Source organism: Equus asinus, chromosome 30 (assembly GCF_041296235.1).
Source record: "Equus asinus isolate D_3611 breed Donkey chromosome 30, EquAss-T2T_v2, whole genome shotgun sequence".
NCBI classification, from domain to species: Eukaryota; Metazoa; Chordata; class Mammalia; order Perissodactyla; family Equidae; genus Equus; species Equus asinus.
This window is the reverse complement of record NC_091819.1, coordinates 44,383-105,330: the sequence shown is the minus strand read 5'-3', so window position 1 is coordinate 105,330 and position 60,948 is coordinate 44,383. Positions and strand designations below refer to the sequence as shown.

Sequence of the window (60,948 nt, the reverse complement as noted above, 5' to 3'; positions counted from 1 at the left end):
CGTTAACTCTATAAATGGTAACCTGTAATCCAGGTAAGACCCTAGAAGCCAGCTTTACAAGATTAGGGATGACCAGGACCATGGAGCCGAGAGAGGAACGAGTGAACCGTGGTCCAAGTGGGCTCCCTCGTTTCCTCCTAACTCCATCCTTTCTCTCTCTTTCACTTTCTTTTTATCTTTCTCCCCACCACAATTTCTTACTCTCGCCTTCCTTCATACTATTTCAAGTCACATCACCTCACTGTCCAAAATTTGGAATAAAGACGTCTTAAAATATAGATTATTTAGTATGGTTTTGGCTTCCTTTAAAAATCATGTGTGTTTAATGCTTTATACATGTCTCTTAATTAAAAAGCAGCAAGAGTAGCAGCATCCACACCTAAATTAAGTAATTTTCTATGATTGTATGGTCCTCAGATGATTATTTTTTTCCACTGAGGTCACTGTCCCTTAATAGAAAATGGCTCCTACCACTGGATTAAAGGATTAGAAAGAGATTGTCTCAAGGCATTTGGGGCCTGGTGTGCCAGGAGAAGATCTCTCCACGGGCTGAGTGGGATTCAGATGCCCTCCAAAGGCCAGTGACCTCCGAGTCACTCCAGGGATGCTCGGGAACACAGCCTGGCTGTCACGCTCAGCCCTGACTGGCTTGGCTCTCCAGCTGCCCTGCAGGTGTGGATCAGGGCAGGCAGGAGGGCTGGCTGGGGTCGGCTCGTGGGGATGGAGGCTGTGAGTAACGTACACAGACGGGCTCTGGCATGACGGGTGATGTAAGATGCCCCGTCCCCATGTTGCAGGTCTCTGTGCTTGGCCAAGAAAGGACAAGTTTTCTGTGTGTGTGTGTGTGTGTGTGTGGTGTGAGTGTGTGTGTGTGTCAAGTGGGGGAGGCAGCCTCAGAGCAGGGCCCCCACATTCAGCTTGGGTTTGCACTGAAAGGGGCCTTGTGGTTGGGAGAGCAGGGCAAGGGGTGATACTCAAGGCAGATAGAAGCTCTGCCTCCCTTGTTTCCCTTTCTCCTGGGAAGGGGCTCCAGTGGTCAGTGGCCCTGGCTGTGCCAGCTGGTCATCTAGTCCATCCCATCCACTGCACAGTGGGACACTGCGGACTTGGAATGAGAAGTGACTTGCCCAAACCCACACGGGGGGCAGAGGTAAAGGCCTGGTGTACTTGCCTCCATTCCAAGTCACCTTTGAGTCCCATGACGGTGGTAGGAATATGGGGGTGATGTTGTTTCTTACTCTGACTTTAGGGGTCCCAGATGTCTAGCTTCAGGTCCTGCCCTGGCTCATGTTACACAATCTGAGCCCCTCATACTGAAAGTCTGCCTTCTAGCGGGCAGGGCCGAGTCCAGGAGCCCTGGGTTGTGCACCGGGAGGCGTCCCAGGACTTACCCGTGGACACAGACAAGCCACATGTGGCAAACCGCAACTTTAACTTTCAAAATGAACGGGGTGGAGATTTCCATTCCTACAGAGGCCCAGAGAAGGTCATACGAGCTACTGCTGCAGCGTGAGGATCTCAAGTTAGATGCCAGGAAGAAGCTTAGGGAAGACAAGACCCCCAGCCTCTGTGTCTGGGCTGCTTTGCATGGGCCTGGCCCAAGTCATAGTGATGGCAGAAGTTATGGGCACTGGGTGCTTCTGCCCTTTTCCTGTAGATGTCTCCCCTTCTGAGGTGGCCCCTTCAGTGTCCCTTCTTAGAGTGTGGCCTCCACGGAATGCAGAGACCAAGGGGGTGGGAAGGTATCCTCAGCTAAGCCTGGGCTTCTGGCTGCCTGGCCACGTCAGTTTATTATTGCTCTGGACGACAGCTGGGAATGGCAAGGACTCTCTGGAGGAGGGAATGGGGTGGTGCCGGGGCCTCACTAAGCTCCCAAGATCTCACATGCCATATGGTGAGGGCCGAGGAGGGGAGGGGAATGACAAGAATGTCTGTATGTCGGTATGTCCTCTTTCCCACTCCCATGCTGGACGAAATGAGGCAAGGCCCAAAAGAGATTCCGCACTGGGCCTTTGGAAGCGAAGTTTCTCTCCTTGAAACATGTTTGAAAAACACTTGTTGTCTGAATGACTGAATTAATTAAGAGGGATCTGGCTGTTTTCTCCTGGCACCAAGCTCTGAGCATGGGGAAATGGGTTTTACTTACAGTGAGAGACAGTGGACCCAGCACAAGGAGAGCTTGTTTGTAGTAATTCCACATGGGACCAGGTGGCAGCATCGGAGAACATGCTTAGAAAAAGTAGTTGGCTAGACAGCAAGGCATCAAGGCATGGAACAGGGGGTGCCCCACTCCTGATAGAACCCCCTCCACCCACCACTCAGGGGGAGCTTTGTCTAAACATGTTGCCGTCCTTTCTCATTCTGGATCTCTGGTGGTGCTGCTCCCTCGGCCAGGACCCCTTCCAGTTTTCCCCAGACCTGGTGACAGCAGGCCCCAAGTCAAGGGAGATGCAGGCCTTCCCAGGTGAGGTGGTATTCTAAGGCTTCTGCCTTGTGCAGGGAGGTGGGAGTGAGGGCGGAGGAAGGAAGCAGAGAGAAGTGGAGGAAGCTGGTTTCCCGAGCCTGGACCCCCTGGAGATCCCTGGGGCAATGTGTGGGCTCCCTCAGTGGGAGAAGGTGAGGATAGCACCTCCAGATGAATAACCTTTCTAGGATGCTCATAACTGTCCATGGGACCTTCAACTTTCTGGGTCTGCTCCAGCGACTGCTAGAAAGCTGCAGGTTTACAGCCTGACTTTACCCTCTCCAGGGTCACTTGGCAGGGACAGATGGAAGGGAGAGATGGCCACCAACCTCCCTGACTTTATCTCAAATAAGAGCTCTTACACAGGTAACACGGACACACTGAGTTCTGAGTAAAACCAAAGAAAGTTTTAATGCTGCCCCTACACCTTAGACCCCTGGGGAGGAAGACGGGGATCTGCGGCCTGTGGAGGGGTAAAGAGTTTTACCTCTCAACCTACTTAAGGGGATACAGAAAAGGCAATGTAACCCGCAACCACTAAAAGACATCGAATCAGCAGTTACAAATCATCCTCAAAAAAAGCGTCAAGCATTCCTGGTGGCAGCCACCAAACGTTCAAGGAGCAGACTAGTCCTTTGATACAACTCTGTCAGAGAGCGGGAAGAGGGACTCCCTCACCCATTTTACGAGGCCAGCAAACATTGTACCCCAACTCAGTTTACTGTTAGCCTGGGTGACAGCCAGGATGGCAAGGACATCCTAGAGTGTAAAGAAGAAAGCAGGTGGCCCTCTTACGCATTAATAAATGAAGGCAAAATGTGACACACAAAATCAGCCAGATCCGGGAAGGTTCAAGACCTATCAGGACTCGGCTGGATTAATCCTAGGAATGCAAGACAAATTTAACAGAGAAAAATTGATGAATATAATTTACTTCTTTAACAGAATAAAAGCAAAAACCTATTATAAATGAAAACCATTTGACAAAATTCACAGCCCTTCATATGAAAACTCTCAGCCAACTAGGAATAGAAGGAAACTTCCTTAGTCATAGAAAAGGCATCTACGACAAATCTACAATAAACAGCACACTTAACACAGAATGTTGCAGAGAAACCCTCGGGCCAGGAGCAAGAGGAAGGCGCCCACTTTATACACTGCTTTACACACCTCTCTGCTGGAGGGTGCAGCTAGTGCAGTTGGTGAGAAAAACACACAAAGGCATAAGGTTTGGAACAGAAGAAACAAAATTCACTTGTGTGGATGGTATGATCACCTACACAGAACACTCCGCAGGATAATCATTGAAACTAATAAGAGGGTGGGAGAAGTGGCCGGGCACAAGGTCCACATCCAGACATCAGCAAGATTATCATACACTGGCAACAACTGGTTCATAAATGTAATTTTTAAAAAGGATAAAATTTATAACAGTAATCAAACCTAGGAAATAAGTATAATAAGAGATGTATGACATCTTTAAGAAGAAAATTATTAAAATTTATTGAGATATATTTTAGAAGATATAACTAAGTAAAGAGATATACCATATTTTCAGACTGGGAGACCCAATACCGTAAAGATGTCAATTCTCCCCAAATTGACCTCTAGCTTGAATGTGTGATTGTGATTCTAATCAAAACCTGAACATTGGGGGCCGCTCCGTGGCCGAGTGGTTAAGTTCGCTCGGATCCCAGGCGCAGACATGGCACCGCTCGTCAGGCCACGTTGAGACAGTGTCCCACATCCCACAACTAGAAGGACCTGCAACTAAGATATACAACTAAGATATACAACTGTGTACAGGGGGGGTTTGGGGAGATAAAGCAGAAAAAAAAAAAAGATTGGCAACAGTTGTTAGCCCAGGTGCTAAACTTTAAAAAAAAAAAAACCTAAACATAATTTTTAATGCAATTTGGCAGGATGATTCTAACACGTACATGGAGAAGGAAGGACTAAGAATAGCTGAGACATTTCTGAAATGGGGAACACAGTGGAAGGGTTTGTTCTGCTAGACATCAAGACTTATACAGCTTCAGTAATTAAGTCAATGAGTTACCAGGGTAGATGCAGAAAAACAGGTCAAGGAACAGAAAGATATCCATGCATATATAGAAACCTGACTTATTAATGTGAAAGGATAGATTTTTTCAATAAAAGATGCTGGGAAAACTAGTTATCCATATGGTAAAAAAACTTGGATTCTACCTCGTAGCATACTCAAACGTCAATTTCAGAAAGATTAAATACTTAAAGAAAAAGAAGTATACACTTTTAGATGACAATATAGGAAAATAAGTTTTGTGTGTGTGTGAGGAAGATTGTCCCTGAGCTAACACCTATTGCCAATCTTCCTCTGCTTTATGTGGGACACAGACACAATGTGGCCTGACGAGCGGTGCTAAGTCCACACCCAGGGCCTGAACCTGTGAACCCCAGGTGGCTGAAGCCGAGCATGTGAACTTAACCACTGAGTCACTGAGCTGGCCCCAGAAAAGAATTTTTTGATCTCAGACTGGAGAAAGATTTCTTCAACAGGATGCAGGAAACACAAATCATAAAGGATAAAATCAGTAAATCTGACTACATTTAAAAAACAACACCTAAAGAGAATGAAAAGCCAAGCCTCGAACTGGGAGAAGATACAGCCAAACATGTAATTACCAAAGGACTCGTGTTCTGAATGTGTAAAGAACTTCTACATTTCAATAAGAAAAGACAAACAACAGAATAGAAAAAGCAAGAGAGACAACATACTTCTCACAAAAAAACAAACACAAATAGCTTATGACATAGGAAAATTTGCCTAAATAATGAGCAAGTGAGGCAATGCAAGTTTAAACCATAATGAGAGACCATTTTACACCTTTGCAGTTGGTACAAAGTGTGCTGTGGCGATGGTGAGGGTGGGGGCACGGGGAGCTCCGCAGTGCGATGGAAACTTGTACAACCACTTTCGCAAAGTATTCGTCTGCATTTAGTAAAACTGAACTCACACACGCCCCACATCCCACCAATTCCACTCCTGGATGAACACACACGTACCAACAGTCATGTCAGAGGGTTCACAGCAATATCGTTACATTAGGCAAAAACTGGAAACAACTCAAATGCATACTGATAACAGAAGGTATAAACTGTGGTACAGTCATATGATGGAATACTATACAGCAGTGAAAACGAGCGAGTTACAGCTATGTGACACATCAGAAGTCAGCCACAGAAGATACCACACAGTATGTCTCAATTTATATAAGGTTCAAAAACAGGCTAGACCAAACAATATCTTGTTTGGGAATGTCATGGTTGGTAAAACTGTAAGAAAAATGATGGAATAAATAACCAAAATCTAGCCAGAGAAGAGTGGCATTGGGGAGGGCCACATGAATAGTTTCTAAGCTGCTGGTCATGCTCTGTTTCCTGACCTGGATGATGGATTCAAAGGAGATGCCAAACATACATACTCCAAACACTCTTTTGCCTATGTGGTATATTTCATAGTTGAAACAAAATAAAAACAGTAGAGTTTCAGGGTAGGGTGTGGCACAGATGAAAGCAGGTGATGTGGGGGAAGGGGCCTGTGAGCCCACCAGGAGAGCTGGGTCCCAGCTGGGGGGGATTTGCCCGGGGTTCCAGCAGGTGTATTAGACACGGTGCTGAATGGTCTGAGCATGCTCAGAGAGAGGGCCAGAGGAGACTTTCCTTTATGGGGTTGAGAGCGGCCACTGCTGTTGGGGACAGTGGCCAGACATTCATGGGTTTCGCCATCACAGTACAAATGAGCCAAAGGTCCTTTCAAACTGTGTTGCCCAAAGCCAAGCAAAACCTAACAATTCAAGCAGCGTCTGCACCTGCCTCAAAGGCTGGCTCCACAGGCGGGTACACCACCTTGTTTGTAAATAAAGTGCCTGGGGGTGGTGGGGCTGTCCAGTGGGTAAAGGGAGAAAGTCTGTTTAAAAAGCAGTAGTTGCTTTGGGGCTGGGGCTCAAACCTCAGAGGAGTGATGGTGGACGTCTGGGGGTCCCATGTGAGAAGCCGGTGTGGCTGAGGTTAATGCTGACAGCTGGGGTACCCTGTCACCAGATGGGGGTGGGATGATAGGGAATGAGACCAGGAGAAGAGACTGGGCCCTAATAATCGGTCTCGATGCTGTGCTGACAATAGGCTTTGTTCTCTGGGCTCGGGAAGCTGTTGGCAGTCCTTATGCACGGGAAGTGACAGGATTAGATCCCTAATTTAGAAAGACCAAGCTGGTCCAGTGTGGGGGTTGGACTGGACGAGAGAGGGGTAGGAGGCCGAGGGACCAGAGAGGAGACTGCTGAGAGTGCTGTTGGCCTGAGCTGAGTTGGGGACCACGTGATGGGAGGGAAGCAGGAGCGTGAAGCTGTGGATAAAGCTGGCCCAGATGCCAGAGTTAGTCCTCAGGGGGACTGGCTGTGTAGACACCAACAGGAGAGCTCATTTGGCTACAAGCAGACTGTTTGCTCAATTCTTGATTTATCTGGCCTACAGAAGCACAGAAAGGACTGAGAAGAGAAGAGGGAGGGGGAGCCAGTGCTGCCCTAGGGTGGGCACAGCTAACACGCCCCACTTCCTGCACTGCTCATGGTCAACCCCGGGGAGGGTGACGCCATCTGACAGAGGAGGAGACCAGGTGTCACACGCCCAGTAGGTGGTGGGACCAGAAGTCAGCTCTGTGCCATTGAGGGGCTCAGGCGCCCCTGCAAGGAAACATCCCCCAGACTCCACCCGGAGCAGTTGGGGAGCCTTGTTGGTGGTGACCTCGGAGGAAGGGACATGGGCAGACAGACCTGTGCTCTGGATCGAAGAAGAGCAGATTTAAAAGCCCTGAAGATGGGCAGGGTGTGGGAGGGTGGAAGTCATTGTTATGGGGATCTGGTGCTGGCTGCACTGAGGCCAAGGGCCAGATCACTCCTCCGGCCCCAGCTGTCCCCATCCCCAGTGCCTGCCCAAGTCCCACCACAAACCCAAACCAGCCTGTTTGGTTTGGCGAGGGTGCGGCGCGCTGGTCCGTTAGCTTATGTGCAGACTTTCTTCAAATGGAACGACCTGGACTCGACGGACGGCCGCGAGGACAGCTTGGACCACTCCGTCAGTCCAGGGGATCGTGCGCGCATGCTGTCCGGCGCATCTCCGCCCATTCACGCCTCGGTTCTGGACTCAGAACTGGGTTAGAATCAGTTTTCGGTTTAAACACCTGCAAAACGAGGATGACGATTGTCCCTGCCTCATCTGGCAAATGGGAGCAGGGGATGAGACAAAGCATGTGGAGGGCCTGGAAGGGCTGGACTCAGAAGGCGCGGTCAGTGCGGGGTCCGCGTCCTCACATTACGGCCGCGCAGAGCCCAAGGCGGGGAAGCGCTCTTCTCTGCTGCCACCTGGTGTCCATCCTGGGAATAACACCTGAGTGGAGGTCGCCGGGAAGAGCTCTTCTGTCCCCAACGGCTTCTGAGCCGTGAAGAATGTGTCACTCCACCTTGCTCCCCTGGGGCCGTTCCCCAGACGCGGTTGTCTGCGCCCTGTAAGCTGCCCACTGGGGTCTGCGAGACAAGCCCTGGCACACGACCTATGCGTGCCCATGCCACTTCCCCTCTTGGCTCCCTACCTGCCCCAGGGCAGTGCTTGAGCTAACAGTGTGCTCAGAGAGCCTCTGTAGGTCACCACATCTGGGGACAGTGGGATGCGAGCCAGAGATTTATTTTGCAGATAAAAGAGGCAGCCCAAGAGGACCAGAACAAAAGGCATCCAAGGCTGAGAGCAGAAAGCTCCGAAGTGGAGGGACCAGAGAGAGGCCTGCAGGACCCCCGGGGAGAGCTGGGGAGGCAGGTTGTGGCGAGACCTCAGGCTGCGGGGGCCCTGGGGGCTCAACTCCAGCTGCAGCATTTGCAGGAAGAGCTGAACACCAGGCCCCTGGGGCAGCTTTGCTGGAACAGCCTCCCCCCTACACAGTTGTAGTAGCTGGAGCCGTCCCGAGGGTTGGGGTAGAGCCCATCAGCTCTGCCCTGGCAGAAGGTGTCTTGTCCAAGGCTGGGGCCACCCTTGGGTTCAGAGGGCTGGCCCGGCACAGGCACTTCAGGCTCTGGAGGGCCCAGCGGTCTATGTGGAAGACCTGGGCAAACAGGGAGATTCAGCCAAGACTCCCCCAAGAAATCCCAAACCCATGGGCTCCAAATACAGGCGGCAACTGCTTGCAGGCAGCAGCTCATACCCTCTAGGTGGGGTGCAGCCGGGCGGCAGCCACGCCTCCAGCCACAGCACACACAGCTCAGCAGAAAACACCGGGGCTGCAGGTGTCACGGGCAGGCGATGGCCGCCTGTAAAGCCCAGCCCTGTGCTGGTGAGGCCAGGGGGTCTCTCCCCTCAGGCCGAGCGCAGACTTCCTCCTTGAGAAGAGAGGAGCAGGCTGTCCCCGGAGGGAAGCCCTGGGTACCAATGCCTCAGGTGGGCATTGCTACAACCAGAAAGAGGAGGAGGAGCCTGGAAAGAGAATCAGCTCAACAGTTTCCTCAGCTCCTGGGGGTGCATGAAATTTGGGACATCATAGCATTGGGGCCAAGTCATTTCCTCTGAAGGAGCCAGGACCTGCATGCAGTTCAGGGATGGGGGTTCATACCCTACCCCCGAATTCTGCCTCTGGTCCCTGGCCCCATACTCACTCAGCTCCAGCTGCAGGGTCTTGATGAGCGGGTATTGGCCCTGGTTACAGAAGGAGCCAGAGAAGTCGTCCATGTCCAGCGCCCAGACCATGGCCCCGCCCAGTCCCTTCTGCTTCAGGTAGCTGACCTATGTGAGGAGCGAGATGCGGGTGGAGGAGCCCAGGGACGCCTGGCCAGGTCAGCCCAGAGCCTGGCTTCCTCATCTAGATGGGGCCTTTTTTTCCCAGCACACCAGGCCCACGAGTGGTCCAGCCTTCCGGCACAGCCCTGGGCTGGGCAGGGCATGAGTCTTCTGGAATCCCCCTGTCCTGACGTAGCCTGGCCTGCGGTGAGGGTGAGGGTGGAGGTATGAGGAGTGGATGGGTGTGTGGGCGTCCCTGGGTTGGCAGCCTTAACTTGGCTTTTTCTGGGCTGGGCTTCTGTGGTTGAGGGCACTGTCTGCTTGTCGTCCTGAGTCCCGTCACCACAGACAGCCACAAAGCTTCCTCACAGATCTGAATCAGTTCCCTATCTTCATGTCTTCGTCCTCTCCGAGGGCCTATTCACCCTCACCGGATCCCAGAGGCTTCCTCAGGGTTAGCTGTGTGTTCCCTCAGGTGGGCTTCCCTGTCCCCTAACCCTACCAGGGGGCCCTGACTCACCCTGGAGTGAGGCTGGGGGTTGGAGGGTGGGGCTGGTCTGGAACCCTTGCTGGCCCCAATCTCCCTCTCCAGCCACCTCCCTTCCCACACCGTGCCCCCTCGGGCTTCCAGCCGTGCGAGCCTATGACTTGTTCTCTTAGTCCATCCTCCGTTTTCCTCTTCACCATGTCTTTGCTCCTGCGGTTTCCTCCCCAGAATGTGCCCTTCTCTGCTTTAGGACTTTCTCAAAGACCTTGCCACCTTGATCCCTTCCCCATGTCCTCCAGCGAGATTGTGCTCCTTCCTCCATTCTCCTGGAGCGCTTTGTCCACACTCTAGAACCTGCCACTGCCTGCGTGACCCCGATGGGAGATACATAGACGACAGGTGCGGGAGCTCCAGACCTTGTGGGGACAGAGGCATGGAAGCAAATAAACGCACTAAGTTTTCAGCCGTCGACATTGGGCAGGAGTGGGGGTCGTATAAGTAAATCACAAGGTCTATGATATGAACATGCACCAAGTGTTGCCATGGACTGAACCAGATGATATGCTCGCTGGGTTTATTTCTCCTCCTCAAACGTCTGTAGAGTTTGTATTTAATAAAATACCAATTCTTTCAAGAGTGCTACTCGGTGTAGAGCAATTTTTTGTCATCGTGTCTTTTCTTAGTCAATAGGTGGTGAAGGCGCAAATGCTGTCACATGGAGATCTGTGAAATGCTGGGATGTTTAGAGACTTGTTGAGGGTGCCCTGAATGCTGTCATTCGAAGTTACTGACGGGCCTCGGACCCACCCAGAACCACACCCTCCCAGTGGGGTTGGGCCTCACCTTGGTTTTGAAGCTCTCCACGTCATCAAAACCCACCCAGTGGTCACCCTGGACAGCGTAGGGCACTTTCTGGTCCTCGATTCTGTGCTCAGTGGCCCCCTTCCAGGAGCAGACCTGTAGGGACAGGGGACACAGCTGGGGAGGAGGTGGGAGGCACTGCAGGCTTCTGTGCCTCCCTCCAAGGGCAGACTGCAGATCAGAAAGTTCCTTTCTGAGGAAGCCTGGAGCATCTATGGGGTTCTAGATTGTGTGACCTAGAACCCTGGATTCAGTGAGGCAGCTGGGCTTAAGGATAAATCAAAAGTGACAGGCGTGGGATGGAACTCACCTGGCCAGAGTTTGCTGTGCCTGGCACCCTCACTCAGATGCTGTGGGAGAAGTAGCCCCTGCCCCCTACGGTACTTGGGGTGGACGTGGGCTTTCCTACCTCATAGTAAGCCAGCAGCCCGCCCTCCCTGGTGAAGGGGCCAGGGGTTCCAGGCCCCGTGACTGGGGCCCCCACGCCAGTGTCTGATGAGGAGGCCAGGCTGAAGGAGCGCCCGTAGGTGGGCATGCCGAGGATCAGTTTGTTGGCGGGGGTCCCCTTCTGCAGCCAGTGCTGCACTGCAAAGTCCTGGTGGTAGAGAAGGGGGGCAGGGTTAGTTTTCTTTGCCTTCACCCTGGTTGTGGCCGTCCAAGGCTGGGGGCTCCCGAGGAGCTTCATGGACCCTTTATTTAGGATTCAATCCTGCCCCGTCTTCCCTAGATCCTGTCTTAACCCTCAACTCCAGTGAGAGAAGCTCATGGCACAGTAGCCAAGACCGTGGGCTTTGGAATCAGCCAGCCACTCCCCCTAGCAGATATTTACTGACGGCCCCCAGTGGCCCAGGCCTGTCCTAGATGCTGGGGTACCTGGGTGAACACAGCAGCCAGATCCCTCCTTACTCAGCAACTTATCTGATCTTGCTGAGCCTCAGGCTTCCTGTCTGTAAAGTGGGAACAATAGAAATATCTGTCTAAGGGCGTTATAGGAGTGCAGGGTGTGGTGCGTGAGGAAGGGCCAGCACAGTGCAATAAAGGGCAGCTAATCATAGAGACTCAGGTCGTTTTTCCCTGAGCACAAGGCTAGGGAATTGGGTCTGTTTTCTCTCTTTTCCCCAATGCCTAGAACACTGCTTGACGTTTCCGCGCTCAAATGGAAAGAGCAAGTGGGCTCCCTCATCCGCCTCTGCTCCATGCCTTCCTTCCCCGTCAGAATTCTCGACATGATGCCCCCGGGCCTGTGATGTGAGGAGGCGCCCAGCGTGGGTGTGTGGCATAAAGGGACGATGGAGATTCCTCCTCAGGATGACGGGCTCGCTTCCCCCAAGAAGTACCCCGTCTGAGTCTTGGTCCTCTCTCAGCACTGTGGTGAAGAACAGCTTTCACTGTATTCATTTGTTTTTGTTTTGTTTTGCTGGTCTGCGTGATTTATCTTGGCTTAGACTGGAGCTTTCTGAGGGCAGAGGGCAGGGCCCCTGCTATGCGCTGTGGCTCCTGTGTGCGAGTTGGGAAGTCACCTCTCCGGCCAGAAGCATCCCCAGCAGCACGGTAGGGAGAGCTGAGGCCTCTTTGTAGGAATGGAGGGCACGGTGCCGGGGGGACTTCAGCCCTAGCTGCTCAGCTGAATGTCGTGTGTGTCCCACCAGGCTGGGCTGGCCGCCCCCTGGGGACCCACACAGTTTCCGAGTGGGGGTGGAGGGGCGGGGCTCATGTGAAAGAGGGGTGCCTCACTCAAGCTCCCGAAGAGGTGACTGTATTCCTGGAAGAGCCGCCAAAGTCCGGGGTGTTCCACCCAGCTGATGCACAGAGAGGGGGGCTCCTCAAGACTGAAAAGCATTTCAATTCAGGCCTTTTTGTTCTTCTTTACTTTTAAGATATCATTGGGGCTCATAAGAAGCATCCAGCCTACTCAGTGAGGGAGAGTTGTGCAGGAGGCCCCAGCCCGCCCCAGTCTAAACCAGCCCTGTCCTTTCCAGAGGCTGGGGTCAGGGCAGGGCGGTTCTGCCCTGAGTGACACCCACTGAGACGTTCTCAACTAGGGAAAGCTCCCATCTCAGAAAGCACCTTCCAGAAGGTCCACTCAGTGACTGGGAGCAAAAGGTCACCCACTGTCTTGAAGGAAATGGGATGAGTGTGTGTGACATAGCAGGAGCCGTTGTGACTGGGAACTCAGAAAGAGTCACTGGCTGGCTGTGTCCAATACCAGCCGGAGCGCCACTCAGCAGCAGCACGGAACAGGAAAAGAAAACAACCAGCACTGAAGAAACAGACACTCTGGCTTCTTGGGGCCAGGCTGGGCTTCCTGCTTTTTTTTCCACCACGTTCCTTGAGACTCAAAAGAGGCCACTTGGCAGGGCCTGCGGAATGGGAGTCCCCTCATCCCCCGGCCACTTCATCCCCCCGGCCACTCACCACGTTGAGCTCAGCTGCTGCCCCGCTCTCTCCCTGCCTCCTGTAGAGGGGGCTGTTGTGTCCTGTGGTCCTCTCCCAGGAGCCATGGAAGTCGTAGGCCATAAGGCTGATGAAATCCAGGTTCCTTCGGGAGGCACGGAAAAAGGGGTGAGGGGCTAGTGAGCAGGCAGAGCCCTCCCCCTCCCCGCTCCTTTGGCCCCAGCGTGTGGCCCTGGGAGGGACCTGATGGGAAGAGAGGGGGCTGCAGGCTCCTCTGGCTCTGTGACACAGGCAGCACTCCCAGTCAGCCCCCCATTTGTGAGGCTGTTCTTGCTTAGACGGTGAGGTTGGCGCAACGGTCTTTAGCATCTGCCCCCAGCTGTCCCCTCAGCACCCTCAGGATCAATTCCACCCAGGACACCTCCAGCTATTTTGCCACTTTGGAGGGAAATCCAGCTCAGTGTCTCCGGACTTCAGTGCGCACGTCAATCAGTCACCTGGGACTCTCCCTGTGGGGCTGGTTCCGAGTCGGGGGCCTGGGAGGCCTCATTTCTAACAGGCGCCCAGGTCCACACTCATCCTCTGGGAGATGCTGGTGCTTCAGTTCACTCCTCATCCCCCTCCCCCGCAGCCCCCTTTAATCCTGAGTTCCCAAGGACAAGGACAAGGGCCAAAGCGGAGGGAATCTGGAGTGTGGAGCAGCAGACACACTGAGCAAATCCTTCCTGGGTTTGCCGGTGGAGGGGAGGGGCTTTCCCCAGTTGACACCTCGCAGTTGAACCCCTGCTCTGCTCCTGGAAGCTCAGCTGGCCCGGGCCCCTCCCATCCCAGAGAACAGGGGGTCCACGCCTGTGGTCCTCGCTTGTCTGAGACTCACTGGGCAATTCTGTCCACCTCGTAGCCGGCATCCACGTAGGCCCGCCCCGCCGGGACGGCCGCGCTCAGAAGGAGGCGCTCCTTCCCCGAGGCCTGGGCTTCCTGCTGGAAGGCGTTGGTCATCTCCTGTGGGACAGCTCAGAGTGAGCACAGTGGAGGCACCATGCCGGCCCCTGCGAGCCCCCAGGGATGCTTGCTCTCGGGAGCCTGAGAACCGACAGCAGGGCTGGTCTGCGCCACGTAAACCTATGAAATATGCGTCATGGGGGGCCACGGCTCTGGACCCCTTGCCGACTGGGCGACCCCTACCCCACCCAGCCACACCTGCACCAGGGCTGTGAAGCGCTGCTTGTCCGAAGGGGGGCTGCCCCGGCTCCCTGGGTACTCCCAGTCCAGGTCAAGGCCGTCAAAGTCATACTTGCGCAGAAACTTGATGGCCGAGTTGATGAAGGTCTGACGGTTTTCGGCTGTGGCCACCATATCTGTGAACCTGTGGGTGACGAAAGGCAGTGTGGGACTGCCTTGCACGGGGCAGCGGGCCCCTCTCTCCTCAGAGAAAGTGAGAAGCTGCTTGGAATATTGGGGCTTGGCTGTCAGGCCAGGAGGGCACTGGCAGGGCTGCTCACGTGCTGGTGAGTCACGAGCCTGGCCAGGGAGAAGGGACCACCTAGAGGTGTGTCCTGCCCCCAGATGGCATCACTGGGGGCACACTGACTCGCCAGGAGCCCTGAGCCAGAGCTAGCTGTCACCTTCTAGAAGGAAGAAGAATCCGTTTCTCAGATGAAGAGGGAAGAGGCGAGGGTCGGGCAGTTCGGGGGCTGCTGCTCTCGCTCCCTGTGTTTTAACCTGGTCACCCTCCTTCTAGCTCGCGGTTGTAGGATGCTGTGCGCTCTGACTGTTACTAGTTCAGGGCTCTTGCCCCAGGAGCCACCTCCCCATGTTCTCCTTCCTCAGCATCCCCAGGAGAAGTCCCTGGACTTTGGGGGGGACCTTGAGATTTTTATAGACTGATCCTATTTTATTTTTTATTAATTTATTAATTTAATTAACAGCAGCAGTTCTTAAGTGGGGTGTCTGCCTAGGAACCCCAGCATATCAATGAAAAATCAGTGCGTGAGCAGTATTTTGGGAAGGTGGCTCATAAATTTCGTCAGGTTCTTAAAAGGTCTCATGATCCAAAAATGTCTTGGAAAGAGGTTTAGAACTTTGGGAACCATATTTCCTGGACTTTCTAGGAAAAGTCTAGTCCCCAAAATACCATTCCATTGCCTCCATAAATCATCAAAAATGTCTTAGAAATGCCAATATTTTGGCATCCAAGCTCAACTTCACAGACTGCCTTTGACGCCTAGAAGAATTCTGGGACAAAGTATCCTGTTTCAGAGCTCAGGAAACATAGACACTGTGTGTCGTCTGGGATTAGCTGGGACCCTCCTTCTACCCGTTTCGTGGAGGAAGAGACTGAGGCCTGGAAAGAGGTCAGAATCTCCGTGCTGCATTCGGATCCTGCACTCCTGGCAAGACTGGATGGATAGTGGCTCGGAGCTCAGCCCCCTCCTCTGCCCTCCCCATGAGGCATTGAGAACTGGGAAGGAAAGTCAGCTCTCAGCATCCAGATCCCCTCCCATACCCCTCACCATGGCCACACCTTGGCCTGGCCTGATTCCCTGACCAGGGCTCTCTCTGGCCAGTGAGCTGGTTTGTACCCAGTGGCTCTGCCACACAGGTGCCCACAGTCAACTCACTTCTGAGTGCCGAAGTTCCAGCCCCCGATGGCCAGCAGAGTCTTCAGCTGGGGATTCCTGGGAAATACAAGAGAAGTGCCCGAATTCACCCCGCCAGCTCCCAGGGCTCACCTCCCTGACCGCAAGGAGCTGGTGGCGCCCTGGTGGGGCTGATGGGGTAGGCGTCGGGGAGGCGTGATTCTCCGTGTGCAGAGCTGCACCGGGGAAGCTCTAGACTGGGAAGGGAGAGACATGTTCCTGCCTTCCAGGACCTGCCGTCTGGCTGGGGAGACGCACACACAAGGAGTTCAGGAAGTGAGGGGTCAGGGCAGGTCCTCAGAGAGGCTTCGTCAAGTGGTGAAAACACTTGAGCTGGAGAATGGATAGATTTTAGGAGGGAGAAGGGCACTGGTTCCCGGCATAGGGAAACCGTTTCACAGTCCAGAGCCCACTTGGATCTAACCTGGAAGGGCCCTTAAGGAGTCCTGTCTACCCCCACCTCTTCCATCTATGCACAGGAAAGTTCAGAGAGTGGCTGCGACTTGCCCTAAGCGACACAGCGGGTCTGTGTGGCTGGATTGCAGTTGGGAGCGGGGTGCGGGGCGGGGGGGGGGGGGGGGGGGGGGGGGGCGGGGGGGGGAGATTTCTGGCTCTGCCTTCTCCAGTTCCCCCTCCCCCATCCCCCACCGCAGCTCACATCTTCCTCAGGCCATTGAATTCCTTGTAGAGCGTCTCGTCATTCCACTCAATGGAGCTGAGCTGGTGATTGTTCATGCCGGCAAAGGCGTAGATGAGGTAGGTGCACAGACTGGGATTCACGTCCTTGGGCAGGAAGCGAGCGGGCCCCTGTCTGTACTGGGCCCAGTTGGTGAAGTAGCAGACCAGCTTCGCAGCAGAGCCTGGCCCGTTGGGGAAAAGAAAAGAAATGGCGGTCAGAAGGACCAGCTGGGACTGGCGCCCTCTGCCTGGGGACAGAAACTCCTTGTGCCACAGGGCGTTAAACACTTAAACACGGCCCTTCATCTGCTGCAGGCAGGAGGCTGAAATTGCAAAGCATGGCTTGGCATACTTCAGAATGTTAATTAAAATGCAAATACATGAAGTGGCAGAGAGGAGGCCCCAGCTCAGTGTTTGGGTTTTGTTTTTCTCTTGATTTAGAGGTTTGCGTTGACTTGTCATCTCTTGTAGAGAATTTGTGTTGATGGACATCACTGATAAAATGCTAATAAAGGCCTTATTTTATCCAGGAAAAAGTAGCTTGTTTCTGGCATCCCCTACAGACTAGGAAGACTCTCTGGGGAGGGCCTCTGTTCCCAGACGGGGTGGTCTCGCAGTGATGGCCCCCACCATGGTCAGTGCTATGCTAGGGTGACCGGAACACCAGGAAGCAAGCACACTAGTCTTCATTCCCACATCTGCCAGGAAGGCACTTGGGGCCCATCCCCTTCAGCCTCTGCCCAGGGGTCCCCATCTGAAGATGACTCTGGGTCTCTTCCAGTCTCGCATTCTTCCATTGTGTGGTTTGTGTGGGCTGACATTTTATGCCAGAAACTTGGCTGAATGGTGAGTTTGGACTGGATCCCATCTGTGGCTGGTGTCTGGACCCTGGGACTTCCCCTTGCCCCTGGTGGGGGGAGGGTCTCTCTGTGCTCCCCTCCAGCATCCCTCTGGCCAGCGAGAGGGCGGGGTGGGGGAGGGGTGCAGAGTGGCTACAGGAGGGTCTGTGGGGACCCAGAGCACGAGGGGCTGGCTGAGACTCCCCTGGGCACCCAGATGGAGCTCTGGGGTGGTCACTGGCCCTAACCAGAGGTCACTCAGTAGTAGAGCTGGCCGTTAGGGGCTGAGGGTATAGCCTGCTGTGATATAGGAGGAGGATTGGTGGACTCCCCAAACCAGAAGAAGGAAGGAGGGGATTAACCCTGAGAACACATCTCTGGGACCGTCTAGGAGGAGCCAGGAGGCTCTTCTCACACCATATCCTGTCGTACGCGATCAAAGATCACGCACGGATTTTCCTACTGTAGAGGCAATGAAGTGTGGTGGTGAAGAGCAGGCACTCTGGAATTTCAATGCCTGAGCTGAAATCCCAACTCTGCAACTTACCAGCCTGGTCACTCAGCTTCCTCCTCTGTGAATGGGGACAATCATTGTTCCTCCCTTACAGGACCATTGTGTGGACAAAGAGTTGATCTATGCAAAATACTCAGAACAATGCTGACAGAGAGTCAGCTTTGCTCTAAGCACTTTGCATATATTACCCCTTCGTCCACACAGAGCTCTACTATAGATCTCTCTCTCTATATCATACTATAGACCATATGGTATATGGTGTGTGCCCAGAAACAGCTTGGACTAAAACTTTGTGGGAAATCTTCAACATGTATCTTCCCCATATTTGTTATTTCTGTGGCCTCTGGCTGTCGCTCTGGTGAGACCAAGAGGGGGAATGTGTGTTCAGTGCCACAGCTCAGCCTCACGACAGGTCCGAGGGCCGGGCCTCCTGGGGCCTTGATGCACAGGGACTGGAGTCGGGTAGGAGGGAACCCGGACACCCAGGCTACTTGCAGATCCCTGGAGAGCTCTCTTTTGTCCAACACAAGGAGCCTCCTGGCTTCCCGAGCCCTACATGCCATCAGTTCAGTGGACACGGGAGTGCACATGCTGTCCTGGCTGAGCTAAGAGGCTAGGGTATGGAGCTGGCTAAGACCGAGGCTACCATACCTCCAGGAGCTCGGGGTCTGTTGGGGGAAGACCCTCAAGCCCATTGTTAGAAACACTGATGCATACTGTCAACTGTGTTCAGGCGTTGAGCTTGGAGTAAGTGACCCCAGGAAAGTCCTGAGAGAGGCTGACGTTTAAGCTGGCCCCATGGACATGCGGGAGCTCAGCTAGTGGGTGAGGGCACAAGAACCTTACTGGAAGAAGGGACAGCAGGGCCATCATGGGGACAAGGACACTAGTGGGGGGCTGTGCTTTGGAGGAGAGTCCCCACTGAAACTGGCAAGAGCTCCTGGGGTGGGGTGGGGTGAGTAAGTTGGGGAGAGAGAGAGCAGGGAAGGGGCTGAGGGAGTCGATGGCCAGCCTCAAGGAAGGTGCCACTTACCCCATTGGATCACCAGCAGGACCATCAAACCTGAAGCAGGGAGAGAAGGCAGAGGTCATGAGTCACCCTCCCTTTCCCAGGCCCCGTCGGCCGTGGAAGCACAGGAGGTGGAGGTGGTGGTGGGGGGGCTCTGGATGTTTTCCTGAAAACCAAGCTTCCTCTACCCAGAAGGGACCCAGGAGGGCACTGTGTCCATCTCTTCACCCAGGCCGCATGGCAGGGGCCCCTCCCTGGCCTGGGCTGATGGAGGTCTTCATGAGCTGAGGCTGCTACCTCTAGAGCATCAGTGGAGGGCCATGTGGATCTAGGAAGATTCTAGGAAAACCACTGACTTGTGAGGGATTCACAGAGAAAGTTTCTCTTAGGAAAGGAGAAGAAAATCTGTTCTAGGAGGGCCGGCCCCGTGGCCAAGTGATTAAGTTTGTGTGCTCTGCTTCGGTGGCCCAGGGTTTCACCAGTTTGGATCCTGGGCGCAGACATGGCACTGCTCGTCAGGCCATGTTGAGGCGGCATCCCACATGCCACAACTAGAAGGACTCACAACTAAATAAAATATACAACTATATACTGGGGGAATTTGGGGAGAAAAAGCAGAAAAAAAAAAGAAAAAAGATTGGCAACTTTGTTAGCTCAGGTGCCAATCTTAAAAAAAAAAAAGAAAAAATCTGTTCTGGGGCTGGAAAGAGCCCCTTTGGAAGGGCTTGGCCAGGAGATCCATCTCCCTGCAAGGCTTCTGTGCATCCTGCTACTTTCCCACCACACCTCAAAGACACTGGCTGAGTTGCCAACATCCTTGGAGAACCAGGATTTGGCAGGGCTCCTTAAAAAGAATTGATCTCACTTTTCTGGTGACCTTAGATTTTCCCATCAACCTAATAAAACTGGCATGAAAATTTGCAAGGACACCCAGGATCATGGCCCCCAGGTTGCCCTCTTGCAGGACAACCAGCATGGGGTTGGCAATGGGCACCTCTTGGGTAAAGCCAAAAGTCGGGGCCTCAGAGCACAGGAAAGACGACTCCCCAGTGCAGGGGCTCACTGACGCTGGGCTTCCAGGACAGAAGGAGGAAAAGCCATTTTCAGCCTTTTGAGAAAAGCCTTTCCTTGCAACACAAAGCCCCAAGGGGACCCCACAGGAATGGGAATTGAGGGACTGCCAGCCAAGTGGCAGAGGGAGGGCGGGGCTGACGGTCCCAAGTTCTCCTGGATGCCCTGCTTCCTTGCAGAAAGCACCGAGGAGCTATTTACTGTGCACACCCCACTTCCCCGCAGCTTCAGCCCCAAGCCCTCCCTCCCAGATGATGCCCACTCACCTGCCCAGGCCGCGGACCTCGCCATGGTGCTGGCCTGGTGACACTCCAGCCCAGGCAACCAGCTCTCTGGGTTCTACCCTCCTTTTATCAGCGGCCCTGTCCCACTGCAGTCTGCTGTGCTGAAATCAGGCAGGGAGAGGGAGGAGACAGGGGCTGGGCCATGATGTGGAGTGCTAGGGTGTCAAGTGGCATGGGTTGGGCAAAGCTGACACAATGGCCTTTAGCAATTCTTGGTTTTCTGGAACAATCACAGGATGTGAACTTGCTCTCAGCCTTGCCAAACTGGGAGGCAGAGAGAGGGAGGTGGGCAGTGTTTCTAAACCTTCTGCTGACAGGCATGATCCTGACCTCTTTGTGTGGGTTTGTGAGGACCACGAGTGCCCGAAAACTTAATGGACCTTGGAGGAGGAGAAATGACTCACCAGACCAGCTTGCTGGCTTCTCCACAGCCCCCTCTGAGGCTCAGCTGCCCCCTCTGGAAGATGAAGGGGCTGCAAATATGGATGTTTCTCGAGAGTAATATTTTTATTACTATTCACATGATGGTAACATTTTTGTTCCTATTCACAGGATAGTAATATTTTTTATATCCATTGATTGAGAAAAACACATAATGACCAACAGCAACATGAGCTCAGTCATGGTTTTACAGGCCTGTGTTTCCTATCAAGCCTCATAGGGACCTGTGTGAGCTTCCTGGGGCTGTTCTAAGAAATTATCACAAACTGGGTGCCTTAAAACAACAGAAGCTTATCCTCTCACGGTTCTGGAGTCCAGAAGTCTGAAATCAAGGCGTGGGCAGGCCGTGCTTCCTCTGCAGGTTCTAGGGGACAGTCCTTCCTGCCTCGTTCAGCATCTGGTGGCTCCTGCTGGTCCTTGGCTTGTGGCCACGTCTCTCCCATCTCTGTGTCCGTTTTCACCTGGCCTCTCCTCTGTGTCTCTGTGTGTCTTCTCCTTTTCTGCCTCTTATAAAGATGCTTTTCATTGGATTTGGGGCCCACCCTAATCCAGGATGATCTCATCTTGAGATTCTTACCTTAATTACATCTGCAAGACCCTTATTCCAAATAAGGTCACATTTTGAGGTTCCGAGTGGAGATAGCTTTTTTTGGGGGGGATGGGCACTATTCAAACCACTATAGGACCTAACTGAGTACATATTACTTATTCTGTCTACAGACAGTGTCTGGTGCATGCATGAGCTCTAGGGTCCTGGGCAAAACTCTGCAGCATCTAGGCGATTCGATCCTTGCTCCTTGGCCTTAACATGAATGGCCCGGATGCCTGAGTGGGAATGTCCAATGGCAGCAGGCTTCCAAGTCAGGCTGTGCAGGTCCACATCCCAGCTCTGCCATTTACTGTGTTTCCTCGAGCAAGTTCCTTAATTTCTCTGAGCTCCAGTTTCTTCATCTGTAAAAGGAAATCCTCAGGATTGTCGTGAAGGCACTATGCGCTGGCTGCTGTATTCCCGGCTCTGTCCAGCCCTGACGCTTCTGTCCAGTCTCTGTGGGTGTCAGAGAAGGGCTCCGGAAACCTCCGTGAGGTCCCTGAGAGGGTCTGACCTCTGGGCCCAGATGGACAGGCCCTGTGTCCTCACTTGCCCTCCAGCCATCACGGCCTCTGCTTTGGCGGGTTGCGTCCCCTTCACTTGGAGATCGTGCAAAAGAGCTCGTTCAGGGTGCCCTGAGATCTGCACAGGAGCCTCAGGTCCTGGAATGGGGCAGGTGGGGAAGGGCAGAGGGGGCGTGAGGACGAGAAGGCCCTGGGGAGCTTCTCTGGAGAGGCGGCCTGCCTGCCTCTCCCCACATCCCCCCCACATATAACTGACTTGTCAGCTTGTAGCTTTCCCACTCAGCTTTGTGTCAGCAACAGGATGCTGCACTGTGGTGCCCAGGGTTCTGAGCTGCTCCAAACTCGAACCTGCCCCTAAACACTTGGGGTGTATAGGGTGTCCAGTGGCCCCACAGCTAGCATGACTACCTCAGTTAGTGCAGCTGTTTCTCCTCCTCTTCCTCCTCCTCCTTATTATTCTATTGTTTTCTTTTAATTTTTGTCCAGACCATTTCTTCAAGTAAAAATAAATGGAAACCTAATATATGAAACAAGCTCCTCTAAGTTGCTCTGGAAAAATCTGGTGAGGGTCGGGGGCTCCGACTCTTGTGCCTTCAGTAGTGTGATCAACACCTCCTCACAGGCCCCTGAGCGTCCCGGGGAGCATCCCACTGGGGCAAGGCCTTGTCTTCAGATGAGTACCTAGGGAAATGCAAATATGTGTCCTATTTCCTAAAAATAATAACAGTATGGTAAGATGGCTGGATTTAAGGTACATATACAAAAATTAGTAGCTCTTCTCTATATTTTCAATAATCAATTAGAAATAGAAATAGGGCAAATGTCTGATCCACACAAGTGTCAAAACCTTTAAAATACTTAGGCATAAATTTAATAATAATAACTTTAATAGTAAAATCTGTGAAACTTATTACAGGATATAAACAAGACCTGAACATGTTCCTGCATGGGAAAACAATAGCATAAAAAACGTCAATTATCCTCAAGTGAAAAAAAATGATAGTTATAATGAGGGACATACTATATAAAACTCACTATAAATCCACTGGGATCAAAACAGCGTGGAAGTGGCAGGAGAACAAACAGTGGTGGATTTGAGCATGTACGGAAAACGTATGTACAGCAAAAGCAATGTTTCAACGGAGCAGGAAAAGGATGTTTCCTACATGTCAACGCCTTGTCTGCCAGACAGGAAAGAATCACGATGGGGCCCCTCACACCGTCTACAGGAGCAATGTGTCGCAAGAGGGCGCACAGGGAGTCCAGGAGCACACGAGACCCCAGCCAGAGTAGGCGGGGGCCAGCGGAGGGGGTGCCTGAGCGGAGCTTTGAGAGCGAACAGTGTTGCCAGGGAGGAGAGCAAGGAGGAAGGTCGACAGGCATGCCCATGCTCACCTTTGGGTCATCCAGCAGAAAGCTGCCATCACACCTGCAGGGACCAGCAGGACCATGAGATCCCACATCCATCAGCTGAGAACCACTGGGTGAGGAGGGCAGGCTGGGGTGGTCTCCACCAAGGGGCCCTGGTGGGAGAGCACTGGACATGCTAGCAGGCGAGGAGAGAGGTGCCCTGTTTTGCCAACTTGGACTTATGTTACGATTACATCTCAGGCTAGGTAAGGCACGTCCTAGGCTGACCTGGTAACCAGACCTAAATTGCAAGGAATCGAGGAACAGGAAGTCTTTGCCTGGATGTTGAAGGCAGGCCCATGTCCTTGGAAGCTGGGGAGGAACCTTCCCCTGGGACGGGCCCAGAACACCCCTGAATTTCTGACTCAGGTAAGCAGGTCTCAGCACCCAGTGCTCGTTTCCCACATGTGGAGCTGAAAGATCCCTGGCGCCTTCAGCAAGTTCTAGTCAACAATCCAGTGTGCCGTTGCTCTCTAACGCTCTCCCTCCTGGGGCTGCCCTCCCTGCCCCTCCATCTTGCAGGGAGCTATGGGAGTCAAGCCTTACCTCCCTCCACCCCCGTCACAGTAGTCCACACCACCCTCTGCTGTCTCTGAGTCACTCCCATCCAGGATAGAAAAGGAGCCTGCTTGAAGACAGAGCTCACTGTGCCTCAGTGGATCCCCAAGAAATGACCTCAGGGGGACTCTACCCTCCCTTTAATCCCCGTCCGCTTCTCCCCTCCTTCTCCTGGCCACCCTTCCCCACACCCTATCCAAGTAAGACCAGCGTGCTGATAGACCGAGACGCTGCAAGACCAACCGCCAGCGCCCCCCAACGGAGAGCAGAGTCCTGCATAGAAATGCTGAAGGGGCACTTAAACATAGAAAGCAAGTTTTAACAGACCTAAAGGGAGAAAGAGACTGCAATACAACTGTTGGGGACTTTAGTACCCACTTACAGCAGTGGATAGATCATCCAGACAGAAAATAATAAGGAAATGTCGGCTTTAAATGACACATCAGAAATCCTGGCGGCTCCTCTGGCTCTCATCCTTCCTGGCTGGCTGAGCTGGGGCTGGGTACAAGCTCTCCAAGCCTCAGTTTCCTCCTCTGTCAAGTGGAGATAGTGATCCCTGTCTTACTTGTGACGTGGATTGAACAGATGATCCGTGAAGACTTGTGAGTGATGGAGCACCAACCAGACATGAGGAGGCTGCCATCCCGATGGCTGGATCACATGGCTCTCCCCCCGCCTCGAGCAGGCATCTCGTCTCTGCAGGTGGACTGTCCGCAGCCGGGCGGGGCTGGGCCTCTCCGCACACATCTGCATGTCCCTCAGTGCCAAGCGCAGGTGAGCCTTCAGTTAACGTCTGTTACCTGCTTCTTCCCACATTCCAGCTGGTTCTTCCCATAGCCGTAGAAGGCGTCGCTCCCACTCGGTTCCTGAAGTCATGCTTGGAGCATCCTTGAGCCTTCCCTCCTCGTCACCCTCACACGGCCAGCTACTGCTGGAGGTCCTCCCTGCTTTCCTTCCCCTGCACCACTGCAAACCCCAGCAGCTCTCGCCCCGTCCACTGCTGGAGCCTAGTAGCTGCCCTCCTCCCGCCACTCTTACCCCTGCAACCCGTTCTCCACTCGGCGGTCGGGATGGTCCCCGAGAAACTTAGATCCTGTTACTCTCCCGCCCAGATCCCTCAATGGTTTCCCACTGAACTTGAGTAAAGCACAAACTCCTTAACTCTGTCTCTTGAAAATTCCAAGTCTGTTCTTTCACTAAGACCTCGGCACCTGCCATTGTCTCTGCTTGGAATGTCCTTCCCCGTGATCTTCACACGGCCGACTTCCTGTCCCCATTCAGGTTTCTCACCTGCAGGAAGTAGTGCCCACCCCATCCTTGTCCCATTCTGCTGGTTTGTTTTCTCCTGAGTACTTTCATGAGCTGAATCTTCCTTCCCTCCTTCCTCCCTTCCATCCACCTATCTGTCTATCTATCAGCTATCAACTATCTATCTATCAACTATCTATCTATCTATCTGTCTATCGATCTATCTACCTGTGTATGTATGTATGTATGTATCTATCTACAAGTCTTGTCTCTTTCTTGCCCCGGAACATGAGCCTCATGAAGGCAGGGACTTTGTCTCGTTTGTTCCTCTATTTCTAGTGCCTAGAACATTTCCTAGCACATAGTAGGTTCTTAATCCTTACCTACTGAAAGGAAGGAAGGAAGGAAGGAGGGAAGAATATGGCCTCCAGGTGCTATACGATCTGGCCCCACAGATCTTTTAGCCTCCTGCTGGTCACCATGCCCTGTGTGCACAGGTCGTATTTCATGAACGGGAACACGTCACACCCTTTGCCGCCTCAGGGCCTTGGCACATCCTGTTCCCATTGTCTGGAATAGCTTTCCTTCCTCTTATTATCCTTCAGGTCTTGTCTCGCCCGCTCAAGAGGCTGCCCTGACTGCTTTACCCCGTTGCTCTCCTGAAGCAGCACACTCTTTTCCTTCCTAGCCCTTATCCTGATTTGCTAATTTTGTGAGTTTACCTGTTTAATGTGTGTCTCTCTCACTAGAGCGGAGGCTCTAAGAGCAGGGATATGTCTGTCTGTCCACTGCTTGCCCCAACAGCCCCAGCGGCCGGCACCTAGGACAGTCCTCAGGAAATACCTGAAAATATTGGGTGAGTTGGTCACTGCATGTCGTTTTCTCAGCTTCCCTCACCACTCAGAGCCAAGCACTCAGTAAGCAGCTGCGTGATGTGAGAAGCGCCAACCTCCTCACACAACCTCTTGATGTCTGAGCAGATGCCGTTCTCCCATGTTGCAGCTGAGGGGAGAGAAGCCAGCGAACTTCAAACCCACCCAAAGGTGTATAAAAGAGGAGCAGAGCCACATGGAGACCCCCAGGCTCTTCCCTTTCCTCTCTGGCACCTGCCGACGGGCGAGGGCCAGACAGGGGCACAGCCTGTGGCTGACGTGGCTTCAGCCTCTGCCCTCTGAAGACAAAGGCACATTGAGTCTCCGCCAGCCTGCAGCTGGTGGCCTTCTCTGTCCAGATGTTGGCCTGTTTCCTGGTCCTGGTGGACCACGCCCCGGGGCAGGCTGCTTCGCTCACCATTAAGAGCCTGAGGCCTTCGGATGCAGAACTGAGAGGGGAGGATTGGGTCTGGGTGTGAGTCAAGACCGGAAATACAGCCCACTCATCCCCCAAGCTTCTCGGCACCTGCCTTCTTCAGAGGCTGACGTTCCATGTGGACCCCTCTCCTCCTCCTCCTTCCTCTCTCTCCCTCTCTTCTTCCTTCCTTTATTTATTTCTGCACATGATTATTGATGCACCATAATGTTCATTGTATTCATTGCAGTCTTTTGAAAATAACATAAACCTAAGACAGGCTTAAGTGTTGCCTTTTGGAGCCTGGAATTCTGTACCTTGTTAAAAAGAAATAAAGATCGCTTCTCAGCCTTTTGTCTAAGATCAAGTGAAGAAATAAAGATTTCCTCAACATATTGTTAAGGGAAATAAGCCTATTGCACATGGCAGATTGGACACAGTACTTATCTCCACGCTCCTGAAATTCCCTGAACAGCAGTTAAAGGAATAAAGTGGTATAAATCAACTGGGACGAGTTAATGAAAGGCAGGACCGAAATAGATGAGAGATGCCAGCAGACGTTTGGCAGATGAAGCAGGATGCGCATGTGGACCGTTTAGCAGGCCTGAAGAAGCTGCAGCCTCTGCCTGCAGGTGGGGAACCCGCAGGAAGCCAGGGGGCTAGTGCTGAGCACCTGGGAAGGCGCAGGAGTAGGGGAAGCTGACAACAGGAACTGTGGGTGAACTGGGAGACCCCCAGGTCCTCTTCTTCATCCTCACAAGATACGAGGATGGACCAGAGTGGCTGCGGACTTAGGAACACCTTGCCCAGCAGAGAGTGGAGTGCGATGGGGCTGGCTGTGCCAGACTGAAGACATACTGCCAACTGGGGATTAAATGAAAGTCTCCATGTGGGATGCCCAGACCACGAGCTCTTCCCTCCCCTAGAGCCCCGAGGAGGACACTGAAAACTGCTCTCAGAGAAAACTGATCCACCTGAAGGAAAAGTTGCCAAGGCTCAGATGACATCTGGGGTCCCCAGCAGAATAGCCACGTTCCTGTGTCCCCAAGGTGGGACCCCCAGACAAGAAGCCACTCAGGCCCCAGAGCTTCCGATCAGCCTTTGATGACTCACGATTACATGGAAAAAAAGCCAGGGTCACCAGACATTTGAGGAAGGAGTCCCCATGTGAAAGAGAGACCAAAACAAGCAGAGAGAAGGAACTTAAAGAAACCAGAGTGGGTAGTTATGCGGGGTTGGTGAGCTGAGGAGTCCAAAGAAAGATTTCTTGGACTCTCAAGGTCTGGCAGTAGTGCTCTTTTATTTAGAGAATAGTGTGGAAAAGCATGGGGACAGGACCCATGGGCAGTCAGAGCTGCTGCTATGGGGACAGGACCCATGGGCAGGAGGAGCTGCTGTGTGGGGACAGGACCCATGGGCAGTCAGAGCTGCTGCATGGGGACAGGACCCATGGGCAGTCAGAGCTGCTGCGTGGGGACAGGACCCATGGGCAGGAGGAGCTGCTGTGTGGGGACAGGACCCATGGGCAGTCAGAGCTGCTGCGTGGGGACAGGACCCATGGGCAGGAGGAGCTGCTGCTGCTGCCACTGCAGCAAACATGGGTGGAGAGTAAGGCTAAATTTAAGGCATAGGTATGTGAGTTATCTCTTTGCAAGACAAAGGAAAGAATGTGTAAAAAGAGTTGTTAAAATGGTATCAGCGCCAGTAGGGTCTGGTTATTGGGTGGTCCTATAACTTTTAGATAAGAATCAAACCAGATTAAGTAAATGGCAGAAGCCACCACTTAAATATTATCTTCAGCTAAAGACAAAGGAGGATGTTGGGGGGGGGAGGGATCAGTTACATGAGGTTGCCAGACAGTAAACAACTTAAGTCCTTGCCTTCCCCATTAAGAGTTTCCAGAGATAAGGCCATCCCCCCTTCCTCCTGGCCCTGAGAGAAAGACACCCCCTACAGCTGGAGACTTCCTTCACAAATGCAAATGTCTCTCATCAAAGGGCAAGCAAATTCCACTCCTCAGAGCCTCCTTCTCATCTGCAGTTTTTAACAGTAACCAGCCTAAAATCCTCACCAGGTAGCATGGGTCCTCCTGATGTTCTGACCTCCAGCTGCTGCGTCCTGCCTGCTGACAATGAGAGTGTGTGACTCTCATTATTAAAAGAATGTTTAGTGCACCTGTTTGCTGCATACCTTCTGGATCACGAGGAGTGTGCCAGGCCCTGGGGACGCCGAGGGGCGCTCACAGCCCTGTCAGGTGGAGCTCACAGCCTGCAGGCTTGAGCACCGCTTCTTGTTGGGGTCGTTTCTCAAGATCAAGTCCCCCAAGTCGCTCACACTTCAGCCTCTTCCCACTGGTAGGGAGAGTGTTTGGTCCCCACCACGGCCGAGACTTATCTTATCTTCTCGTGCAAGGCCGTGGCCTGTAGCTGGGGGCCTTGGGCCTGGGCCTGCTGGTCCTGAGATGGACTCTGCCCAGCCTCTGGGCAGCTAGGCTTGGAGGGCTGGTCAAAAAAGACTCCTTGTGGGAGCATCTTGGCCTGGCCGGGTTCTCTCAGCTCCCACTCAGGGGCTGTGCTCAGGCTTCTATTTTGGGTGCTTCCACCCACTCCCTGTCTGCTGACTGAGCCTCCCTAAGTATTTTCTTCCTCTCCCTGGGGCTCCCCAAGGTCGTCATGAGATGCATTATCACAGGCTCTGCGCTGGGCTGGGCCTGGCAGGACATAGCACACATTGTGCCCTGGGGTACTTGTTTCTAATTTCTCTCCCAATACTAGGTCTTAGAATTTCCCCTTTTTAAAAAATTAGCATTTCCAAAGCTTTGTCTATTTCATTCATCTTTTAGAGGAAACAATCTCATATGTTTACTCATCGATTCTACAATTTCTAATAAACTGGCAGGAGCACCTAAGTAGTGATTGTAATGAATTGCTGGAAGGTGAGTGTGGACTACCTTGAGAGTTAAAACTCCTGGGGGCCCAAGGGGGCCACACTTTGTGTGTTTTATTTCCAGAAAAAAAATCTCCTCATGTTCCCTGGAGGGGAGGGAAAAACAATTATTTGGAAATGAGACCAGGAGCAAGCTTCCAGTTGTCTTCTCCCGGCGGAGTTGTACAGACAGTGCTTAATTCTGCCAGTGACAGTGTGTGACAACGTGTACGAAGTGTTGCCTGACCAGCTCACCTGACCTCGGTGGCAGTCACAGGGGCCTGGAGCGTTCCCACGATTGACCTTAGTCACTCAGTCTCCAGCCCCTCTGGAGGTCAAATTGATAGAATTGCACAAGACCCCATCACAAATCACAATGGTTGCATAAACTCTTTGGCCTGGCCCGAGGCCCAGGTATGCAAAGACAGGCTGGATATTGCAAGGGCTTGGAGCTTATTTCCCAGGAGCATTTCAGGAGCCAGTGCCTTCTTTGGAGTGTGCAGGTTTTGAACACCCCAAGCCTGCTGAGTTAACCCTGTGCTGCAGACACATCCAGATGCAAAAAAAAAAAAAAAAAAAAAAAAGATTCTAGACCTAGACCTAACACCTTTCACAAAAATTAACTTGATATTGATCATAAATCTAAATGCAAAATGCAAAACTGTAAAACTTCTAGAAGATAGCATAGGAGAAAATCTAGGTGACCTTGGGTTTAGAGATGAGTTTTTAGATAAACATCAAAAGCACAATCCATGAAAGAAAAAACTGCTACATTGGAATCGATTAAAATTAAAAACTGCTTCTCTGTGAAAGACACTATTAAGAGAATGAAAAGACAAGCCACAGACGGGAGAAAATACTCAAAAAACACACATCTGGTAAGGACTTGTATCCAAATACATGAAGAACTCTTAAAACTCAACAATAAGAAAACAAACTCAATTAAAAAGGGGCAAAAGATCTGAACAGATACCTCACCACGGAAGATATGCAGATGGCAAGTAAGCAAATGAAAAGATGCCCCACCTCATATGTCATTAGGGAATTGCAAATTAAAGCAATACATGCCCATTAGAGTGGCTAAAACCAAAAAAATTGACAATGCCAAATGCTGACAAGGATGTATTTGCTGCCGGCGAGAGTGCAAAGTGCACAGGCACTCTGGAAGGCAGTTTGTCAGTTTCTTACAAAGCTAAATGTAGTCTCTACACAGGACACAGCAATCACGCTCCTAGGTATTTCCCTAGTTGAACTGAAAACTGGTTTTTTGTACACTGTTAATCTTATACATCAGGTTTTCTTTTGCATTTTCTATGATTGTAAGCATTTTTACTGCTTTATCAGGAATTTTGGTTTTCTTGGGGGTTTGGATAAAGCAAGCGTATGCTGGGGGTGTGACTGTGTGATGAGGGGGAGGTGCTTTTACGGGAGGGGTGGGGACCAGGCAGCAGGCCGTCACCCTCAGTAATTATGTTCTGCACAGCATCTGACTACAACCGCCTGCCTTTGTAGCCGTAACCTCCCGGGATTTCCCTCATAAACTCTCGACTTTAGTCAAGTTAATCTGCTCTCTGTTCTAAGAACACACACTTCATTTCCTGACTTTGTGCCACTGTCTGGCAGTTTTTACCTCCTTGGAACACACTGTTTGTCTCTCTTGATTTAGCATCTGAAAAGGGCCCTTTAAATTCCCATTTCCGCTTTGGATCTTTACCAGCTAGACCTGACTGGCGGTCATCTCTGTGTCTCTGCCTGTCTCTATCATGTTATATTTTCTTCTTGGAGTTAGAGATTCTTTTGTTTTTTTCTCTCACCTCCTTCTGTGTTCCCTTCCTCCTTGCCCACTCTCCTGGTCCTTTCCATTCATCATTCACTCTTCTGTCAATCCATCCACAAACATCTATTCCTTGCAAACATCTATTCCTTGTTTTAGAGAAAACAGAAAGCTGGCTGTGTGCCAGTCAATATGACAGGCACTTTATAAGGTCTTTATGAATATTTCTTTGCCATTTCTTTGCAACAGGCAAGTTGGGTATCTAGGCTTCCTATTGGTAAGTAAAACTGCCTGAATTTAAGCTAGAAAATTACTAACATTTTGGGTGGTTGAAATTAATATTTTCATTAAGATGTAATTGAATCAGTGGTGAAGGTAGAATGATACTTTGGTAGAACTTGTGTTGAGAGAATAAGATCTATTCCTATTTTTGTTGGTTAATTTTAAAATAGCAATGATAATACGGCAGCTTTAAGCTTCCAAATGTACATTTTGTTGGTAATGAAAGAAGAGGTAAAGGAAATGGAGAAAATTTTATTCATATGTTCATTTCTGCTTTTGCATTATAAGTAATAACCTGATGTTAATGAAATTTAGCAATAAGGAGAAATAAGTAAGTACTGCTTTGTGGCTTGATAGTTATTGGGTATAATTTTACTAATTGAAAACTTTCTAAGGCTTTTTTATATTAAAATATAAATATATGGCAAATATGACTTCTAATCAATTTGAAATGGTAGTTAGTAAAGCAAGGTATTATACCATCAAAATTATAAGAACAAGTAAGAGCAGGTCTGGAAGCTGTAAGAAGATTCTGACCACGCTGAGTGTCATTATCCTTGACACTGCTCCACTCTGGGTGAGAGAGGGGGAAGAATTTATGTCTTCCTCCTTCCCAGTGATGTACTTGGAGGGGATCAGATAGAAAAGTGCCAGCCACTCTTCTGCGATCCAGTCAGTCCCCAGTGTATCACGGATCCACTGGAAGCTTTATTATCTGTTATGCCAGAGTGGCAATGGGCTGAAAATAGTCCTTTTATTTTTGCGGGGAATGGAATGATTTCTTGAGAAAATTAAGCCTTTATTTGGCTTTATAATTATGCTTAAAAAATGCTTAAGCGCTACTCAGTTTGGTCTCTTTTTATACTTGAAGCAAAGGGTTCTTTGTTGTAGTATTCTGTGATACAGTGGGCATGCATGGAAGACAATTCTGTGTCATTTAAATGGTTTTACTCACACAGAAGGGCAAAGAGAGGGGCTTATCAGGAAGTCGCCAGCAGCACAACGGCAGTAGTGCAGGCTGAGAAGCTTCCCACTCAGCCTTCCCTTGTAAGTGTCCCATTGACTTCCTGTTAGGCGGGGTCAGTGACGTCTTACCTCTTCGTGGTACCCTGGTTTCTCAGGTTGCAAAGGTGAATGTGATCTTGCTGGGAGGCTGCGTCCTGCAAGTCTCACCGCCCCTGCGACCCTATAGAAGCGAAGCTTCCAGCAGGTCCCCTTTCTCCTGAGAGTGGTGCTCTGCATATTTGGAGCTTTTCTTTGTTGTTAGGTCTGAAGAGAATCCTCATGCTGGAGGATCCGTTTATACCGTGGGGTAAGGATGCTTTGGGTATCCGTAATCATTGGTGGTAAAAGCAGTGATGGTTAGCTCTTGAGAGTTTTGAGCAATTGTTGACTGATGCTAAAAGAGGTTTGGATTGGTTGCACTGCCATTATCTGATGTGAACTTAGGACCTTGTGTTGTCGATACAAATCATCCATAATAAATCTATAAATCAAACTTGGAGTGAGTTTATGATGAGCCAGATCTGAGGACTAACCTGGGGTGTTCCTTCTCTAAGGAAGAAAGGGCACCAAAGAAGTGGGGTGTACTGAGTGGTTATAGACCATCTTGGAACAAACAGGATACATCACATATGACAGGAATGTCCCTTTCACAACTGTCATGAGATTGCTTTGATGGCACAGCAGCTCAGTGGTCAGCAGGTCAGTGGTCACAAGCTGAGCACAGCAGGTTGGTAACTAATCCTTAGTTCCCAGGAAGAGATGCTTATCCTTAAAGAAATGCCAGTGGAGGGGGAAGCTACATCCCTATCCTTAAGGTCATGATTCTTGTCTTTGGGACAGAGTAAATATTTAAAGCAGATATATGATACATGCTCCACAGGCCATGCCAGGCCCTTTTGGAAAAACAAGGTCAGGCCAAATTAGTTTTTTTTTTTTTTTTTTAAAGATTTTATTATTTCCTTTTTCTCCCCAAAGCCCCCCGGTACATAGTTGTATATTCTTCGTTGTGGGTTCTTCTAGTTGTGGCATGTGGGACGCTGCCTCAGCGTGGTCTGATGAGCAGTGCCATGTCCGCGCCCAGGATTCGAACCAACGAAACACTGGGCTGCCTGCAGTGGAGCACGCGAACTTAACCACTCGGCCATGGGGCCAGCCCCAGGCCAAATTAGTTTTAACCCAAATGGTTTCCTCATATACTCCAATATATACTAGTGCTTTTCATTTATTTATCATTTTCCCGTTTAGATCTATAATCTTTCAATAGAAAGCAATGATGACCAAAATAGTGTCCCTCGGTGCCAGGGTGGTTGCTGCCTGTCCTGGGTCCATCATGTCCCTTGGTGCTAGGCTTTTGTTTCATTTATTTGCCCAGTTATCCACATTGGGGGAAAATAGTCAGACAAGCATAGAGGTATATGTTAACAGAGGAAGCATTTCACAGGTTATATAATTTTAGGTTGTTGCACAAACATTGTACATGTGCTTTTACATGACTCCTCATCCTCATATTGTTTACAATTAGATTAATTCAAGACATTCACCTGCTTTTTCATGTGCTTTATCAGGTGCAGTTAAAATGTCTAAGGCCATTCTATTTTGAAGGACAGCCTTGCTTGTTACATTTTAGTATTTAATAAGGCTATACATGCTTGACTATTGTTAAGGGCTTGTTGAGTAAATTTAGTCAGGGCTTCTATGTGATATGACATCCCCTAACTCGAAATAAGGAACAAATATAGCTGCTAGGTGGTCATACCAGTGGAACACTGAAGGAGCCCACCTGGCCTTAAAGAGAAGATTGGGAACAGGTGTTAGTTCAGTGTGACTCCTTCCCTGCATCCAAGGGAAACTCAGGGTGCAGTGTGTTAGCCATCCAGGCAGTAGCCAAGGCCAGAGGTTTGTTCCACACAACCAGTGAGTTCCATTAGGAGCCGTCCGATAAATGCCTGGCCTTCAAGATGAGTCTGTTCCAAACCACTTTCTTTAAGTATGATGGTATTCTGAAAACCTTAAATGGAACAATTACAAAATAGTTACACAGTTAAAGCATAGCAAAGGTTTAAATGAGGAGATATAAGGTTTGGAATACAGGCCTGGTCTGGAGTCTTGAGACAGCTGTCTGCAACAGATGCCGTCTTCTTCTCATCCTGGTTTGGAGGTATTTGCATTAGTCAGTTGAAGCTGGGTATCAGAAATATGACTGAAACCCACTCAGATGAAGTGTCTTTTTTTTATTTTTTAAAGCCCCTCCCTTTTTTAAAAAAAATGAGAAATGTGAGTCCATGATTCTGTACCTTTTGATTCTGCAGCACATGAATTGGTTACAAGTACCTGGTATGGTTCTTTCCAACAGGACTTCAAAGAGTCTTTTATCTGGTGCCGTTTCTAATAAACAAAATCTCCAGGTTGAAGTCCATGATTCCTAAGATCTTTATCTCCCAGGAGCTCCCCGTGAAAAGAGTCAGCTACCAACCTCTCATTTCTTTTAAGTGTCTTCATGAGACCTTGACAATAATTAAGATTTAAGCAAAGTCGGTTCATACATTGCTTCATCTAATTGCATAGACCATCCGGTTATTATCTCAAAAGAGAGCAGCTGATGTTTACCAAAGGGTATAGATTTAAGACTGAGGAGCACTGGTGGAAGAGCTTCTGGCCAAGAGAGATTAAACGCTTCTGAAAGCTTTGCCAATTGAGTTTTGATTGTGCCACTAGTTAAAATGTTGCATTATTGGCCAAATGTCACAAATAGATTTAATTATTTGTCTTGTGAAATGAGTTCCTTGGTCACTGTGTAACTCAGTAGAATTCCTCAAACCGGAATTATCCTTTCCAACAATAATTTACCTAAAGCTGCCACTCTTCTGAAAGGAAAGGCCCCAACCCAATGTGAGAACATACAGATCATTACAAAATATTTTTATATGCCTGAGATGGTGGCGTTTGGACAAAGTCCAATTGCCATACCTCAAAGGGTCCCTTAGGAAGGGGCAAGTGGCCTTCTGATCCATGAAACAGTTTCCCTGGATTTATATTTTGGGCATATAACACAACAAGTATAGGTTTTATGAGCCACTGTGGGAGAGAGTTTCCGAAAGTATTGTTTTCCCCATGAAATCATCTTTTGAGGTGTCCAATGGGTTTATTGATGTATGTGCTGGAGCCGTGTCAGTTGTGCCCCAGTAGGCACTATGGTTTGTTATCCAGGCCTGAACCACATCTGAATGGTGGTGTTATCAAAAAAGAAAAAGCAATGAAATCACTGGTAAAGGCAAATTTACAGTAAAGGTAGCAGATCAATCATCTATGAAGCTAATGTGAAGGTCAAAAGACAAAAGTACTAAAATTACCTATTTCCATGATAACAGGGTAACAGATACACACACACGCAATAGATATGATATCAGAAACATAAAATGTAGGAAGAGGGAAGTAAAAGTGTAGAGCTTTTAGAAAGAGGTCAAACTAAAGAGATCATCAACAATATAGATTGCTATATACGTAGGGTATTATATATGAACCTCATGGTAAACACAACAGAAACCTATAATAAATACACAAGAAATTAAGAGAAAGGAAGCCAAGCATAATATTAAAGAAAACCATCAAATCACAAGGGAAGAGAGCAAGAGAAGAAGAAAGGAACAGAGAAGAACTACTAAAACATCCAGAAAAAAAGTAACACACTGCAATAAGTACATTCTTATCAATAGCTACTTTAAATGTTAATGGACTAAATGCTCCAATCAAAAGGCATAGTGTGGCCGATTGGATGCAAAAACAAGACCCATATCATTCTGCATACAAGAGACACACTTCAGACCTAAAGACACCCACAAACTGAAAGTGAAGGGATGGAAAAAGATACTCCATGCAAATGGCAAAGAAAAGAAAGCTGGGGTAGCAACACAGCTATCAGGGAAAATAGACTGTAAAACAAAAACTGCAACAAGAGATAAAGATGGGTACTACATAATGACAAAGGGAATGATCCAACAAGAGGATACAACACTTGTAAATATTCATATAAACATAGGAGCACTTAAATATACAAAGCAGTTATTAACAGACATAAAAGGAGAAATAGACAGTAACACAGTAATAGTAGGGGACTTTAACACTTCACCTACACCAATGGATAGATCATTCAAACATAAGATCAATAAGGAAACATTGGCCTTAAATGACACATTAAACCAGATGGACTTAGTAGATATATACAGAACACTTCATCCAAAAACCACAGAATAAATGTTCTTTTCAAATGCACATGGAACATTCCCCAGGATTGATCACATATTAGGCCACAAAACAAGTATCAATAAATTTAAGAAGACTGAAATAATACCAAACATCTTTTCTGACCACAACAGTATGAAACTAGGAATAAACGACAAGAAGAAAATCAGAAAAGCCACAAATATGTGGAGATTTAAAAAAATGCTACTGGACAATGATTGGGTCAATGAAGAAATCAAAGAAGAAGTCAAAAAATACCTGAAGACAAATGAAAAAGAAAATACAACATGCTAAAATGTATGGGATCCAGCAAAAGTAGTTCTAAGAGAGAAGTTTATGGTAATATAGGCCTACTGCAACAACCAAAAGAAATCTCAAATAAAGAATGTAACAGTGCATCTAAAGGAACTGGAAAAAGAAGAACAAACAAAGCCCAAAATCAGTAGAAGGAAGAAAATAATAAAAATCAGAGCATAAATAAAAGAAATAGAGAGTAAAAGAAACAGTAGAAAAAAAATCAATGAAACTAAGTTCTCGTTCTTTGAAAAGATGAACATAATTGAGAAACCTTTAGCTAGACTCACCAAGAAAAAAAGAGGGAATGCTCAAGTAAACAAAATCAGAAATGAAAGAGAAGAAATTACAATGGACACCTCAGAAATACAAAAGATTATAAGAGAATACTATGAAAAGCTATATGCCAACAAATTGGATAATCTAGAAGAAATGGATAAATTCTTAGAATCATACAACCTTCCAAAACTGAATCAAGAAGAAATAGAGAATTTGAATAGCCCAATCACCAGTAAGGAGATTGAAACACAGTAATCAAAAACCTCCCCAAAAATAAAAGTTGAGGACCAGATGGATGCCCTGGTGAATTCTACCAAACATTCAAAGACTTAATACCTATCCTTAAACACTTCCAAAAAATTGAAGAGGAGGGGAAGCTTCCTAATTCATTCTATGAGGCCAACATTACCTTGATACCAAAACCAGACAAGGACAACATAGAAAAATTACAGGCCTGATATCACTGATGAACTTTGATGCAAAAATCCTCAACAAAATATTAGCAAATTGAATACAACAATACATTGAAAAAATCATACACCATGATCAAATGGAATTTATTCCAGGGATGCAGGGCTGGTTTAACATCCACAAGTTAATCAACATGATACACCACATTAACAAAATGAAGAATAAAAATCACATGATCATCTCAATAGATGCAGAGAAAGTATTTGACAAGATACAGCATCCATTTATGATAAAAATTCTGAATAAAATGGGTAGAGAAGGAAAGTACCTCAACATAATAAAGGACATATACAACAAACCCACAGTCAATATCATACTGAACGGAAAAAACTGAAAGCTATCCTCTAAGAATAGGAACCAGATAAGGAGGCCCACTTTCACCACTCTTATTTAACGTGTGTTAGAAGTCTTAGCCAGAGCAATTTGCCTTTGCCAAATGCCAGAGAATTTCTTAGCCAGGCAAGAAAAAGAAATAAAAAGGATCCAAATTAGAAAGGAAGAAGTGAAACTGTTACTATTTGCAGATTACATGATTTTATATATGGAAAATCCTGAAGAATCCAACAAAAATTTTTTAGAAATAATAAATGAATAAGCTAAAGTTGCAGGATACAATATCAACATGCAAAAATCAGTTGCATTTCTATACACTAACAATGAAGTAGCAGAAGGAGAAATTAAGAATATAATCCCATTTATGATAGTAGCAAAAAGAATAAAATACCTAGAAATAAATTTAACCAAAGAATTGAAAGATATGTACACTGAAAACTATAAAACATTTTTGGAAGAAATTGAAGAAGTCACAAAGAAACAGAAAGATATTCTGTGCTCTTGGATTGGAAGAATTAACATAGTTAAAATGTCCATGCTTCCTAGAGCAATCTACAGATTCAATGCAATCCCTATCAAAGTTCCAGTGACATTTTTCACAGAAATAGAACAAAGAATCCTAAAATTTATATGGAACAACAAAACCCCCTAAAAAGCCAAAGGAATCCTGAAAAAAAATAATAAAGCTGGAGGTATCACACTCCCTGATTTCAAAATATACCACAAAGCTATAGTAATCAAAACAGCATGGTACTGGTACAAAAAGAGATGCACAGATCAATAGAACAGAATCGAGAGTCCAGAAGTAAAACTGTTACTGGCTCTTAGTTAATATCAGCCCTGATATTGGGTCCCCTACAGTGAACCCAGCATATATATGGGTTAAAACTAAAGGCACACATCCCCAGCTCCCTGGTTCTTTAGTTATACTCATATATGCTGGGTTCATTGTAGGGGAACCAATATCAGGGCTGATATTAACTAAGGGCTGGTAACAAAACCACACATCTATGGACAGCTAATTTTCTACCAGGGAATGAAGAACATACAATTGAGAAAGAAAAGTCTCTTCAATAAACAGTGTTGGGAAAACTGAACTGCCACATGTAAAACAATGAAAGTAGACCGTTATACACCATACACAAAAATTAACTCAAAATGGATTAAAGACTTGAATGTAAGCCATGAAGCCATAAAACTCCTAGAAGAAAATATAGGTAGTACACTCTTTGACATCAATCTTAGCAGCATCTTTTCAAATAGGATATCTTCTCAGGCAAGTGAAACAAAAGAAAAAATAAACAAATGGGACTACATCAGACTAAAAACTTCCACACAGCAAAGGAAACCATGAACAAAATGAAAAGATAACCCACCAACTGGGAGAAAATATTTGGAAATCATATATCCAACTTCATTAACCCCGTTAACCAAGGGATTAATTTCCAAAATATATAAAGAAATCATACAACTCAACAACAACAAAACAAATGACTTGATAAAAAAAAGAGGAGAGGATATGAACAGACATTCTTCCAAAGATATACAGATGGCCAACAGGCACATGAAAAGATCCTCAAGATCACAAATTATTGTGGAAATTCAAGTTGAAACTACAAGGAGATATCCCCTTTTGCCCATCAGAATGGCTATAATTACCAAGACAAAAAATAACAAATGTTGGAGAAAAGGGAACCCTCATACATTGCTGGTGGGAGTGCAAACTGGTGCAGCCACTATGGAAAACAGAACTGAGATTTCTCAAAAATTTTAAAATGGAAATACCATATGATCTAGCTATCCCACTACTGGGTATTTATCCAAACAGCATGAAATCAACAATTCAAAGAGACTTATGCACCTCTATGTTAATTGCAGCATTATTCACAATAGCCAAGATGTGGAAGCAACCTAAGAGGCCATCAACTGAAGAATGAATGAAGAAGATGTGGTATATATATATACAGTGGAATACTACTCAGCCATAAGAAAGACAAAATCGTCCCATTTGCAACAACATGGATGGAACTTGAGGGTATTATGTTAAGCAAAATAAGCCAGACAGAGAAAGACAAACATCATATGATTTCACTCGTATGTGGAACATAAACACATGGATAAAGCGAACAGATTAGTGGTTACCAGAGGGGAAGGGGTTGGGGAGTGGGCAAAAGGGGTAAAGGGACACATTTATATGGTGACAGATAAAAATTAGACTGTTGCTGATGAGTATGACGCAGTCTATACAGAAACTGATATGTAATAATGTACACCTGAAATTACACAATGTTATAAATCAATATGACCTCAATAAAATAATTAGGAAAAAAAAGGGAAAATGAAAAGAATATCAGAAAACTATGTGTTCTTAAGAAATGATACTCCTCAGTTCCAACCTAATGCCTGTACAATGTAGGTACTCAGTAAGAGCTTTTAAATTGAAAAATTTCTCCTACCATATAAAAGGTAAATTCATCTTATTGCCACAGTATCATGATTACAAAACACATTCGCATCATTAATGTGCTGAGATCTTCTATCTGTTGTGTATGGTACACAGGCAGATATGCTCCATTCTGTAAATCCAGAAAAAGGAAACAAATACAAAGATGAAAATAATCTATCACTTACTGCTGAAGACTCTCTGAATTTGTGTCAAGTCTGCCCATCCTTTTTTGTCACCAGCTTTCTCACAGAACACAGAAGAAAAAAGTTTCTCTCTGCATTACTGGCGGGATATTTTAAGACACAATGATGTAAGATAATAGCATTCTAGAGTGTATTTTTCCCTCAAATTTTCCTTCTTTTGATAGTCAGATTCATCGCAGATGTAATAAATTCAACTTTTGGTTTGTCCACTTAGCCTTACAAGAATAGCAAGTTAGCCCACCTCATACTCAGTAACCAGATACAAGCAAGGATTCAGAGTTGTTATTTGCCTCAGTCTGAGCAAAGGTACCAGGAAAAAGATGAAAAACATAAATAGATGGTGGAGAGAGTGGGGAGAACAGGAAGAAAGAATTACATCGTTGGTAGGAGAGAAAGTTGACCACAAGAAACAGCTCTGCTTCCAGTCAGTCCCCTAAGTTGCCTACCTTGCATTAGATAACAAGCTTCTCTAGCTCGTGTAATTTATGTGCAAGTTCAATCCAGGGAAGACAGTGCGGTGCCTGAAACCAGGGCTTCTATGCTGTGGGCTATGAACCCTGCCCCCAAGGACCTGCCCATTTACGGGAAGTGGACTGAGGATTAGTATTATGTAAAGCCATTTTGCAAACTGAATTAATATCATATTTTTTCAAATTCATTTCCATTTGTTTTGTTAACTCATATTAGTAAAAAGACATATTAAGGAGTACGATTTATTGACATAATTTTCTCAGCAAATAACTTTTAAATACCTTTTGTACACTGGTGTTTGTCATTTATATAAGTGACATCTTATAATTCAAATAACTATTTCATTGTGTAGGTATTAGTAATGACATTTTATGTAAGAGAAAAATGAAACTCACAGAAATTAGGCCCCTTGTTTAGACATTCCAACACTGAAAACTATGCTAAAGAATGTTTCATTCAAGTGTGCCTTCATTCCACACGTTTTCCTGACACTAGTCTAAACTGAAAGCCAGGGAGCGCTAGGAAGTGATGATAATGAGAAAGATTTCTAAGAGCTAAGTAATGGTATCTCAGGTTTAGGTGGTTCGAATTTATAGCAAGATAATGAGGACAGGTTAAAATTCAGGCAGCCATAGGATATACAGGTGAAAATGTTCAGTAAACAGAATTTTTTTTAAAAGTATGAATTCCAAGTTAAGGTTGTAGAACTGGATCTGATAATCATTACTAGTAAGTGATAGTTTAAATCATGAGCCTGTGGGAGAGAACAGAGAGCTTAGAGAAGTGGACCAACTACAAAATGCGGGGTTACACCAACATTTATAAAGACCCCAGAATGGTTTCGAGATGAACATTCAAGAATCATGAGTCAAATCATGAAAGAGCAGTGTTATGGTGCCCAAAGGAGTGGACTTTCCAGATGCATGAGTGAGTGTCCTGCACAAGAAGGTCACCTGAGTACTGATGGTTAAAACTCAAATACATGCAGATTCTGACTGAAATGATCAGTGGCTAGGCAAATTCAAAATAGAAAAATTTTGCGTAAAGGCTAGAAACTAGGAGTTTCATTTTGTTCCTCAAACGCTTAGCCAGTTCTGTAAACTGTGAGGACCGACCCAGGACAGATCACAATTATCCTTTTTTCCACCATATCTTTCTCATGGGCAGTATTTAGCAAACAACAGTGTATAGCATGCGATTAATTGTCAAGTGTTTAGCAAGTGAATGAATGAATGAAGCAAATTAAACTAAATGGAAAAAAGAAATTGAATAACACTTTATTACATTTCCCAAAATTACCTATGTAGTGGTAAATGAAATAAGTAGAAGGAATTTTTCCTAAACTACACCAAGACTGCTAATTTGGAAGGACAGCAGAACACTGTTCTTTGATGTGACTTAGAGAAACAGCACTGGGAGACAGCATCAAATGGAACTTTGGAAATGACAGATTGTCTTCATAACAAAGCGCACATTTTTCATGATGTGGTGTGGCAAGGGCAATCAATAAGGAGGACACATTCAGCCTCTGGATGACATCTGATGTTTTACTGCACGAGTCTAAACAGCTTTGTAGACACATCTGGGCTGGTTCAGAATGATGGTTAAAGATGAGATGCAAAAACTGCCTTGGGGGTTCTGATTGTTTATACCTGATAGGTGTCTATTTTCCTTCTTGAATAACGGAATCCTGATTTTCCTCTGAGAAAACACAACTGCTTCATTTTTCTGTATATAAGGTTTAGGTGGTGTTATCTCACAAGGTTTGGAATATGAGCCCGTCCGGCTGGTTCGAGCTGAACGTCCCCCCAGCAGTCGTGACTGTGTCAGATACCTAGTGACAGATGAGATGCAGTCATTGTTTTTGTTTGGCCTATTGAGAAAAGTCATTCTTTTGTTCCTAAAAGAGTTTCTGAGAGTGCAGATCTAGAACTCCTTCCCACCATGAGTGGAGAAAGCCAACAAAATGGCAGAGCTAACAGATAAGCAGGAGAAACCAATTTTTTACAATAAAATTTTACCTGTAGAATTCACCCATGTCCGAATTATTTTACCATATTTTATTTTACTCATTTTCTATTTTTCCTTTTCTACCTTTACTTAAATCATATCACAAATACTTGTACACTTGCTTTCAAGTTAAAAAGCAAATTCACCTGTGATTTTACCCTCAAAATGAGTTTATTTGAGAATAGTCAAAAGAATTGCAATTTGAGATGTGCATACTATGGGGAACAATATGCAAATGCAGAAGACAAAGGAGGGAGCTGCTTTTATAGAGAAAAAGGGGGAGTAGGGAGGTGCTGTTCTAAAGGAAAGTCCATTGAAGGGAAAGTAACAGTTTAGGGTGGCAATGGCTTCTCATTGGCTGAGCTGCAGCATTGCTCATTGGCTGGGCTGTTGCTGTGTGGGGAGAGAAATCTTCCTTCAGTAGTAAAGTTTTACTTCTGTCCAAGATGCAAGCTCACCTCTCCTCCTCTTTGGTGTAATTGACCATGTAAGATAGGATGTGAGTGCTCCCCCTACAGGCCCTCCCAAATCCAATTTAGTTAACGTTTCTTTTATTAACTTCCACACTGCCGACCTTCCCAAGAACCAAAGTATTACCCATAATTAAATCTATTTATGAGTACCTTCCCTATCCTGGCCCTGCCTTTCTCTAAACGTTACTAATATCCTAATATTCTTAGAGGTCAATTTTAGTTTAAAGAAAAATGAATGGAAAGTATACTGAGTTCCTAGCACCCAGGGTCCCCTATTATTAACAAATGCATTAATGTTATACAATTTTTAGTAATCAGTGAACCTACATTGATGCATCATTATCACTCAAAGCCCATAGTTTACATTAGGATTCACTCTCGGTGTTGCACATCCTATGGCTTTTGACAAATATATAACGATATGTACCCACCATTACAGTATTATGTAGAACAGATTCACTGTCCTAAAAATCCCCTATATCCCTTTTAATCAACCCCCTTTCTTCCTCCCTCCCAACCCCTGGCACCACTGATCTTTTTCCCGTATCCATAGTCCACTCTGTCCTAAATATCATACAATTGGAATCATACAGTATGTAGACTTTCAGATTGGCTTATGTCATTTAGAAATACGCATTTAATGCCCCCTCCAGGGTTTTGTGGTTTGATAGTTCATTTCTCTTTATTGCTGAATAATATTCCACTGTATTTGTGTTTCACAGTTTGTTTATCCAGTTGTCTGTTGAAGGATGCAGAGTGTATTTTTTCATAGACCTAAGTTTTCAACTCAATTGGGCAATGCCTAGGAACACATTGCTGGGTCATATGGTAAGTCTACATTCAGCTTTGTAAGAAACGGGCAAACTATCTTCAAAGTGAATGTGTAATTTTGCATTCCCGCTAGCGGTGAATGAGTGTTCCTGTGTCTCCACATCCTCACCAACGTTTGATGAGGCCAGGGTTTTGGATTAGCTGGTCTAGTAAGTTTCTGTGGTATTTCGTCACTGTTTTGTTTGCAATTCTTGAATGACATATGATGTTGAGAATCTTGTCATATGCTTATCTTTCGGCAGTATATCTTCTTCAGTGAGATGTCTGTTCAGATCCTTTGACCATTTTTTAAAATTGAGTTGCTTGTTTTCTTATTGTTGATCTTAAGTGTTCTTTGCACATTTTGGATATGAGTCCTTTGTCAGATATGTGTTTTGCAAATAATTTATCCCAGTCTTTGGCTCATCTTTTCATTGTCTTAATAGTGTCTTTCACAGAGCAGAAGTTTTTTATTTTAATGAGGTGCAACAACATTTTTTCAATTCCTCATATGTACATAACATTTTTAATAGACTTCATTTTTTAGAAGAATTTTAGCTCACAGCAAATTTGAGTGGAAAATACAGAGAGTTTCTATGTACCGTCTTCCCCCATCCCTCACACACACACAGCCTACTCCTCTATCAACACCCTGCACTAGAGAAATACATGTATTACGATCAATGAAACTGACACATCAATGATACACCATTGTCACCCAAAGTCCTTAGCTTACATTACGGTTCACTTTTAGTGTGGTACAGTCTATGGGTTTTGATCTACATATAATGACACGTACCTACCGTTATAGTATCATACACAATAATTTTGTTACCAAAAGTTCAGTTTCTGATCCTGATATCTATTTAAATAGTGAGAACAGAGTCTTGGGAGAAAAAATAAAGCCTTCATTTTGCCAGACAGAGGGAGCAAGGCAAAGGGCCATGCCCCAAAAGTTTCTTGCTCCCTGTTAAGGAACGGGTAGGGGTTTTTATTTGGGGTTTTAGGTGGGGGAGGGGAGCCATGGCCTTCTTTGTCAGCATTTTCCTATCAGCCTGTATCTGGGGCTGTTTCCAGTGGAGGAGACATAGCATTTCTCAGATGAGTGTCCTTGGCTGTGTATCTCCATGGTGGAAGGTAGACTCTGATGCCAGGAAGCCCAGGAGGTGGGCCTGGGAAGCTTCAGTTTCTTGCTGTTCTCTGGACATTAGTTTCTCTGTAAAAGAACTTCAAGGTCCGGTGATTCGTCACAACTTTAGTGGGAGCCCAGTGTGAGGCCATCTGGACTTTGATAATTTGTAACTTCTATTTGGCTCTGTAGCTCAGGTGGTCACAGGTTAAAGAAACAAGGATTTACATATGAGTGTAACTAAGGAATCAGGGAACTGGGGACGTGTGCCTTTAGTTCTAACCCATATATTCTGGGTTCACTGTAGGGGAACCAGTATCAGGGCTGATGTTAACAAAGAGCCAGTAACAATTTCACTTCTTTAAAAATCCTCTGTGTTCTGCCTATTTACCCTCCTTCTCCCCACACACTGCCAACTACTGATCTTTTTACTTTCTCCACATTATCTTTTGCCTTTTCCAGAATGTTATGTAGGTGGAATCATACAGTACGTAGCCTTTTCAGATTGTCTTCTTTCACTTAGTAACATGCATGTAAGATTCCTCCATGTCTTTTCATGACTAGATAGAACATTTCTTTTAAGTGTTGAATAATATTCCATGTGGACAAAGCACAGTTTACCTACTCATTTACCTACTGAAGAACATCTTGGCTGATTCCAAGTTTTGGCAATTATGAGTTAAAGCTACTATAAACACCCATGTGCAGCTTTTTGTGTAGACATAAGTTTTCATCTCCTTTGGGTGAATACCACATTGTGCAATTGTTGGATTCTATAGGAAGAGTATGTTTTGCCTTTTAAAAAATCACCAAAACGTCTTCCTGTGTGGCTGTACCACTTTGCATCCTCATGGACGACGAAGGAGAGCTCCTGTTGCTCTACATCCTTGCTGGCATTTAGTGCTGTCAGTGTTTCGGGTTTGGCCTCTAATAGGTGCATGGTAGTATCTTATTGTCACTTTAACTGCAATTCTTTAATGATGTACCATGTTAATCATCTTTTCATATCTTATTTGTCATCTGTATATCTTCTTTTTTATATTTTAGTACTTTTGTTATTTTTTGAGATAATTCTTTTAAAATTTTTATTTATTTTATAATATTTTTTATTGTAGTAACACAATGTGAGACCTACCCTCTTAATAAACTTTGAAGTACGCAATACATTACTGTTAACTATAGGAACAGCGTTTCACAGCACACCTCTAGAACGTATTCATCTTGCATAATTAAAAAGAAACTCCCTGTTTCTACCTTCCCCCAGCACTGGCAACCACCCTTCCACTGTCTGTTTCTACGAGTTTGACTATTGTATATACCTCATACAGGTGGAATCAGGCAGTATTTGTCCATGGCTGGCTTATTTCACTTGACATAACGTCCTTCTGTCTCATCCAAGTTGTTGCATATGGCAGGATTTTTTTCTTTTTTAAAGACTGAATAATACTCCATTGTATGTGTATATCACATTTTCTTTATAAATTCATTTGTCAATGGACAGGTTGTTTTCATATTTTGGTTCTTGTTAATAATGCCACAATAAACATGAGAGTGTAGATATTTCTTTCTACTGATATCCTGACATCAGTATTTTTTCATAGATAGACCCAGAAATGGAAAACTGAATCATATGATAACTCTATTTTCAATTTTTTGAGGAACCGCCATCCTGTTTTCCTTAGGGGTTACATCATTTTACATTCCCACCAACAGTGTACACGGGTTCCAATTTCTCCACATTTGCACCAAGACTTGTTATCTTTGTTATTTAGATAAATACATCCTAACAGGTGTAAGGTGATATTTCACTGTGGTTTTAATTTGCATATCCCTGATGATTAGTGATGTTGACCATCTGTTTCTATACCAGTTGACAATTTTTATGTCTTCTTTGGAGAAATGTCTATTCAAGTCCATTGCCCATTTATTGAGTTGTTTTCTGTTGGGTTGTAGGACTTTTTGTATATTTTCGATATTAATCCATTATCATATATATGGTTTACAAATAGTTTCTTCTATTCTGCAGGTTGCTTTTTAACCTCTGTTTATTGCTTCCTTTGCTGTGTGTAGTGATGCTGTTTCACTTGTCTAATTTTGTTATTTATTCTTTTGTGTCTTTCTCAGAAATCACTGCCAAGCCTAATGAGGTGAAGTTTTTCACCTATGTTTTCCTCAAGAAGCTTTACAGTGGTTCCACGTCCCACATTAAAGTCTGTAATCAGTTTTCAATTGGTTTTGTGTGTGGTCTAAGATAAGGTCCAATTTCTTTCATATGGTTTGATTATCAAGTTTCTCAATCTATTTGTTGAGACACTGTCCTTTCTCCATTGTGTTTTCTTAGTATTTTTGTCAAAGAGCTGTTTATAGTGTATGCATGGGTACTTCCGGGGCATCTATTCTGTGCCATTGGTAATTTTACTTTTTCCTTTGTGGTTTGGATGTCTTTTATTTCTTTTTATTGCCTACTTGCTATGGCTTGGACTTCTAGTATTGTATTGAGCAGAAGTGGTGAAAGTGGGCATCCTTGTCTTGTTCCTGATCTTAGAAAAAGCTTTCAGTTTTTCACTATTGAGTATGATGTTAGCGTGGGCTTTTATATATGGCGTTTATTATGTGAGGTGAGTTCTTTCTACTTGTTAAGAGTTGTTACCATAAAAGTGTGTTGAATTTTGTCAAATGGCTTTTCTGCATCTATTGAGATGATAATTGATTTTTATCCTCCACTCTGTTAATGTGGAGTATCACGCTAACTGATTTGCCTTGTATCCCAGGGACTAGTTTCAGTTGGTCGTGGTGTGTGATCCTTTGATGTGCTGGTGAGTTCAGTTTGCTAATATTTTGTTTAGGATTTTTACAGCTATTTTCATCAGAGATAGAGGCCTATAGTTTTTATTTCTTATGACGTCTTTGCCTTTGGAATCAGGGTAATAGTGCCCACATAAAAAAAGGATTTGGAATTGTTCCCTCTACTTTTGAAAGAGTTTAAGAAGGGCTTGTATTGAATCTTATTTAAGTGTTTGGTGGAACTCATCTGTGAAGCTGTCTGGTCCTGGGCTTTTCTTTGTTGGAAGGTTCTGATTAGTGATTCAATTTCCTGTTTGTTATTGTTTTCTTCTCCATTCAGTTTTAGTAGGATGTATGTTCTAGGAATTTATCTATTTTTTCTAGGTTATCTATTTTTTAGTGTACAATTGTTCATAATAGTCCCTTACGATCTTTTTTAATTTTTGTAGCATCAGCTGTAATGTTTCCTCTTCTTTTTTAATTTTATCTATTTGATTCCTCTTTATTTTAAAATTTATTATTCTAAGGGTTTGTTGATTTGTTTGTCTTTTCAAAGAACCTACCCTTAGCTTCATTGACTTTTTATATTGTTTTACAACACTCTCATTGGAAAGCGCACTCTGTATTGTTTTAATTCTTTTAACTTCATCAACAAATTTTATGGCCCACCATATCTTCTATCCTGGCATTGTAGGCACTTAAAAAAAAGGTATACTGCTGTTGTCAGATGGAGTGTTCTATAAGTGTGAATTGGTAAATAGTGATGTTGAGTTCTGTATCTTTGCTGATTTTGTCTACTTCCATTAATTTTTAAGAGAGGGGTTTTGATTTTTCTATTTCTGCTTTCAATTCCCTCAGTTTTTGCTTTTCGTGTTTTTCAGTCTACTGTTTGGTGCACACACATCTTCTAGATAGATTGACTCTTTGTCATTACATAGTGTTCCCCTCTGTTTCTGGTAGTTTTCTTTGCTCTGGAGTCTACTTCATTTGATATTGATAAAGTCACTCCTAATTTCCTTTTATTAATGTTTCCTTGGTATATGTTTTCCATCCTTCTACCCTATATCAACATACATAGCTATATTTCAAGAGTTTCTTGTAGACAGCATAGAGTTCAGTCATGTTTTTAATCCATTTTGACAATATCTACATTTAGACATTTAAAGTTACATTTATATTAAAGTTACGTGTTATGTGATTATAGATTATTGCATTTAATGCAATTATTATAAAGTTATTTGAGTAACTTTATTTCAATGATGGGACATCCCCTCTGGATATGATTTCATCTCTTGTGCTGAGTGTAATGGCAGGCTAGGAACCTAAAATGGACTAGCTCTAGTGGAAAATAATATCAGAGTTGAACCTTGAAATGTTAACCAAACTTAAGAAAAAGGAGAAATATTGAACAGTTGGGGTGCTCAGACCATCCCAGCATCATTACCAATGCTCTCTCTGCCCCTGGCTCATTTGCAAACATCTGATAATGGCTTACTGAGACTTCACCTCTTGAATCCCTATTTGCTGTCTTACTCTCTTGGGCAAAACTTTCTCTTTTAGTTAACTCTTTTTCTTGTCTTTCTCCCTTGGAATTCATGATTTGGTCTATCTTTACCTTTCCAGTTATCTTTGCTTGGCCCCTAGGCAACAAGTCCCCTTAGTGGCACAGGCTATAATAAAGGGAGGGCTGGTTCCTTATCTGGGAACATGACTTCTTTTTCTAATTGTTTCACATCTGTGGAGACCAGGTTTGCAATCCTTGGCTCCCAAGTTTCAGTCTGGGTCAAAGGGCAAGGCATACCTTGGTCATTCTGAGTAACATATTAGAGATTTATTGGGTTGAATGTGGAGAAGTATGAAAAAGTCATTGTTAATATCTACTGACCTCAGGCTCTGTTCAATATAATTAACTGAATGGGGTATTGCCATCTAAATAATTATAGATGTGGAAAAAATCTCTTTTCACAAAGATGGTCAGTAAAGTGAAAAATAGAATCCAACATAAAATTCAAGCAGTAAAAGAATGGCTAAAATACTGTTGTGCTCTGAAAGAGGAAATGTTATATGTCTATTAAAAATAATACTCTATGAAAAGTGCATAATAATTTGGGATAATGACAGTATTATGATATTAAAGTGAAAAATAAACAGAATAGATGATTGTTCCCATAAAAGGATAATTAGAATGTAAAAATGTAATAAGAAATTACTGAAAGAAAACACAATAAAAAAGCCACTTTTTCTGTCCAAAGAAAAACAAAACAAAACTGAAAACAAAATGGCTAGCACCATTAGATGCTCAAGACAATTTATTTTCCCCTACATATTGTTATAAAATTTTTCAAACATTTAACATCTGCAAATGAATACACCTGTGTAAGCTGGGACTTATTAAGATCTAGAAATTTTTCTTTACCCCAGAAATTTTCCTCATGCTGCTTCCTGGACAATTGTCACTCCCTCACCCCACATAGGTACCTGCTATTTTGTTTTACTTTTCCATCACAGATTACTTTTGCCTGTTTTAGATCTTAATATAAATGAAATCATAAAAACATACCCTTTTAAGTAAGACTTCATCTCAGCCAAATGCTTTTGCAATTCTTCAATGATATTGTGTGTATCAGTAATTCATTCCTTTTTATTGGTAAGGAAGAGTTAATTATATGTTTATATACCACAGTTTATCCTTCTTTTTATTAATGTGCACTTGGGTTATTTCAAATTCTTGGCTATTATGTACAAAGCTGCTGTGAACATTATGGCACAAGGCTTTTGAGAACATATTGCATATCCTGGAAAAATAGCTAAGGATGGAATTGTTGGGATGTATGCTAAGTGTATGTTTAATTTATGATAGCCATCTACAACATTATCCAAAGTGGATGTACCATTTTACCTTCCTGTAAACAATTAAAACTGTATCCATAAGCAGACTTTTACTCATCATGTACTGCTACTCACCTGGTGCAAACTACCATAATCTCTTTTCTATATTGTTACAGTATCTTCTTACTAATATTCCTGTTTCCACTTGTAGTGCTCAATAAAGCATTCAGACTTATCCTATTAAACCATAAGTTATACCATGCCACAAGTACTGAAATGTCTTCCCATTTCACTCTAGATAAAATCCCACAAGTCCTATACAATGACCTTTCCCATTATATTCCTGGTGTCATCTTCTAGTATTCTCTCCCTTATTCCCTTTCTCCAGCCACACTGGGCTGTTTGATTTTCTTCATCTACAATAAGCATATCCTATTTGTCCTTGCTGTTCAATATATCTGGAACTCTCTCCCTACTGGTAGATTTAAGAATTGTTCATATGGGTCAGAGTCTCCCACCCTTGATGCTATTGATATTTGCCGTAAGATAATTCATTGTTATAAGCATTTGGACTGTGTATTATGGGCTCTTCAACAGCATCTCTGATCTCTACCCAACACATGCTAGTGGTGGTGCCCATCCCCGACTCCCATGGTTTGACAATGGATCTAAACTTTGCCAACTGTATTTGGTGGGGCAAAATTTCCCCCGGTTGAGAAGCACTAATTTTGTTCTTATTTGAAAAAGTCAAATAATTGAATGGACCTCCCTTGACCAGCCTATCCTAAATAGCACATATCTTCACCCCTAGCTCTGCCTCCATCACACTCTTCGATTACCTTGCTTTATGCTAATTCATGGCTCTTTTTAAATCCCTGGCATATTAAATATACATCTAGTTTTTCATTATCCATCTTCACTATACCACATAGTAAACTCCCTGGGACCATGAATATTGTTTTTTCTTCACTACGATATTTTCAACTTCTAGAATAATTCATCGCAATGAGAAGGTGGTAGTATATTCCTGTTTCACCTTCCTTTTCTATAATTTTTTTTCTGATAAATTTAAAACTTAGTTTTATGCCCTAAACTTCTTCAGCCAGTTTTAGCTGCAAAATCTTGCCGTAAGCTCTGAAAGCGTAGGCTTTACCTTTACTTCCTTTCGGAATATCAGATGAATTCAGATAGGATACGTTTGTAGTAAAAATCCAAACTCTTTTTATTATTATTGGAGACTTAAAGCATTTAAAAAATTATATCCTATTCTGTGTTTATTAACTTTAAAATGTAGTGAATGTGGTATGTTAAAAAAAGAAATAAAAGAATAAGAGAAAAACTCTTTTTAGATATGTAAATATAAAGTGTTAATGACTATCCTGTGGAATATAGATAACAAAAGTCTGTCAATCCAAATTCTTCATGATCTGTAACAGCATTAAAACGAAAGCATGTAAATTTAAAATAATACTTCTCAATTTAAAAAAATAATAATATGACCCACAGAAAATATAAAATTGTGTATTCATTAATGATATTTGTATTGCATACTAGGGTAAATTCTAGGGGATGTGAGGGTATCAATATGTGGCTTAATAAAATATGTACTCATATAATTAATTGTATAAAAATTCAAATAAAATATTTTAAACATGGGAATGAATAGTTGAGCTTTCTCTTGCAAATATGACTTTTAAAATAGACTATTCTTAGGTCAGTTTTAGGTTTAAAGTAAATTATGCAAAAAAATACAAAGAATTCCCACATACTCACAGTTTCCCAGTTTCTGATATCTTCGGTTAGTGTGGTACATTTGTTACAACTGATGAACCAATATTGACACGTTTTTACTACAGTCTTTAATTTCGTTTGGGCTTACTCTTCGTGTTGTATAGTTTTGTGGGTTTTGACCTGTGCGCTGTGTTACGTGTCCACCGTTAGAGTATGAAACAGAATAACTTCCCTTCCCTAAAATTGCCCCGTGCTCCACTATTCACCCTGTCCCTCCTCCCTCAGAGTCCCTGGCAACCACCAATTTTTGGGGTTTTTTTTGCCATTTCCACAGGGTTTTTTCAGAAAAGGAAATTCATAATTCATAGTTGTGATATAAATATTTCTGTTTCAAGGCCTACATGTCTTCCTCTGGCCTATTTCATTCATTGTTCTCATCTAATTTAGGAGCACAAAGTAGATTTTATTAAAGATCCTATTCTGAGTATAGACCTAACAGTGAAAACCTTCCTAAGATCGAAGACCTCCCTCAGAAGGATGAATTTCCTCTCCATATTTTGTCACTTTTCTAGAAGGCTCTCGGCAAACACATGTTAAGAATTTGGAGTAAACGCCTGACCTTTGGAAGGGAGGTCCCTTATTACACGAAGTTTCTACAGTTATTTGAATCTGGTGCTAATTAGAAAGAACAGCTAATTTGGAGGTCCACAATCAGATGTGATGAGACAGAATTGTCTAATAAATGAAAGTATTTGGAAGACTTAAAAGTTACCAGGTTGTGTAACATGCATCTAGGGTGAGGGTATCCAGAAGCAGAAATGCCAGAAGGTGGAGAAGGCAGGTTACACACCAGATGAAATCCACAGTGATGCCAGGCAGGCAAGAGAGACAGAGACACCACAGGAAACCACATCTAAGGTAATGGGCCGAAAACCTCTTTATACTCGATGGCGTCTCTTCTTCTACGTAAAATACGTAAAATTGGCACAACAATAACCAGTGTGTGTTCACGTGACAGAATCCTGAAGGAACTAGCTCTCGTACCCTGAGATAGTATTATATGAACTCCACAATAAGAAGATAATGTTTTTTAGGGACTTCTAGGTCAATTCAGACCATAAAGAAAATTTGAAACTTCCACTCATCTTTTTTCATCTGAGATCAACTTCTGCTCCATAGCTTCCTCATGGTGTTTTTAGCTTATGCATTATAAATCAGAAGGTTGAACAAAGGTGTAAATTGTGTAATTTACAATTTGGAATTGTGTAATTACAATTACAAAAAACCAATTGTGTAAAACACAGCTATCATCTTGTTCGTGAAGAAGGTGGTTGCAGGGTATGTGCATATAAATATGCAAGGACCAAAGAACAAGATGACCATGATGCTGTGGGAGATGCAGGTAGAGTGCTCCCTTCAGCACTGTGGTTTCTCAGAGAATGCAAGATGATAACATAGGAGAACATCAGCATGACAAAACTCACTGTACAAATGGCCCCACTGTTGGACACTGAGTGGATCAACCACGTAGGTGTCTGTACACACAAGTTTCAACAAAGGCTGCAAGACGCAGAAATAGTGATCAATCATATTGGGACCACAAAAAGGTAAACTCAAGGCCAGAAAAATCTGACCTGAAGAACACACACAGGACCCCACCAAGGCCATAGCCACCAACACACCACAGACCCTGTGGCTCATGATGATCATGTCATGCAGAGGCTGACAGATGGCTACATATTGGTCAACAGCCATGAGGATTAGGATGAAGATGTTGTGGGGGACTGGCATTGGCCACCCCAAGATATGTCTCTTTTTTTTTTTTTTTTTTAAAGATTTTATTTTTTCCTTTTTCTCCCCAAAGCCCCCCGGTACATAGTTGTGTATTCTTCGTTGTGGGTTCTTCTAGTTGTGGCATGTGGGACGCTGCCTCAGCGTGGTCTGATGAGCAGTGCCATGTCCGCGCCCAGGATTCGAACTAACGAAGCACTGGGCCGCCTGCAGCGGAGCGCGCGAACTTAACCACTCGGCCACGGGGCCAGCCCCAAGATATGTCTCTTTTGCATGAGGATTATTTGGGGCTGGTTTCTTTTAATAAACTGCAGACAGCAAGGAGGTTCTGAGGAGTGGAACTTGCTTGCCCTTTGTTAGGAGACATTTACATTGTAAAGGAAATCTCCATCTGTAAACCTGTCTCCCTCTCTGTACCAGGAAGGGGGGGGGGTGACCATATTTCTAGAAACTCTTAATCAATGCCAAAGGCAAGGACTTAAATCTGCATTTGTTTACTGTACTTGTGTGGAATCTCCCGTGATTGACTGCCCCTCCACCCCCAACATCCTCCTTTGTTGTTAGCTGAAGATGATATTTAAGGTGGGGGCTTCAGCCATTTTGGGGAGTTGCTCAGCTTGCCTGAGCCTCTCCCATGTATACATGTTATAAAGCTTTGTTTAATTTTCTCCTGCTATTCTGTCTCACGTGAATTTAATTCATTCTCCGGCCAGACAAACCCAGAGAGGGTAGAGGAAATGTCTTCCTTCCATACAATGTCTAGGCTACCAAGATAATGCAAGGAAAAGACTTGGATCATGCACTCACTGAAAGAGATACTGGTCTTCTTCAAAAGGACATCCATAATCTTTCTAGGGGCCATGGAAATAGAGAAGCAGATATCAGATAAGGATAAGTAGAAAAGGAAGAAGCACATTGGACTTCCAAGTGCCTGGCTGGTCTTGATAGTAGCAATAATCATCAAGTTACCCAAAAAGGTCCTGAATAGCATATCAAGGAGTGGCAAACACTATTTTCTTCCTAACAGGATCTTAGGTCACCCAAAGAGGAATAAACACAGTCACATTATTGTTCAGCTGCATGATCTCATGAATGAGGAGAAGGGATAAGTGTGAAATGGACTTTCTGAAAAAATAAAGGAATTTATGGGGTGCTATGAGATAGTATGGAATATTTTAAGCAAATTAATTCATGGTACTATGTGAGATTATGGAAAAGTTTAAGAAAAATTAAATATTCTTCATCAGGTACATTCTAACTGTGATTTTTTAGTGTCACTTCAGTGCTTCGTTCCTCAGTTGTTAATGACCAGATTATTGGGCACACTGTGACTCATTTGGTACATTGAGTTCAGTTAAGCTTTTGAATGCAGTACTTTCCTACAGCACTCTTCAAATAAAACCCTTTGTTAGATATGACATTATTCTGCTTAATTTTGTCAATTCAATAAATATAAAACTGAGATAGTTCCTATTTTATTATTTCCTTCAGGTTTTTCATTTTAATAAATCTTGGAAGCCAAGTTTTACATGGTGTATCACTTTGCCTGTAGGATATACATGACTGCCCTTGTAGGGTCATGAATAATTATAAACAACTCACACACCACTCTTAAGATAAAGGATTATTCTTTATACATTCATTTATGTATCATGTATTGTTATACACATTTATATAAATGTGTATTATTTAGAAATACATGGCGTTCTCCACTTATCAGCAGATTCCCCCCCCTCCAGATATTCCAGCTTAAAAAGAAGGAACAGGACACACTTATGGCCTTTAAATAATCTGCTGAAAACTTCAAGCCTGATTGTGATACTAGTTCTTAAGAAACACTAATGAACAGAAATGAATGTTCTTTGATAGTAGTAAAATATCTCAATATCCCCATTTCTATTTGTCTTTCCTCAGTCTCTGAAAAGCACTCCTTAGAGCAGTCAGAGCTCCTGAAGTGACATTTCTACATTAAGGGGGGACATTACTTAATAGTTTGTTTTCAAATTTGTTTTTAGCTAAAGCGTTATAGTTCCAGAGTGGCTGTATGTTGGGGTGTCACCAGGCACACAGTGTAGGACCAGATTATGATTGCAATCCCCCAAACCCCACATTCACAGGAGAGAGCAGAGAAGCAGAAGTGGGAAGAGATGCATTTTAGAAAGGGGCTTAATAGATAGTAACTGACTTCTTTATTTTTTTCTGTGTTAGCAAAGTCAATGATTATTGAATGTTGAAATGTCACTTCTTTCAATGAAGATTTCTTTTTTTCAAATTTGAAAAGAAATATTATCATGAACATTTCCAGGAAAAAACCTTTCTCTAGACATTTCTTGCAAGTTGATGTTGGAAGAGACACCACATTCAAGTAAAAATATAATCTGGAAGTCTCACTTGTCCTATTTTCTCCCTCCCCAATCTCACCCGTACCTCCAATACGTCGTCTTGCAAGTTGTGAGCTGACCAAAGCCCAGGCTATGATAGGCTAACGAGGCACAAATTACCCTTTTATTTTTTCTCCTTTTTAGTAAATTTTCTCCTAAATAGACTTGAAATTTCTCTCATCTTTCTCCAAACCAAAACCAACTCTAGCAAAATGTCGGAGAAGGTTATTCACTTTTGAGTGGCAGGGATAAAAAAAGTCTCTTTGGACTTTGTGATCTTGGACAAAGATCTGAAACTACAAGAGAAGTGAGTCTTGGCACCTTAATCATTACAATGAGCTTATTATTTCCTTTATTCACTTAAATGAGTGCTGTATCATATGATATCAGCATTTGAAAATATGAGGCATTGGAAGCAAGACGCTGCGAAAGTCTCTGTCACTCTGTTTAGTCAATGATTTTGGCCACTCCCTTGAGAGTGCATTTTTTTAGCTTGTATATCATCAATTCTATTAGCCTGTCCATTTCTAGGACAAGCATTTATTTTTTACATTTGGACATTTATTTTTACTTAAATTTATTACTTAATTCATATTTTACTTAATTTATATTTTTTTACTTAATTTACTTAATATTTTACTTAAAATAAATTAAAATAAATAAATTTTACTTAAAATAAATTTAAAAATTGGGGCCTGCCCTGTGGCTGAGTGGTTAATTTCGCGTGTTCTGCTTCAGCAGCCCAGGGTTTCACCGGCTCGTATCCTGGGCGTAGACATGGCACCGCTGGTCAGGTCGTGCTGAAGCAGCACCCCACATGCCACAGCTAGAAGGACTCACAACTAAAAATACACAACTATGTAACGGGGGTGCTTTGGGGAGAGAAAGGAAAAAAATAAAATCTTTAAAAAAAATTAAATAAATTTACCTTTATTTTTACTTAAAAAGTGAAGAGTATCAAATAATTTAGTTAACATTCATTCATCAAATATTTAATTAATATTTAATCAATAGTTTTATGATGACATTAAGAGTCAACAGCTCAATCTGGAACCATAAAGCTAAATTCTATCCATTCATGGCCAAAACAATCCGGACTAATTTAGTCATATATCTATTAACTTCTTCCAAAAACATTCTCTGTGGCCTTAAGTACATTTCAAGGATTCTCTTTCTATGTTAAACAAAGGGATTTTTAATTTATCTTGTAATCTCTAATATCCCATGATCTAGAAAAGGGAAAATATAGTTCTCAAGTCAACAAGTATTTATTGAAGTCTGTGTACAAACAGGATATGTTCACAATGCAATGGGAGCGTACAAAGACTAGTAAATATATCAGGTGAATCTCTGTAACGGAAGTAATGTAGTAGCTAGGATTAAAAATAAACAGTTGTAGAGCATCAACTCCTCTTGTCCTCTCCTCTCCTGTAATGCCTTTCCGTTTCTAGCTGCGTTAACCTGCTGTGAGCTTTAGGACCAAGCTGCTGAGAAACATCCTCTAGAAGGCTTTCAGTGATTGCCTGTTAGAAGGGAAACTCATTCTCCCGATCTCTAAAGGCTTTCTCTATAGCTTTTCTTATAATATTAGATATCATTGCTTATAACACAAGAACGAGTGTGCTTATTTTAGCTTCCTTCCTGGAATTAGAATATTGGAGAACTACATGTTTTCAGGATTTTATTTTCCACAGTTCCGACTCAATGCCTTGTACTTTGGAGGTGCTCAGTAAGAGCTTTTAAATTGAATATTCTCTACTACCCCTTAAAATGTGATAATATGTATCTCATTGTTGTTGTGCTATATGGATTACAAAACACATCCACAACACAAATTTACTGGGACCTTCTGTCTATTGTGCATGGTAGAGAGACAAATATGCTTCCAATTTATAACACCAGAAAAAAAGAAAAGAAAACTGAGATCAATTTTAAATGACTTTTGAATAGTGTACAACCCGGAGTAGAAGATGTTGTACTCAGAACAGCACCACACGGCATGTAAGACATTGACATTGTGACACCCATAAAAATAATCATTTTAAAACATTTTTTTTTTTTGGAAGATTAGCCCTGAGCTAACATCTGCCACCAATCCTCCTCTTTTTGCTGAGGAAGACTGGCCCGGAGCTAACATCCGTGCCCATCTTCCTCTACTTTATATGTGGGACGCCTACCACAGCGTGTCTTGACAAGTGGTGCTTAGGTCCGCACCCAGGATCTGAACTGGTAAACCCAGGGCTGCCGAAGCAGAATGTGTGAACTTAACTGCTGTGCTACTGGGCCGGCCCCTTAAAACATTTTTTTTCATGACTCTTAGGCCCTTAGGGATACAAAAAGAGACATTTTTTCATATCCTCCTAATATTGATCCGTGTTTTCATGTATGACATGTGTATGACCACATGTCCAGTTTTTTTCCAAAGGAGTGTTAACACTTTTCATCAGATTCTCGATGGAATCGGACACAAAAACAAGTTACAATGATCCAGAGACAAAACAGCATCAGTAACACAGCACATCTTCCAGTGATTGCTGTACTCATCTCAACTCTTCAGATAAGGTAAGACAACTTTAAAATGGCTAAATTTGTCAAAACCATAATAAGAGAATGTGTTGGTTTGAGAATAGATGGGTAACAAAGATGTAGTGACAGAAAATCAGAGAGGAAAATATGGAGAGATGAGGGTGGAACACAGTTAGGCGGCTCCTGCTCTGTGTCTGTGTTTAATGCAGATGCCACAGCGGGAAGGTTGCTTCCCTGAGGCAGTGTGTCTCTTCAGCCACCCGCCCCTCCCTGATCAGGTTACGTTGGACTTCTATCTTTGGGAGAATCCCTACACTCACTTTACATCTACACAGAATTTGCCCTCATCTGTGGGAATGTTACCAACTTGTCCTGGGATTCTTTACCTCTCAAAAGACCAAATAAACGGATAACATAATCTATGCTCCCTAAACTCCTCACTCTTCATAACTAAATCCAATGAGTCCTGCTTATCTGTTCAGGAGATGCCCTGGGAAACAGTTTCACCTGAGAACCAAAGAGTCATCATGAAACTCAACACCCTTTACTCACGTTTCCTATATCAGGTTGCCCCAAATCACATGAAATTAATATTTACTTATTCCTCTTTCCAAATCTTACTAAAGAGAACAGAAACATTGTGGAGGAGCAAGGTAGAGAAGACCACGTGTGGAAGAACATTTGGTGGGGACAAATACTGATGAAAAAGGAAATTTTTACCCAAAATATTTCAGGAACTCCCCTCCCACATGTTGGCATGTTAGCTTTCAGTTTTTAGCCGCCTCATTGTCATGTTTCCTATGAGCTTCTCTGAGAAGCAGTTACTCTACTTTTAAATTAAATCTCAGAAGTGCATCAAATACAAATTATACCCTCATGCTATCATTTTGGAAGCATCCAGGGAGTAATAATTTTATACCTGACGTAAAGACTCTACTCAAAGCTGTCTCTTGGAGACGGAAAGGCGGCATTCTCCAGGACTTACATGAAGGTCACTTCCCCGTTACCCTTTTCTGTAATTTCTAACCAGGCAGAATCGTTTCTTTCTAGAACCCATAGCTCTTAGTGAGGATTTACCTTGTACACTACCTTACACTCAAATCATTCGTGAACTTTTCTACACTCCAGAGACTGTAATAAACTTTGACACAGGAAATACATTCCTCTATCCCCACTCTGCAGTGACGGCTTTTCACAGACCTGGTGCTCGTAAAAGATTTATTGAACTCAAAAGACCATTCTCACCAACACTTATATTTATTCTGTTTAGTTCCTATATTAATAGTAAATCTCAACAAACTTTGGATTGTTCTTTTTTTTTCTGTTTCTTTCTCAGAGTATGTGAAAACAGCATAGTCAAAAAAATTATTTTGGATTGTTTTGTAATGACGCCTCTCTGTGTAAAAAGATGGAAATATTTGTCACTTACCTGTTAGAAGACTCTCTGAATTAACGTCAAATCTGACCATCCTTTTTTCACAGCAGCCTTCTCACAGAGTACTGAAAAAAGTGTTCTTGTCTGCATTCCAGGGGTAATATTTTAAGAAATAATGACACAAGTTATTAGCATCTTAGAGAGCATTACTCCTGAAAGTTTCCCCCTCTTTCCTAGTCACAAACACCTCAGATGGAATAAACTTAACTTTTGATTTGTCTATTCAACCTAT

The 60,948-nt window shown here is 44.8% G+C and overlaps 1 protein-coding gene and 1 long non-coding RNA gene across 10 annotated transcripts in view; both read right to left on the bottom strand.

The window, feature by feature from the left end:
* Positions 1–5,722: 5,722 nt before the first annotated feature.
* On the bottom strand, positions 5,723–20,156 carry CHIT1 (chitinase 1). Of its 6 annotated transcripts, none has more exons than XR_006522344.2 (12): positions 20,021–20,156; positions 18,708–18,737; positions 16,302–16,503; positions 15,626–15,682; positions 14,205–14,370; positions 13,882–14,006; positions 13,026–13,149; positions 11,020–11,205; positions 10,593–10,706; positions 9,142–9,268; positions 8,694–8,868; positions 8,163–8,594 (listed from the first exon to the last, which is right to left on the bottom strand). XR_006522344.2 is itself a non-coding variant. In XM_070501571.1 (12 exons), exons 1-12 carry the CDS (start codon positions 20,043–20,045, stop codon positions 8,582–8,584), a joined length of 1,275 nt encoding a protein of 424 aa, XP_070357672.1. In that variant the 5' UTR covers positions 20,046–20,151; the 3' UTR covers positions 8,167–8,581. The 6 variants fall into 6 exon arrangements, 4 of the variants coding, with proteins under 4 accessions (XP_014710654.1, XP_044618865.1, XP_070357673.1 ...); XR_006522343.2 differs by having other exon boundaries at positions 8,166–8,594; positions 8,694–8,962; positions 20,021–20,148; XM_070501571.1 differs by having other exon boundaries at positions 8,167–8,594; positions 8,694–8,799; positions 20,021–20,151.
* Positions 20,157–57,437: 37,281 nt separating this feature from the next.
* The window catches only part of LOC106840743 (uncharacterized), a 30,020-nt gene continuing 26,509 nt past the window's right edge, over positions 57,438–60,948 (bottom strand). For all 4 annotated transcript variants that reach the window (XR_011499434.1, XR_011499427.1, XR_011499432.1 and 1 more), the window contains one exon: positions 57,438–60,948. This exon is cut by the window's right edge and continues 9,063 nt beyond it. This is a non-coding gene — a long non-coding RNA (uncharacterized lncRNA).

Excerpts from the sequence above, each read along its gene's own strand:
- CHIT1 (XM_014855168.3), bottom strand. The coding sequence starts at position 20,045 with ATGGCGAGGTCCGCGGCCTGGGCAG. Across the intron at positions 16,504-18,707 it reads CCTGCTGGTGATCCAATGGG|GCTCTGCTGCGAAGCTGGTC; the intron begins GTAAGTGGCACC and ends CCAACGGGCCAG. Across the intron at positions 15,683-16,301 it reads TTCAATGGCCTGAGGAAGAT|GAATCCCCAGCTGAAGACTC; the intron begins GTGAGCTGCGGT and ends TGTATTTCCCAG.